Below are 54,790 nucleotides of genomic sequence, written 5' to 3' on the forward strand. Positions count from 1 at the left end.
TGTAGGTTTCTTAGTTGTCAATTAGCAAGATTGTTAGGAGCGGTTATCATTGTGTCTATAAAATGATAACAGCTTCTTCTTCTTCTTTGTAATCAAGATTTTGATGATTAATAAAAATTCTCTTTTCTCTCAAATTTTATCAACTTGTATTAAGTGGAAGGGCCGAGTTGTGAGATGTCAAGACTAGTCTTCTCTTGATTTTATCCAAGTGGTCGGCTCTGCCAGAAAAAAGTGGTATAATTTTTTTTTAGAAATCAAACTGCACTAGAAAAAAAATCAAATTGAATCAGTTGGTTTAGTTTGATCTTTTAAGTTTAATTTGTATTGAAATCAAACATATATATTTTGTGTCCAAAACCAGGGGCGGAACTAGGGAGGGTCGAAGAGGGTCGGCCGACACTCCTCGCCGGAAAAAAATTAAAAAAAAAAAAGAATTTTTAGCTTTTTTCTAGTAGGGGCGGTTATAACCGCCCCTAAAAACCACCCCTACATGTGTTAGGGGCGGTTTTTTCTTTATAGGGGCGGTTTAACCGCCCCTAAAACTGCAAATTAACAGATTTACATCATATTTACAGCCGTTTGATTTTTCAAATAGCCGAACGTAAAAATTTCGACCCTCTTAAGTTGGAGTCCTGGTTCCGCCACTGTCCAAAACCAAAAAAAAAATTATTTTTTTATATATTACCAAATAGAACTAAACCAAGCTTATCAATTCAACTTTAGTTTGATTTGATTCGGTTCTTGCAAATCCCTATCTAAAACCAATTAACGATAGGGTCAATCACTATTATCTACATAAATTTACAACCAAGTTACTTCTACTATGAGTTTTAAAATATAACAATTTCTCTTCACATCTTGGTTTTCTTTAACTATCCTTATATAAGGAGGTTCTATTATATAAAATATAAAAGTGAAGGAAAAAAACAATAATTATTTAAATTTGAAGTGAGAAATTTTAGTTTGGATGTAAACTCATTAGAATTTGGATGAAAAATTATAGAGACAGTAGTAATTATCCTTCAATAATATGGAGTATGAAAATTGAAAGATAGTCCATGTAATAATTGTTTTTAAATTCAATTAAAAAGACAAACTAATTTAACATACATAAATTGCTGACTTATGCACCTAAAACTTAATTGGTTAGAAAGGAGAGTTCATATTTGCTAAATGTGTAGGATGAATTCATTTTTGGGGAATTAGTTGCGGCTACAAATTGATGACATTTTAGGTCCTATTTAGAGTCACGCATTTAATTTCTATAGACATTTCAAATTCCTGGGTTCTTATCCATATTCTTAATTGGAAATTGCATTCCATCAATGAAGTAACAATAGTTTGAAGTGTATAAAGATCATGTTCATCTAAAAATTTCTTTTCGATCAGCAGGCAAATTGATATGGTGGCTTGGAGATTCGAATTCAAATTTTTTACGATCCTTATTTCATATGAATATCAACCAGAACACTCCTTAATTAATTTTATTGTGTCTTATATATTATTTTTAAATTTTTAATACGCGAAATGCAGACTCAAAACTCTCATTTATGGTGCTAGATTATATCTTTCAAGACATATTATTTGATATAATTTGATTTACTACTTTGCAATATGAAATTTATGAATTGATGTGCATGAATTACCCACCTTTTCCCTTAGACGAATTGTAAGAGCATCTCATTCCCATATAAAGACACACAAAAGAGCATCAAAATTTGCATAACCCACTAATTTTAAAATGTCTTGCATTCTTCATATAACCAACTTTTGTTTTATTCTTATAGCCAGGGTGTGAAGAAACCAAATCGGATGAAAAAAGGAATCAAGTCAGTTTGGTTTATTTATTACAAAAATAAAAATTTGAAAATAGTTTGGTTTTATTTTCAATTTAAAAAAAAACACGAACTAGAGATATAGAATTGTTTTTAAAAAAAATTATATTATTTCTTTTATGTATTCGAATGATTAGAATATACAATATATTGCAATTTAGCTTATATTGATTCCTAAATTTAACATTATTCATTTTTTTTTCTTTAAAAAATCGTTCTTAAACTGAAAATTGAATCGAATTTTTTGATTTTATTTTATTTTAAAACTGAATATTTTTAAACTTCTACTATGATCTTTCTGATGCACACCCAACTTACAATCATATCTTTTTATTTTTTATTTTTGATAATTGGAGAGGGGGAGCGCTTGTGGGAGGAATAGAACCCACGATCTAGCAGTTTGCTGCCTAGCACTTATACCACCTGAAAATTTTCTTTATATATAGAATGAACTTTGCTTTTTCAAGAAGATTTATCTTTTCTGCATTTTGGAGTGAGAAATTATAACATCACGTTTCATAATAAAACATGTTAAAAATACTTTTTTTTGTTTAAAATAATCTAAAGTAACATGCAGAAACTTAATTTCAAAAAAACAATTCTAATTCCTCTAAAAAAACAATTCTAATCTAAAAGCTTGCTATTTGATTTGCCAAGTTCAATTTTCTGAACATGTTTTTTAATTGAAATTTGAGGTTTGATTATAATTGAGATTCTCAAGTTCAAATGAATTTGAGAAAGTCATGTTCACGATCTACACCGTTTATTATAAGATTATAAAATGAACGGTGTATATTAATTTGATTAAAATTGTATTTTTTTTATCTACATTGTTCATTTTGTAATGAACGGTATAAATCGTAAACATGACACCCTTAAATTCAAAATGAACTTGAAAAAAAATGTCAATCCAAGGAAATATGTATTTAAGGAGCCAAAATTATAGTGCTACTTAATTATTTTCTAGACAACTAATTGTGCACAATTGACTTTTAAATTACAAGGGAGATTTATATATGAAAGAACTCTTGAATTAACTCTAAATTTCAATTATATAGAAAGATTTCGAAGTTATCCAAATAAAAAAAAAGTTTAAGTTTGGTAGGCTGCTAGTAGTGACAAATACTGAAATTTTTCTAAATATACTAGTCTTACTTAAAAAATTTAAAATGAATGGACGTAGTTTAAGTACAAATTCAAACAAATTAAATTGCCTACCTTCAATATATAAAAATCAAACGCCAATTATTCTTGCTATGTTAGCCAATATATTTAATGGCTTATTATTGGTTGACCCTCAACTTTTGACTTGTACGACTCGTACATAAGTACAGCACTACAACTTTAATTTTGAAAATTAGTAAGGGTTTATGTAACTAAAAATACAATAAATTTTTTCTCAAAAAAAAAAGAACTTAATTAACATTATCATCTTTCTAACTGCAAATAATGAAACAAATAAAACACAAACCAAGAATACAAATCCTTAACCAAATAAAATAACTATAACGGTTAATTTAGCCTTCCAATCTAATACGAAACTTAAAAAAACATAATTTTTGGTTTAATCATTTAAAATTACTTATTGTTTTAATTTTTTTATTTATAGCCTAAATTTTTAAAACATTTAGTTTTAGCTATTTTTCCATCAATTTGAATAAATGACTATGGTTGAAATAAAAATTAAAGTCGGATTTTAATTGACAATTTTAAAAATTAAGATTATAAATGGGAAAAGCCGGAAAAGTGAAGTATTCTTGGATGACTAAACCTAACTTTAGAGGAAATACATAATTTGTTAATCTTATATCAATTGACACAATTATTTAATACTGGCATTTAAAAGTATAAATTGGCCCAAAATCAAATTGATAATTTATGGATATTTTTGTTCAAGTCTATTAATTTGGGAAAAAGGTACACAAAACTTATCATACTTTAATTTTATACAAATATCATCTTGTAGTAAAAAAAAGAGACACATTAACCCATGTACTCAATTCTTTTGGTATAAACAATCCCCGACGTTAACGAAGAGTTAACTTTGTTACATTTTAAAATAAAAAGTAAAAAAATCATCATAATTTTCAAAATGAACATATATTACCCTTTAAAATAATAAACATATTAAATTTTATATTTATTTTTCATAAATTCATGCTTTAATAAAGATATATATTTGTTAAAATTTTAATAATATCTCATAAATGTTATTTTATATATACGTGTATATATATATAAAATATTTTTCAATCAATCATGTTATATATAAATTATTAATATTAGATATTTTTTAACACACTAATATATACAATAAAATATTGTTTATATGCACAAAAATATTGAAATTTAATAAAAACAAAACATGAAATGTCTATTAAAAGCCTAATCATATTTAAATCAAATACTATATTCAACTTTTTACTACAATAATTCTAAATATAAATGTAATGATAACATTTATCAAAAAAAATTGAATACAAGTGTTAAAATGTCCCTTTTTCACTAAAAAAATGATATTTGTAAGAAACCATAAAGTTTGACGTATTTTCGGTATCTTTGGCGATTAATTTAGGAGTGGCCAATGAATCTTTGTTGATAAAGAAAATATAAAATCTTGATTTTGGCCTATTGAGAGACTCTAAAGGCAAGAAAACATAATTTAGCTGACTCTTCACCCCCTCAATTCGCATTTCTTCCCTAAATTTTCTGTGTTTGAATCTGACTGCTAAATTTAATTACAAACACACCTTCAAAACTAACAACTAAATTCTTCAAACTCTTCTTGTTACTCTTGTTGTTATTCTCTAATCAACAAGTATAAAAATTAAAAAAATTATCTGTGTTTTTTCTGTAGCCTGAACCGTGTGTGCCACTGCCGACCATATCTATAGTCAAGCTTTTTGTATACACGTGCATACACTCTTACCTTGTCTATATAAACACAAAACCACCCACCTTGCGCTTGCAAAGATTGTTTCCTCTCTTTCTTTCAAATCTCTGTTTTTTCCGGGTTTCATCTCTCCCCGCCGCTAAAGTCGCCGCCTCCGGCATCTCCGGTGTCTGAACAACCTAGCTACCTAAATAATTTTTAGAACCTAAAACACCAAACAAGAAGCGCCCATTTCTTGGAACCTCATTTTAAGCAAAACCCATATTTCCAAATTTTGTTAGCATGAAGAAATTTAGAGGTTTTAAACTTGGTCGGAGAATTGCAAGAGTTTTTAAATGGATAATCCGACCACATAAAAAACCCACCCGTTTATGCTCCTTGAATTGCCAGTCAACTGTGTCATTTAATCCAATCTCCAAACTCCTGAATTTGGCCCGTAAATTAGGAAGTCCGAACCGAGATTATATCCGGTTAGGACAGGCGAAGAATCAGGCGGCAGAGGTACCAAAAGGACACTTGGCGATTTACGTAGGCGACAAAAATGGCGATTCGCGGCGGGAAGTGGTGCCGGTGATTTACTTTAATCACCCGCTGTTTGGGAAGCTGTTGAAGGATTCGGAGCGGGTATACGGGCATGATCATCCGGGTGGGATAAAGATACCGTGTGGGTATTCGGAGTTTGAGAAAGTGAAAATGAGAATCGCGACATGGTATGACTGTACTACCACTACTTCTCCCAGGTGGAAGCAACAATATAAGCATTTGTGATAATAATAATAATAATAATAATATTGGTATTATATTGTTTTTTTTAGGACCATGGCATTTCTTCTTTAATTTGAAATTTTATGTTCCTCCATTTTTTTCTGTGAATACAACCAGGCACCAGCAATCAAATGATTGTCTTAGCATTTGTTTTTCTATTTCTTAGTAAAACAATTTCCTTTTTTTTATGATTAGTATGTATATTATTTGTAAAATGAGTAAAATATATCTTACATATTTTAATATTTTTTAAATTTAATATAATTTTTTAAAAATTATTTTTAAATATATTAATTAAAGAAGATAAAAAAAAGTTAATTTAAAAATATCATATACATAAAAATTATTGATTAGATCAAATACCAAAAGGTTTAGGCACCGTTTGGATTGAGGGTTTTTAAAATCCATGGATTTTAGCAACATCGATGGATTTTAAATCAATGGAATTTAAATCCATAGATTTTAAAATTCCATCGTTTGGATTGAATATAAAATCAATGGATTTTTAATATTATTTATGGAAAATAATAAATAGGATAACAATCCATCATCTATAAAAAATGGTGGATTTGGACTTTCCCACCTAGTAGGTGGGAAATCAAAACCCTCAAAAATGATGGATTGTAGAAAATGAGGGAATTTGTAAATCCATGGATTCTATTAATTTTTTTTTTAGGCAAACGATAGATTTTGTTCAAATCCATGGATTGTTTAGAATCCATCGTTTAGAATCCATCAATCCAAACGGTGCCTTAGTTATATATAGATGGAAAGAGTAATATATTTTTATAAATAGAATAAAATATTACTCTCTGTTCTAAAATAATAGTGCACTTTCTTTTTTTTTTGTCCTAAATAATTGTCCATGTTCTTAGTAAATCATTTAGAAAGTTGACTTTTCCATATTACTCTTATTTAAAGTTTATTATTTAATGTCATTAGCTAATAAAGTAAATTAGTCATCACATCTAATAAGGGTGTGTTAAGAAAAATAAAGAAAAAATTGCAAAAAATTAGAGCATTAATGTTTTTTAAACTTTATAAAAAAATAAAAGTAGACTATTGTTTTAGAAAGGAGGAAGTATTTATTTAAAAATTTATTATAACTAGTTATGTTTGATCCAACTTTTAATTAAACTTATAAAATTAGTAAATATATTTTAGAATATAAGGAACTGACGAAAACGTCCAAATACTGGACCTCCGACTCGTTGTGCGTCTGCACAGAGGGGCCTATGCGTTCGTGCAGCTTTTGCCGAGGTTGTGCGCTCTCCCCAGGCTGTGCGGGTGGCTGTGCACACATGGGGACACTCCTCGGTCCAATTCCGACATGCTTACACGCGTTAAAATGCTCCGAACAATTCAACAATATTTAATTCAATCCTAATTCGCAATTAAAACGTTAAACTGATTCGAATTCGATCGATTCGATACGGTCGACGTTGTAAATTTAATTATAATCCAAATTAATAATAATCAAATTCACATTAACGATTATTACTTTGAATACGTGCAGAATATTGAAATAATCAGAGTCGGAAATCGCAAAATCGGATCGGAAATCGCGAAATCCAATTCGCGTGTACTGTTGGCGCGCCCTTTGCTTGCTAAGGGCAATTGAAATTGACGTAGTGAAATGAGCTGCCCCTTCACTTATATATATAGAAATTGATTTGGCTAAAATACATTTGATATTAACTCAATCATCCATTTTAACTCTAATTTTAATTAGTCGTGCGTAGTCCAAAGAAAGACTAATTTTAAATTTCGCGAATGTTTATCCAAAAATCCAATAAAATATAAAACAAATAAAAATATAATTTTTATTCGCATCCGACTTATATTTTATTTTTAATAAATCCCAGAAGATTTATTAGGTCCAAATCAGTCTCACTTGAATAAAATTACTAGGTTCAAATTTCATAAAACTTTAACGATAGTTTCATCAAATTATTCTGCGAATATTGACACCAAATTTTTTTGCTCGAGACTTATAAATTATTTTATATTAATTTGGACTAACTAATAATATTTATTAGTTAATAACGGAAAACTAATTGAGGTAAAAATTTAGAGACTAGAACGTATATTTTTTTCCAAATTTTTACTTTCTCCACACGCATACGCCACCGCCTCATCCATTTCTTTCTTTATTTTTATTTTTATTTAAAATATATATATATATATATATATATATATATATCTTAACTTTTTTTTTTGACAATCGAATAATCTTGAGCAGTTACAGGTGTAAAAATTCAGAAAGGGTATAACCGTTTCTAATGACCTGACATGGAACAAGATATAAACCTTGATTCGCAGATCGCCTTACAAAATAAAATCAAAATTACATAACTGCTCTAACACAATAAGATCCAATACTTTTCTGTCTAACAGAAGACTCACAAACGCTAAATATTCGTTATTTACACATCGAGACTTCCGAGTTTTAACATTTTAATTTCGAGGTTTTGTCCAATGCATTAAACTCTCCATTTAAAGTGGTTATTGATATAATAATTATTAATATATCATTTTATACAACGCTAGAAAGTATTTTCAAATTTATTAGTCCCGTCACTCGTATATTAAAATTTAAATTCTCAATTTAAATTTTTACTACGATATTTTTTTACGGATACGTTTAAATTAAATTTACATATTCTAAATTTGTTAAATAACTTCCCGTGATTTAATTTAATAACCTTAAATAGTCACACCTTATTATTTTTCTTTAACTATTAACAATCTTTCCGAATATTTTTTTAATATTTAAAATTTCAAAATATTATTTTTAATATTTTGATTACTCAAATTTGACCTCGTGGCATATTCTATTTATTTACAATTACATGATATTACACATATAATGAGGTTGTTTATTTACTTCTTGAATTTGCACTTAACTAAAATTAATTAGTTCATTAAACATGTCAATTTTTTTTTAATTAGATTAAATGTATTAATTTGGATATTTTAAGGATTAATTGATTAGTAATGTGGAGTAGGGTGATAAAAAAAAAACTATTTTAAGGTAGTTTTTTTTTTGTCAAAGATAGCCTACTTTAATAGTTAGTAGGGGTTAGCAGGAGTTAATGTTAGATGTTTTTTAAATAGGCACACTGCCCGTGAGTGTTGTGGGTCGAACTTTCAACCTCATACACATATCATTAGAGTTTAGCCAACTGGGCCAAGCTTTTAAGTGTTTTTGAGGTAGTTGTATACCGTACATTTTGGGCTAAGTTCGAAATTAAAGTCAATAACATTAAAATGAAAATAGAAATTAAAGTTAATAATATTCAAATGAAAATAGAAATTAAAGTCAATAACATAGCAAACCCTAAGTTAGAAATTAAAATCAATAACATTAAAATGAAAATAGAAATTAAAGTCAATAATATTAAAATGAAAATAGAAATTAAAGTCAATAATATTATACTGTACATTAAAGTTAAGGAACAAACCAGGCCGAACGACATAAATAATAGAGTAAAATGCATATGTGGACATACACTATGACAGTGAACAACATTAGTTAATGAATAAAGATTGCAATAATTTTAGCCTTTATCTATATCTAATAAGTTAAAATAAGATGAAAAAGTAATTATTAACCCCCAAATTGCTCTTATGTCTGTGAGTAGAGATGCATTATGGTCAAGAAATGCAAATATGTGTAGGGTTATTATAGGTCAAGAAATGCATGTAACTTTGTTTTAAAAAATAGAAGGTAGAAACATAGAGTACAATAAAAAATTAGAGTGAGCATTTTTATATTTTTTTATTGTAGTACTTTATAATTAATTTTTAAAATTAATAGCTTTAATGATATGCGTATGAGGCTGAGGGTTCGACCCTCAACACTCACGAACAGTATGCCTATTTAAAATATATCTAACATTAACTCCCGCTATCCCCCGCTAACAATTAGAGTAGGGTATCTTTGATAACAAAAAAATAGAGTTTTACAAATTTTAATTATTTATTTACTTATAAAGATGACTCTATTTTTTTTTATAATTTTAAAATAATTATTATTTTCTTTCTTATTTTAAAACCGACATATAATTAATGTTTTCATAATTTTAAAAAATTAATTGTCTTTTCTTAACATTCAATTAAATCCTTTAAGTTCGTGAGTTGACTTGGTTTATGAGTTTGTGTCCATTCAATTTTTTTTCTTTTTGAAAAGGTTATAAATCATTTATTTTTTAAAAATAATTCTAAATTATTTATTAAACAATAATATATTTAATAAAATTAAAATTATCAAATAGAATTCAAAATAAAAGAATATATTCAATATATTTTTGTTTATTTCCATTTAAAATGTAATATATTTTTAGCCCAATTCAAATTTTAAATAAAAAATAAGATACTTAAAACCGAATAAAAACATTTAAAATTTATATTTTTTTGTAAATCATAATACAATTGTGTGTTGAATAAAATTTAATTATTAAAATTATTTTTAAAATAAAAATAAAAATAGTAGTAATAATTATAAATAGATTATAGATAAATAAATATTTATAAACTATTTTTAAAATTTATTTGGATTTTAACAATTTCTTTGACTTATTTATTTTACAATCCAGACCTTTTAAAAAGTCAACTAACAAATGAACTGGTAGAAGAAAATGATAATGAATTTAAACGACATTAGAGGGTAATAATTGATTTTTAAAAAACTATAGGAATAGTCGTATTTTTAACTAAATTGAGAAGCTGCATAATAATTATTCCTAAAATTTTCAACATTGTTTGTCATTTTTATGCTCTTATTTATCATTTTTTTCAATTTTTAGTGAACAAAACACTGTTATCAAATTTACATCAATTGTGCCGATCATGTGTTCTTTAAACATAATTAAATGTACCCAAAATTACACCATTATTATCATTTTAGTGGTGTGATAAAATATAAACTCTATCCATAAATAATATAATGGATTAATATAGTTGCTTTTATGAAATATAATTTTTCTTATAAAATCAAATTTACATCAACAGTTAAATAACATGAACAACAAACTTGACCAAACTTTTTTTTTATGCAGTAGCCCAAAGAGAAAATTAATTAAAAAAATAACTAAATTAGATTGTATATAATATTATAAATTTTACCATATAATTTTTTTAAAATTTTTTTATGATACACTTTTTATATTTATTTTTGTTCATCCAATATGAGTTTGTTTTTTTAATTTGAATATTACCTACATATAACCACCATTCAGTGGTCAATATTTTTCTTTCACAAATTACTACTTAAATAAACTAACTTAATTATTTTATTTTCTACATCCATGATTTTTAAAAATAATAATAAATAATAATGGGAAATATTGACAAAGTTGCCATCATATATATTTCACAAAATTTTATTTTATTTCAAAAAACTAAAATAATAAAAATAATAATAAATATATGTCAAAATATTTCCATTAAGAAAATAAATAACAAACTTAAATAAAAAAATATCATTAAACTTTTACAATAATAATTATCATTGAATATGTAGCAATTAAATCAACTATAATATTCCGTGGCATCGCGCGGATAATATGCTAGTTAGAATGAAAACAGAAATAAAAGTCAATAACATAGCAAACCCTAAAATCGTAAAACTCTTCAATCATCTAAAACCTTTCAATCATCTGCTCCTGTAATATCCTAACTTGTCTTCAATTTCATGAATATCTTGACCCTTATCATAAAGTATCATAGCAGCATCCCTTGCAACACCATGAGCAGAGCTTTCACCAATTTTAGAAGATTTTAAATCAGCTCTGTTGTAGGGTTTCAAGCTGTGAATAGTGTTGATAACCTTAGTATCATTAATATTTATGGATGTAAAGCTCAAGTTGTCATCACAAAGAAGTCGTAAAATGCTATCGAACTTACGTGGTTCAATAAGCATCAAACAAGAAAGAGTTAACAAATTATCCATTGTTCCAGCAGGAGCATGCTCCTCTATATCTATCGTATAGTAATTTCTCAGTTTGCGAAGACTATCAATTAGGCCAGGAAAAGAAAGAAGGGGATAGTCAAAATTACTATATGATACTTTCATAGGAATTTTATTACTATTTGGGAATGAACTTGTATCCCTCTCATCCCACTCGCCCTCCAACCATATTTCCTGGTTACTGAACTTAAACCTGATAGCATATAGATCGTGCCTTAAAACCTTTATACTAATAGAAAAATTATTCAAATGGAAACGAAGAATGACAAATTCATATGCAGTGTAGCTTGCATTTCCAAAATTTCTCATCACCGGATCTTCACAGGGGAGTACTTGGAATTATTTTCCTTGCATGTCAACTTACCTCAGCCGCAGAAAAATTGAGTTGCGGATGTTTAAGATAAACGTACGAAAACTATACTACTATATGTAGTTATCTTGTACATGAAATTTAAAAAATTTAGTTAAAAAAGAATCCGCCATTTTTAGAAAGAAGTGAAGAAAGAGAAAGGGTGAAAGCACAATTATTTTGTAGTAATAGGGTAGATAAAATGTAAAAATTTCAGTTAAAAAGGGAACAATTTACACTTGTTAGAGAGAGAAGTGAAATATATAATTCCTAAGGCACCGAAAGTTGAAGTTAACACAATCCTATCTCTGGTGAAAAGAACTTCTATATCTATAAAAGAGCCATATGTATTAGGGACTTTTCTTTTTAGTCAGGTCAGTCGGCTACTCAAACTCTTTAACAAGCGGTCCTACGGACAAACACCATTCAAAGGTGAGCGGCCCGCCCCGCCCCGCCTAGGACAGTCATGTTTGACTGAGCTTACACACATTCGCTCACTTACACGGGAACGGACCAGAGGGAACCGCAGCATGGGGAATGTCCGCGTCTCGTCGCAAGGCTCATTAAAGAAGGTAAAACAAATTTACATCACAGTTATTTAAAGTTGCGGAACATGTTCTTCTTTTTGGTCTTTATTACAAATGACAGGTCTTACTTTGAGTAGTTGAGGTTTTATCAATTAAATAAGTGGCACTGTTAAATTTGGTTAAAAAGGAATGAGAGAATGGATATTGTTTGTTTTTGTGTAGAGAGATCATTTATTGTGTATTCAATAATATTAGGTTCTTTCGGGTTATTTTCTAATCAAATATTTCGGGTCAAATATAATTTTTCGGGTCATTTTTTGATGTGCTTGCATTAAATATTTCGGGTCAAATATATTTAGTAAAGCTTTCACCAATTTTAGAAGATTTTAAAACAGCTCTGTTGTAGGGTCTCCAGCTGTGAATAGTGTTGATAACCTTAGTATCATTAATATTTATGGATGTAAAGCTCAAGTTATCATCACAAAGAAGTCGTAAAATGCTATCAAACCTACGTGGTTCAATAAGCATCAAACAAGCAAGAGTTAACAAATTATCCATTGTTCCAGCAGGAGCATGCTCCTCTATATTTATCGTATAGTAATTTCTCAGTGTGCGAAGACTATCAATTAGGCCAGGAAAAGAAAGAAGGGGATAGTCAAAATTACTATATGATACTTTCATAGGAATTTTATTACTATTTGGGAATGAACTTGTATCCCTCTCATCCCACTTGCCCTCCAACCATATTTTCTGGTTACTGAACTTAAACCTGATAGCATATAGATCGTGCCTTAAAACCTTTATACTAATAGAAAAATTATTCAAATGGAAGCGAAGAATGAAAAATTCATATGCAGTGTAGCTTGCATTTCCAAAATTTCTCATCACCGGATCTTCACAGGGGAGTACTTGGAATTATTTTCCTTGCATGTCAACTTACCCCAGCCGCAGAAAAATTGAGTTGCGGATGTTTAAGATAAACGTACGAAAACTATACTACTACATGTAGTTACCTTGTACATGAAATTCAAAAAAATTTAGTTAAAAAGGAATCCGCCATTTTTAGAAAGAAGTGAAGAAAGAGAAAGAGGGTGAAAGAAGGTGAAAGCACAATTATTTTGTAGTAATAGGTAGATGAAATGTAAAAATTTCAGTTAAAACGGGAACAATTTACACTTGTTAGAGAGAGAAGTGAAATACATAATTCCTAAGGCACCGAAAGCTTAAGTCAACACAATCCTATCTCTGGTGAAAAGAACTTCTATATTTATAAGAGAGTCATATGTATTAGGGACTTTTCTTTTTAGTCAGGTCGGTCTGCTACTCAAACTCTTTAACAAGTGGTCCTACGGACCAACACCATTCAAAGGTGGGCGGCCCGCCCCGCCTAAAACAGTCATGTTTAACTGGGCTTACACACATTCGCTCGCTTACACGGGAACAGACGGAGGGAATCGCAGCATGGGGAATGTCCGTGTCTCGTCGTAAGGCTCATTAAAGCAGGTGAAAGACTTTTACACTCACAGTTATTTAAAGTGGCGGAACAAGTTCTTCTTTTTGGTCTTTATTACAAATGTTAGGTCTTACTTTGAGTAGTTTGAGTTTTATCAATTAAACAAGTGGCAGTGTTAAATATGGTTAAAGAAGAATGGGAGAATGAATATTGTTTGTTTTTGTGTAGAGAGATCATTTATTGTGTTTTCAATTATATTAGGTTTTTTCGGGTCATTTTCTGATCAAATATTTCGGGTCAAATATAATTTTTCAGGTCATTTTCTGATGTGTTTGCATTAAATATTTCGGGTCAAATATATTTAGCAAAGCTTTCACCAATTTTAGAAGATTTTAAAACAGCTATGCTGTAGGGTCTCCAGCTGTGAATAGTGTTAATAACCTTGGTATTATTAATATTTATGGATGTAAAGCTCAAGTTATCATCACAAAGAAGTCGTAAAATGCTATCGAACCTACGTGGTTCAATAAACATCAAACAAGGAAGAGTTACCAAATTATCTCTTGTCCCAACAGGAGCATGCTCCTCTATATTTATCGTATAGTAATTTCTCAGCTTATGAAGACTATCAATTAGGCCAGGAAAAGAAAGAAGGGGATAGTCAAAATTACTATATGATACTTCCATAGGAATTTTATTGCTATTTGGGGATGAACTTGCATCCCTCTCATCCCACTCACCATCCAACTATATTTCTTGGTTACTGAGCTTAAACCCGACAGCATATAGATCGTGCTTTTAAACCTTTATGTCAATAGAAAATTTATTTAAATGGAAGCGAAGAATGACAAATTCATATGTAGTGTAGCTTGCATTTCCAAACTTTCTCATCACCGGATCTTCACGGGGGAGTAACTGGAATTATTTTCCTTGCGTGTTAACTAACCCAAGCCGCAGAAAAACTAAGTTGCGGATGTTTAAAATAAACTTACGAAAACTATACTGCTTTATGTAGTTACCTTGTACATGAAATTCAAAAATTTCAGTTAAAAAAGGATCCGCCTGTCACGACCTAAATTATTGAGCCTCGACCGGCGCTAGAGAATGGGAGTGCTAGTTCCAAAACCCGTAACAAGCCTAATTAACTAAAAACTTTTCACATATAATAATCAAATAATGACATCATAGCCAGAAGCATATACGTCATGCATACATAAACATATATATTCACAAACATATCTGAAAAAGGCAACATAATTACATGGGCATATAGAAATAGTGATATTAGTTATGATAAATAAAGAAGGAAATTAAAGGGTAATTGATCCTGAAGATCACTAAATTTTCGAGTTTTTTCATTTCAGTCACTAAACTATTTTTTTTTTCATTTTGATCACTGAACTTTCACTTTTTTTCATTTTGGCATTTTCCGGCCAAAAATTCTTAGGTGGCAACCGGAATTAATTTTTTTTAACCTGAAAACTTGCCATATATGCATTATTAGATCTAAAAACTCATTTTTAAAGTGAAATTATGTACATGTGATAAAATTTTAAAGTAAAACTTGTAAAATCTGGTTGTCACATGTTAACTTCCGGCTGCCACCTAAGCATTTTTTGCCTGAAATACCAAAATGAAAAAAAAAATGAAAGTTCTGTGATAAAAATAAAAAAAATAGTTTAATGACTAAAACAAAAAAAACTCAAAAGTTCAATGATGGTTAGAATCAATTACCCGAAATTAAAACAGAGATTAGAAATGAATAGTGAAAAGCTGCAAAGAGGCATAAGGTATTTAAAGAGTAGTATATTTTTGTAATTGTAAATAGGATAAAATGTTTTTTTTAAATACCATAATTAGTCATGTTTGATCCAAATTTTAATTAAGTTTATGAAATTTGTAAATATATTTTAGAATATAAGGAACTGAATCTAAAATATGTAAAACAACAAAAATATTGAATGATGATAAAGAAAGGGGTTTACTATTCGCCGCCCCAAATTACTGGCCACCGCCCCAAAAATTATCATTTTACCCTTATTGTAAAAAAAAAATTCTGAACCAAAAAAAAAAATGTGTTCTCTCAAATGATAGTAGTCCACATTTACTAATTCGATTAAAATGACGGATAACGCTCGTAATTCGTCGGGAAACGAATATCCACCATCCGAAATTAGCGTATCCGGATTTGCCGAGGTATTTTATCTATTTTACGTTCGTTTTAAATTTTTTTAATTTTTTTTAAATATTTTTAAATGGTCCATCGCCGACAGATGTCGATGGACCATATGGGCCATCGCCCAACGATGGCGATGGCCGCATGGGCCATTGCGGCCATCGCCATCGTTGGGCGATGGCCCATATGGTCCATCGACATCTTTCGGCGATGGACCATTGGGCCATCGCCCAATGATGGCGATGGGCCATGCGGCCATGGGCCATCGTTGGGCGATGGCCCATTGGATCAATTGTCCCTCGGGGACGATTCCGTCCCTGAGGGACAATATTTTTCATTTTTTTTAATTTAAATAAAAAAATAAAAAAATTTAATTAATGAATTTAATTAATGAAATAAATAATTAAATGTCTTTAAATTAATTAATTTTTATTAGTTAGAGATCAATTAAATTCTATTAGTTATAATATAAGTTTAGTGTTTTATTTAAATTTTATGTGGACTACTATTTATTTGTTAGTGTTTTTAATTAGAGTTTCGATTAAATTTAATTTTTTTTGGTAGCGAATTTTTGTATTCATGTGTTTAATGTTATTTTATAATTGTGATTTTATTTAACTAGTGTAATTTTAATTTATTTTTCTGAAAATTGTTACAATTATTTACGTTTTGCAGGTTCATTTAGAAGATTATGGCAGTGACGGTATCGATTACAGTGAACAGTTTTTTTATGAAAACGGGTTTGAAAGTGATACCGAAGCAATAAATTGGGCAAAGGGAATTGCTATACGGATTGGGTTTGAGCTGGTTATTTCGTCTCACAAGAAAGGGGGGTTGGTAAAACTTTTGAGATGTTGTCGGGGTGAGAGATATAGAGGGTCGCACACAGATTTAGATTCTTTTGCACGAAAGAATACGAAGACGAAGGCCTGCCAATGCGCTTTCAGGATTGTGGTGAAATTTATTAATGGCACATGGACTGTTCTTGCGAAGTCTGGGATTTCAAGTATGCACAATCATGCGTTAGCTGTGTATCCTGAGGGACACTGTCAGATGAGCGGACTGAGCGCTGCGGCCAAAATGATTGTGCGGGATATGAGTGCGGCACAAGTTAAGCCGTGTGCTATTTTGGCGGCTGTTCAAGAAAAATTTCCATCTGACAACCCTACAAGAAGACAAGTTTATAATTACATAGATAATTTGAGAAAGTCTAGCTTTGAGGATAGAGATATGGTAGGTCAGTTTTTTCATTTGGCTCTGACGCACAACTATTTACACTGGACGCTTTCTGAGGAGAGCACATGTGTGTTGACCCACCTTTTCATGTCGCATCCTGACTCCGTGCGGTTAGTCCGAACTTACCCCTGGGTGATCGGTATGGACTCCACGTATAAGACCAACAAATACCACATGCCTTTCTTTGAGATTATCGGTATGACTCCTTCTAACAAGAACTTCTTAATTGCATATGCAATTATGAAGGATGAGTTTGAGGGGAGTTACAGATGGGTGTTGGAAAGGTTGAGGTTTTTGATTGGCGACCACCTACAGCCGACTTGTATTTTTACTGATCGAGAGTTGGGGCTGCTTAAACCAGTGGAAGAGATATTTCCACATACCCCTCATCTGCTTTGTACGTGGCACATAAATAAGGATGTAGAAGACAAAGTGTTCAAACTGTGTGGGAGAGACACCGCAATAACTGATACTTTCATGAATGGGTCGTGGAAGAAACTTATTAAGGCTCAAACAGAGGAACAATACGTAGCAGCTTTGACCACTGTGAAAATGCGGACTAGAGCGTTTCCAGCTGTGATGCAATATCTTGACCGTACTTGGTTGGGGCACAAAGAGAAGTTTGTATCATGTTGGACAAACAAAGTCTTACATTTTGGAAACACCACTACGTGTAGAGTGAAGAGTGCACATGCTCAGCTAAAGCAGTGGCTCAACTCTAGTACCGGTGCTCTAGACACAGTTTGGACGAAGGTGGACTGCGTTATACAGTCCCAGTTGACTGATATTAGGTATGTTTCTGTAATAATTAATATTTTCTTAATAATAAAAAATAACGTTGACATTATCATTAATTTAGTGTGTTGTCTATATTGGCAGGAAAACACTCGAGGGCTCCAGACAGACTATAGGCGTCCAAGTCATCACAAGGTCGGGGCTACAGTGCTCCTACATCAGGTAAATATATTTTTTATAACAATAATGCAGCGAAGTTAATATATTGTGTATAACAATAATGTCAATATATGTTTTATGCAGATTTTATCCCGAATTCAGAGCTTATTCCTGGAATCATATTGCCATTTGTCACGAAATATGTAGACGTGGATGGCGACGGGAACTGTGGGTTTCGCGTTGTCGCAGATTACATATACGGTGATCAAAACAAGTGGGGTTTGATAAGAAGAAGCATTGCAAATGAACTAGCCGGCAACCCTGGCCTATATGACGGTCTTTGCAGTGATGGGATCCAAGCGGCCATTTCACGTATTAGGTGGGAAGGGGAGGCATGTGGGCACGAACACTGGATGCAGGTTATAGATGACTTGTTCCCCATTGCAACTCTCTTCAATGTAGCTGTCATTTTCATAAATGGCGCGACGAACTCACAGCCGGGTTTTGGTACGTGTACAATTCTGCCTTTACATTCATCTGATATCGACTCACGGCCACTGAGAGAGATAGTGATACTATTTTTGGGTAGATACGCTCATTTTGTTCGTCTAGATTTATGTGATAATTTTCCAGTCCCTCCTATTGCCTCCTTGTGGTTCACAAACAGGGATGCTACCGTTGAGTATTTGGAGGGATTGTACGTTCTCAGGAGAGCGCAATGGCAGAGATTGTTAGATGCTTCTGTTTGAGGCCGTGTCACTTGTTTTACTTAGTAATACATTTGGTTGTTGTTGTTGGCAAATATATATGTATTTGTGTTTTACAGGAAGTCCCTGAAAATGGGTGATGCTACTATTATAGAGGAAATGCTGCCGAATTTTTGTTAGAATTTGTTGCTAAAAATACTCTGTAAATATAATATGTGTTTTTTGGTTGGTGTTGTTGGCAAATATATATATATATACAGGAATACGGAGAATAATCCACACGTCATGCAGTGTAATGGTCATCTCCCCGAATGGCAGGTGAAAAGAGTTAGTATCAGGCTGTCATCGCTCCACAAATGCAGAAAGGAGCGGAATATCCAAGTGACTGAACATAATATCAGGGAGATGCCCCAAACCAATCTCGGCTATCAGGTATTTGACCTCGTCTGAGGCGTCATGATGCCATGCTGACAGCCTCTTACAAATTGCATGTCTACTCTGACACTTCAGAGTGCCTCGCTCCTCCTTCCCTGTCCATATTCCATAAGCGACATGTCCAAGGAAACTGGGAATAATACTCCCGTCCTCAGGTCCACATGGCACTGGATCACTAACAGTCCAAGCAGGTATTTCAGTCCTGGCTCTTCTACTCGTCACTGAAATTACAATTACAACAATTAACATAAATTTAATATCTTTTAACTATTATTATTAAATTAATGAAATAGTTAAATTTTATTTACCTGATGACGTTTCAGCAACAAACCGTCCATCTTTCCCCTTTCTCCGTCGAATGTTCACGATTGGTCCTAAACTCTCGTCCTCAGAAGTCTCAAAATCAGCATCGTCTATCCGGCGGTCTTCCATGTCATCATCCTCCATCCGATCATCCTGTATCTGATCATCGACTGGCGTCTCACTAGCTCCCTCAATAGCAGGAGCCCCCTTCTTGTGTCGTCGGACTGAGGCACTCACACCACGCTTTCGAACATTTCGCTGTCCCGACTCCTCAAAATCAGCTTCAGCTATAATAGGCTTACTCTTTCCACTGCCACCATTACCGGGTCCTTCTTTCTGCAATTATCAATTTTACAAACAATAATATTCATTAAATTATACTATTAAACTTAAGCAAATAAAAATATATTAATAAAATTCTAAATTGTAAATACCTAAATTTATTTAGTCCGTAAAATTAAAGATTATTTCTTAAAATCTAAAATAATAGCACTATCAAAATTAAATTTAATTAAATCTATATAATAAAATTTAATTAAATAAAAAATTATATTATACAACCTAAAATTGTACTACTAAAATTTAATTTAACTACACCTATAACTAATAAAATTTAATTTAATTACACCTATAACTAATAAAATTTAATTGTATTTTTCAATTAAATTTTTTTAATTAATTATTAGGTTATTTCATTATTTATTAAATCGATTAATTTTAATTTATTAAATTAAAAAATATATATATAAAAAAAATTAAATCGATTTACGGCCCTCGGACGGCGGCGGCAGCCTGGCCATCCAGCGGGTCCTGGCCATCCGGCGGGTCCTGGCCATCGCCGGCGACGGCCTGCACCATCGCCTGGCGATGGCGAAGGTCCGGCAGACCATCGCCGGCCGATGGCGATGGTGCAGCAGACCATCGCCATCGGCCGGCGATGGTGCAACCGGTCATCGCCATCGCCGGACGATGACCGGTTCCCGTAAAAAAAAATTAAAAAAAACTAAAACCGAAATTAAATTACTTACCGGAGGTCCCCGTCTTTTATCTTTCGTCAATTCCGACATAAATCGGCTCCGATTATTGCTTGAGATTTTGTAATGGATTTTAGAGAATTTTGATTTGAGAGGAAGTTGAGAGGATGGTTTTTTTGTTTTTTGAGTTGAAAAAAGATTAGGGGTAGTTTGGTCAAAATTGGGGCGGTGGGTAGTAATTTAGGGCGGTAAATAGTAGTCCACTAAAGAAATGTAACTAAGCTCACTCGCGAGCTTAAATTCTTTCCCAAGCCTAATCAAATTTTAATTAATTTGTATTTTTATCCTTTATATATATGTGTGTGATTTAATAATACTACCTTTAGTTTTATATTAAAATTTTATTTATAAGTATTTATACCAATAATCGAGACTCTTCAAATCAAGTGCTCAATTATGCTATGAACTAAAATAAAATTGATCAAATTCAAATTAAAGCTCGAGCTTTAAATCTTATCCTTGAATGGAGTTCAAACTTAAAAGTGTTTTCGACTCGAGTTGATTGCATCCCTGATTGCCTATAACTGATGAGCTTTAAGCACATAATGCAGTAGCATGGGTTAACCAACAGCCCACAAACTGATCTCAAATTAGGAGCATTTCTGACCCAAACGTTAAAATGGGAACATACTGGAACATGAACATTTATTGCTTCATTACCCATTACTAAACTTCTACAAGCTGCTTACTGTATATATCAGGAACACAACATATCAAGAAAATTACATGAAAGTTCGTTCTGCCATCATGCACTATAACCTTGAGTTGTAGGAAGCCATGATTCCCCTAGATCATGCCAGTCGCACATCGCATAACAAGCTTCTTCGACCGACGCTCGAGACACTCCTGCGTTACAAATATTGGCAAATGCACGCATATGTTTCAACCCATACTGTGTCAATGATCCGCAGTGTGTTTCAAATACCCGAACCTGAGATTATTTAAACGTTGCGCAGCATTAGAGAGGATTAATTTAAAATTTCCTTTTTTTGTAAATAACAGATATTTACCATTGATTTCAAGCAATTCCAGTCATCTGCCAACGGCAAGCCGGATTCTCTAACAGATTTAAGGATGGAAGAACCTTTTCTATGTCCAAATAATACATTTCCTAATAATTCCACGCTACTATCTACATGACTTCTATGCTTAATTGTCTCTTTAATCATCTGCAGCATTTGTTGCTTCATTGCTGACCCATTTTCTAATCTTTTGTACTGCAAGAAACATGATAAATTACGAGTTGCTTTATTAGTGTCATCAAGTTAAAGTGGTTTAGATAGTATATCTCACCATTTGCCACATGAACAGAAGCTCTGCATCTCTCTGGTTAACAACTTCCATAGGTGCACTCATATGAGCATTGTTTGGGGAGAAGTTCAAACTGGCAGGGTCAAAACCTTGATATAAATGGAGCTTCTCCGTGCTAATGCTTCTGTTTCCGTACTGCATAACATGGGATCCAGCAAGGTATGTGTTGTGATTCGATGTCCTATCCTTTACCTTCACGAAACAAAAGGAAATCTTACATTAGCATCGAGCATATGTTACATAAAAGTAGCCTCCAATAATATATTATAGAATAACTCCTAGAAAATAGAAATTGTGCACATGGAAATAAATTTGATTATATGGACGTTACTGAGCTATATTGTTGTTGTACTGTTTCGTTCTTCCGATTGTGTGTCTCGCTGCATAACAAGGGAAAATCCAAGTCAAATATATTATGTATCATGCAAAAATTTCACTTGTTTGGAAGTAGAACACAGCGGTACACACCTGTCCTCCATCCAAGCAACACTATATAAATCGCCTAAACAAGTGTCAAATTCCGGAGGAGGAGGAGGATCCATCTCAGGACAATAAGCTCCCCAGCTATTCTCTTCTGCATTTGATGCTGTTGTAACATAAATGTTCAGGTCTTTCGGCATGATCCCCTCAAAGATACTCCCACTCTCACAAGCTTCTATATATATAACCTGCACTTACAAAAGATCGAGATTCGTAACCAATTAATGATTGTTTATCGAACAAAAGTTCACAAGTGCAGAGTCACGTATATTACCATCTCTTTGTATCCCCCAGCTGCATGTTTCTTCTTTAAAATCTCAACGAAGTCCACTGCGTATAAATATGGCAGATTTGGCATCCCTGCATTAAATCATAGTTAAGCTCATCAACCTATGCACAACTTCTAGTTTATTAAAGACATAAAATTGAGATTGGCTCCTTTGGATATTTACAGCTTACCAAGAACTCCAGGACCGCCATGATCAGAATAGTACAAGAAAATCCTGTCGTTGGGCTTGCTATCAACCACCTTGCCACTTCCACCCTCCACAGCATTTCTGTCTCCAAGAAGCGCAGCGTAGAGATTTTTTGCATTGACATGCTCCCCTGTATAATCCTGCAAAGTAATTCCTTCAAAGTTGACAATCAATTCGTCTATGTTGCTTCAATTACATTGATGTAAGGATCGAAAAAATAAGAACGACGCCTAGACCAAATTACCCCCAAGGATCATTTGATATACTTATTTTTTATCTGGAGGAATGAGAATACAAATTATTCGTATTGTTTGCGTTTGATTAGCAAAAAATAGATAGAAACAAAAATTCATTTCTCCATTAATGACATATTCACATTCTTCTGTATGAAATCATTCTCATTTTCATTAATTTCTACATCCACTTTCTATTCAACCAAACAACAAATAAAGTATTTATATTTCTATTTCCGTTGCCTCTCATTCTCATTTCGACTCTCAATCCTGATCTCTTAAATCAAATAAACCCTACAATTGGATTCCATTGGCTTGGAGACTCATAATCAGAAATAGGTAGAAATTTGTTACCTTAGATATGAACTTTAATGAAGTAAGGCATCATTTGGCAAAAATACCTTAGGTACACCAGCATATACATCTTCTCCTTGTGGATGGTTGATAATGACCCCTGGCCTTGGGTTCAAACTATTATTTGCTATGTCATCATACATAAATACTATAATATTTTCTTCCTTTAACCCACCTTTTCTCAACAATTGATATGCATGACAAACATCAGCCTGCAATATCACATATCAAAATCTTTTATTATACACAGTTACATAACCAATCAAGAAAAGCTAAAAGAGAGAGAACAAACGGGTTCGAACCTGATGCCTGTAATTTTCAAAACCCTTTGAACCAGCAACAAGAACAGCCCATCTAGTACTACCAAGTTCATCATCATCATGAACTCCTGCAGCAGCTCGTTCAAATTTCTCAGTGGACATCAAAATACCAGGCTCTAAAGGGTTCAGCCCGGAGGCCAGACAATCCTGGATTGCTAGAAAATAGAGTATAGAGACTATAAACAGAACATTACTGGTAAAAAGTTCCATGGACAGCGCTGGACAGGACATAATCCGATGATCGGAAACAAAAAAACAAGAAATGATCACACGAAGTAAGAGAGAGGGGAAGTGATTTGATCGAAGACATGAAGTGCAGGTGGCAAAGTTCTGCAAAAAGAGTTTACACGTCTTCAAAGAAGCTGCATAGTCCAAACAAGTGTACGCCTGCCGTTACGGACAATTAATTTACTGTGCAATATTTTTGTTTTTGAGGGAACTGTGCAATATTCTTAATCTTTGTTCTTGTATAGTATTGATCCTTCTAGTTATATAATCTTTCAAATTCATATTTTCTCTAGTAAATTTTAATTAATTTACTATTTTTACTTTTCATAATTATACTTATTTACAGTTATATCTTATCAATTCAAGCTCAAACTCTTAAATGTTAAATATCAATTGTTTTATTTGAATTAAGGAGCTATTCAATATAATTTAAATAATCAACAAATAAGTTGAGAACATTCAAAAATATTTTATTTGTTATATAACACCTATGAAAGGCTTTATTAGTATTTTTTTAAATATCAATGAAAAGTTCATCATTTTTAACCATCTTCGTGCTCTTTCTAAATTTCCAACAAGTACAAGTAGATAATAGTATAATTATAGCTTTATTTCTCATACTGCAAATATTAGGAACAGACCATAGGACTCAAAATTAACCTCATTTTTTTTGTTATATACAACCCCAGACTGACCATATAATTTCTAGGAGACTCTTTTGGCTAAAATAACTACTGATTATGTTGCTTCCACAAATTCTGCCATTAAGCACTATAACCTTCATTTGTAATAGGCCAATATTGTCCTGCATCATAGCCGCTACATGCAGCGGCACTAGCATCTTCCATCGAGGCTCGAGAGACTCCTGCATTACAGACATTGGCGAATACGCGCATGTGTTTCATCCCGTACTGTGTCAATGATCCGCAGTGTGTTTCAAATACTCGAACCTGAAATTAAGATGTTAGATGTAGAAAAAGAAAAACGGAACAAGAGCGAAGTAATGACATAGTAATGGTAGCTACCATTGATTTTAAGCAACTCCAATCATCGACTAGGGGCGAGCCGGGTTGTCTAATAGATTTAAGGATTTTAGAACCATTTTTGGGTCCAAACAGTAAATCTCCAATCAATTCCATGCTACTATCTAAATGACTTCTGTGTTTAACAGTCTCTTTGATCTTCTGGAGGATTTGTTTCTTCTTTTCTGACCCATTTTCTGATCTCTTATACTGCAAGAAACATACCAAATTACAAATTAGAATTGCATCATATGTATTAGCATCAAGCTAAGTTGCACGGAAACGGAAATGATAAACTAAATTGACATGAAACACAACACGTGGAAGAAATGTAGAAATAATAAAATTTGTGATTCAGATTTCAAATGTTTTAGATTTTTTTAAGTTTCTTCTTAGAAAAACGTGTGTTTACTTTGTCATTAAACGAACGGCCCCGAAAGATTTCGTACGAGTTTCCAAGAGTTTCAAATATCAGAACATTTACAAACGGGAAACTCAACTTTCTCAGAGTTTTCGTGCTTTATAGGCATCAAGTATGTCAATTCTAAAGAGGCTATATAGCTCACCATTTGCCACATAAAAAGCAGCTCTGCATCTCTTTGGTTGACAACCTCCATAGGTGCATTAGGAAGTGAATTGTTCGGAGGGAAGTTCACACTCGCTGGGTCGAAACCTTGGAACATGTATAGCTTCTGTGATTTGATGCTTGCGTTTCCATATTGCATCACATGAGATCCAGAAGCATACGTATTGTAATTGGATGTCCTAGCCTTTACCTGAAACAGAGTAATTGGAGTATTTACTTGGATCGCTGAAAAAGAAGAACTTCGCTAAAATTGATAGTATGTAATCGAGTATTAGTGGCGTTACCGCACTATATTGCTGTTTTACTGTTTCTCTCTTTAGATTGTGCGTCTCACTGCATAACAAGGGAATATAATATAACTCACATCTAAAATCACCCCCAAAAAAATTGTTTCTTGAGTTAACGTACAGATTACATACCTGTCCTCCATCCAAGCGACACTATACAAATCTCCTAAACAAGTGATGAATTCTGGTGGAGGAGGAGGATCCATTCCGGGACAGTAAGTTCCCCAGCTACTCTCTTGGGCATTTGATGCTGTGGTGACATAAATGTTTAGGTCTTTTGGCATGATCCCTTCGAAAACACTCCCACTTTCACAAGCTTCTATATATATAACCTGTATGCACATCATATCAACATTTGTGACCACCCTATCGATAATCGATTCTGTCGTATTAAATAATAACTAGCGAAGGAAGATGATATTTCATACCATATCCTTGTATCCCTTTGCTGCATGTTTCTTTTTTAAAACCTGCATAAAATCCATTGCATACAAATAAGGTAGATTTGGCATCCCTGCATTATTTAAATAGGGTAAGGTCCAAATTCTTTTTGCTTAACGACGTTTGAAAGATTAAACAAATTTAAGAACTTGGATTGGTATCGATTCTAAAATGTGGGCTCACCTAGAACTCCAGGGCCTCCATGATCAGAATAGTACAAGAAAATCCTATCATTAGGCTTACTATCAACAACTTTGCCGCTCCCACCCTTGACAGCATGTTTGTCTCCAAGTAGTACTGCATACAGATTTTTGGCAGTGACATGCTTCCCTGTATAATCCTGCAAGATAAGCGGTTCAAATTGACGGTCAATTCAAGTCATCAATCTCCAATTTTAGTAACTTTTAGTGCAAGTGCTTAAGAAATATCCTACCAAACTAATTCAATCAAGTGATGATTTAGTGTTACCAAAATTGAGTTAATCAACCAATCATTTGCTTTTCCTTAATTTAGAGATTCCATTTATTTTCTAGCTTAAAGTTAAAAAGAGTGTCCAATGAAACATTCTTTGGATGTAACAACTCAAAAGAGCTTAACCATTAAAAAAAATCCTCCAATTTCCATATAAAACATCAAGGAGTGGGTCATACCGACTTAAATATAAGATCAATTCAGGTAATCAAATGTCCAATAGTTGTTAAACTAAGCTGGCTTCCACTTTCAACAACTAAGATAGATTTTTATACTAAATTCTTATATAAAAAGTATATACTATGAGAACAAATTCTAGCCGTTATTTATTCTATTCAAAGATAACATTAAAGCAACAAGTATACATCATTGCTAAACATAAATAAATGAAAGATAATTTTAGTGAAGTCCAATTAGCCTAGTTTAATTAATGTCATAATTTTTATCATTATTCTGCAGTACCTGAGGAAATTTCGTCCGGACCAATAAAATTAAAGTAGAGATCTTACAAAAACTAATTCCCTACAAATATTAACTTGAACCGTTGAATCGAATAAACATCATTATCAAAAGGAAAAATGAAAATGGCCAAGTCCACATCAACTTAATCACCACTAATCCATCACCATCACAGATAATGGCCAGCAAACCATTTTTAATATTAATCAAACCAACTTAACCACAGATATCAGAGAAACTTGAGAGTTTAAAGAAAAAAGTTCAAATGCAATTTTAGATTAATTAATAAAGCACAATTTTGGAAATTAATTAAAATACCTTAGGAACACCAGCATAAACATCTACTCCTTGTGGATGGTTGATGATAACTCCTGGCCTTGGATTCAACTCATTATTTGCTATGTCATCATACATGAACACAATTATATTCTCTTCTTTTAATCCACCTTTTCTCAGCAATTGATATGCGTGGCAAACATCAGCCTGCAATTAAGATCACAGAACCAATAATTTAAATATGTAAATAACTGTATGAATAGCTTCAAATTATCAGTAAAGAATCAAACAAGGTGATGATGAACTGATCCTGATTACTTACCTGGTGCCTGTAGTTTCCATATCCCATAGAACCAGCAACAAGAACAGCCCATTTCGTGCCGAGACGATCCTCATCATCATCTGAAGCTGCTGCTGGTTGAAGTTCATCAGTAGGCATCATAATACCAGCTTCAAAAGGGGTCACCCGAGAAGCAAAACCAGTTTGTAATAGTGCAAAGACTAAAAACAGTACATAGTTGGTAAATAACAGCAAGAATTTGCGAGTTTCCATGGCTAAAAAAGATCAAGAAGACACAAGAATTGGTCAAACAGGTGAAAATGTGTCACCTGAGCTTGAGAGGTTAAGCTATGAGGAAGTACTGAGTTTTGTGTTCTGAGTTTTGAGGCGTTATTTAAAGTGAAGGTGGCAAAGCGGTGGAAAAAGCCATGCAAAACAAAGAGCCGACACGTCTTCAAGATGGATCAAAATGGTGGGACCCTAAGTTGTTGCTTATGCTTAGAGAAGTGAGCTCTGTTTAGATTTCTTGATCTTTGTTCTTTTATGTTATCCCCTTTTATAGGACTATCTTACAATCTTGATTCTTCATAGCTATTTCTTGCGGGTTTAATTAGACACTAATCAAGAAAGTGGTCTTAATTAATTACTTTGTTTGATGAAAGTGATCATATAGTGGGGTTTGTTGAGATAAGATTCTTAATTTAATTGCAAAGTGGACTGAACGATCAAGCTTTATGATTCAGTTGAACATTACTTTATCCTGCTTTTATGATTTATTGTTTAATTACTTTTAGATTATGAAAATATATTTTCTTTATTGAAAAACAGAACATCCACATGTAAATTATTGAAACAATGATAAATAATGTAGCAAGCTCTGTAAAGATGTGCCAAGAGAGCAAACCAATTAGATAGCTAGTGAAGATAATAAAAGTAGCATATTAACTTGTAAAACACATTTTGAACTAGTCTAATCTGTAATATACGTAATTAAAATTGGAATGAAATTTGCATATCATTTATAACTGCCACTAAAATAATAAGGTACATTCCTATTGCCGGTATTAGTTTCGATTTCTTTCAACTACTACATGTAAGGGATCAAGCTGTAACCCTGAGTGTTTTTCTTGTGCAACAATGAGAAATTTCACGATCAGCCCATGCTAATTATCAAGGAAATTGTAGAGACAAAGAGTAAACGTTTAACCAAACTTTATGAAAGATCTTACCTAGTATCACATTTCATGTGAAGGCAATCAGCTTATTTTGAAGAAAAGTATGATAAAATTCTCTCCCTTATGATGATTCGGTTCGAATTATAGAGGGTAATTTATCAGTATTTCCCTCTCCATGAAGACCACTTTAATTTCAATTGATACAACAAAGGAGGAATACCCAGAATTCCTCGATCTAACCTCGGATCAAACACATCAAACTGCACTTTATTCAACGAGTCTAGAACAACTTGAGCTGGAATAGCTGGCAGAAGCACCGGGCGAGCCTCAGCAGGTACAGTTCCCGCTAATGCGCGAGCCTTCTGCAAATGGACATTAGCTACTGAGGCAATCTCAAACACAGCATCACATAAGCCCTCACGTAAATCCATTCGAATTTCTGAACGACCACCATCCTTCACTAATAAGCCATGTTTGGCTGCCACTTCTGTTGGTATGTAAGAAAAGTGACGGTTGCGGCTAGCATGATATGGAAGTGACCTGAGTAGTAATAGAAGGCCACTTGCCTTGCCAACATGGGACGCTGCATGGTCGGCTGCTGTGGACCTAATACCCCCAGCTTGAAGTGTCAGATACATGATGGTTGATATAGTGTCCTCCGCATATTTTTCTAATTCTTCGATAGTTTCTGGGATATCTGTAACCTCTCTCCCTGCATCCTTGATGCGAGCTTCAACAGACCGTTTTAACCACCCCTTAGTAAGTTTATACTCTGATATCACAGACGAGAGGGCCTGTGCTGTTGGGTGCTCGATTAATTTGTTGGTATATATCTTATCTATAGTTTCTTGCCACCAGAGTAGGCGCATAAGACCAATCCTGGGGTCTGAAGCAACATCCATAGCTCTTGCAGTTTCAACATTGAAGGCACGGAGGGCAAAAGCAGCCTTTCGCATGTGAGGAGGGATTTCAAGGAGGCAGAGATAGTGATGGTAATCATATCTTCGTACTACTTGTACACAGTGCGAGAAAGCTGCATGTATACTATTAGAAGCACCTTTCATCAAATCCCCAATGTTAATACTCCTACAAGTGAGTATACTTGGATATCAAAAGCTTACGAAGAAATATACTTGAGCGAATGTCAATTAATATAAATGACAAAAATGACTGCACGTACAAAAAGTATTAACTTACATAGACTCGGCAAAGTTTTATAGCAACGTATTATTCCCCATATATCATGAGTGAAATTAAACTTTGTTCAGCAAACCCAAAATCCCATCCCAATCTCCCAAGGATAGTACATATCTCGCCGATTTTTGAACTTTCAAATTGAATTCAGTTCGAAATCAGTTTATTACAACAGTGTTAACTGTCAAAAAATCTAACTCAGCCATATGTGAGAAAGTTCCCCATGGGAGTTTTACTATCCAAATATAACAATAAAATGCAGCAGAGGATCACCAACAGAATTACTGCTATTGATTTTAGGATTAAGAAATTCAGAGTTCATATTTATTCTAAAAACAGAATAACCAACAGCTACATGAAAATGAGAGTGCTTTTTTTAAGCAAAACTAAATCATCCCCTGTGATGAGCATATTTATCGGTATGCTATATGGGCTAAGTTATACAGCTCAGACGGAACAAAGACTTCAATTCTAAACTAGTCTACACAGATTTCCTCTATTTCACAAAAATGACACACAAGTAACCGCATATATAAGCATATTTGAAGAGGAGAAAGAAGAAAAGCACAAGAAAAGCTTATAGTTTGCATATCAATTTTGCAATTTTCTGTAGCTCCCATAAAAGATTGAGTCTTTATCTAAAGAGATTCTAAGTTTTTCTTAACTAACATCAGCAAGCTTACAACTTTGTTCTATCAAAACTAAGTTTTTTTTTTTACTAACATTAGCTAAGCTATACTACTCAAAGTCTCAGACAGAACAAGACCTTAATCCTAAACTCCTGTCAACAAAATTCCTCTATTTCACATTACTGACACACATTTAACCACATCACAAGCATAATCAAGCGCGCATACTACAGCATATTAAAAGAAGATCCACATTTTCTCTTAAGCATTAAATCAAACACCTAGCTCACATTGTAAATTCATGGTATTTTCAGTAACAAATTGAAAAACAAATGAGGGGCAGATCATAATCATTGAATTGGGTTTCAAATTGTTTAAAATGTCACAAAAATGTCCAATAATTAAATTAAAAAAACACACTGATTAAGAAAAATTGAAACTTACGAAGGTGGGTCAACTTTTCCACTGCAGCTCCAATTCTGTAACGGGGCAATTTCCCAATTTAATTATAAATTTCAATTGATGTGTTCTCGAATAAACAAAATGGTTTTTCTTCTTTAAAGTTTTATGTGAATGACGTGGCTACTTCCACCTTGTAAATGTATATGACGTGGCTCATTCCACCTTGTAGTATATATGACGTGGCATTTGCCATCGTGGACTTTGACGGTCACGCGAACAGAACATTCCAGAACACATATTTGTTTCCAGAATAACCAGAAGCCTCTCGCCCTATCTCTCTTTTATTTATCTCTATAATACCCTTCATTCTTTTCATAATCTAACGTTTCCATCCCTCTCTCTATTATAATCAATCGTTAATCCCTTCATAAACCTCATTTTTTTCATTAATCTCGACTCCAATGGCCGACGAAGCGAAAGCTAAGGGCAACGCCGCCTTCTCCGCCGGCGACTTCTCGACGGCAGTCAAACACTTCACAGAAGCAATCGCTTTAGCCCCGACGAACCATGTCCTCTACTCCAACCGATCCGCCGCTCAGGCTTCTCTCCACAACTACGCCGACGCATTAGCCGACGCCAAAAGAACCGTTGAGCTCAAAGCCGACTGGTCTAAAGGCTACTCCCGCCTCGGCGCCGCTCACTTAGGTCTAAACCAAGTCCAAGATGCTATCTCCGCCTATAAAAAGGGTCTTGAAGTTGACCCTAATAATGAAGCGTTGAAGTCCGGCTTAGCTGATGCTCAGGCGGCTGCCTCCAGGTCACGTGCGGCTCCTCCGCCGTCTCCGTTCGGAGACGCCTTTTCCGGACCGGAGATGTGGGCGAAATTGACGGCGGATCCTACGACTAGGATGTATCTACAGCAGCCTGATTTTGTGAAGATGATGCAAGAGATTCAGAAAAACCCTAATAATTTAAATCTTTATTTGAAAGACCAGAGGGTTATGCAAGCTTTAGGGGCTTTGTTGAATGTTAAATTCAGAGCTCCGAATGCTGGAGAAGACATGGAGATGCCCGAGGATGAATCCTCTTCTCCTCCTGGTTCTGCTTCGGCTTCCCATGCTGAGGCGGCTAAGGAAGAGAAGAAGGCGGCAGAACCGGAGCCGATGGAGGTGGTTGAAGAGGAGAGTGAAGAGAAGCAGAAGAAAGCTCAAGCTGTGAAAGAGAAGGAATTGGGGAATGCTGCTTATAAGAAGAAGGATTTTGAAACTGCTATTGCTCATTATTCTAAAGCATTGGAGCTTGATGATGAGGATATTTCTTACTTGACTAATCGTGCTGCTGTTTATCTCGAGATGGGTCAGGTAAAGATTAAGTCTTGTTCAGTTTTACTTTGATTTTGTGTTTATGTTAATTGCTTTTAGTTTGCATATCAATTCTGTTATTTTTCTGTAGGTCCCATAAAGATTGGGTCTCTATCTAGATAGGGTTCAAGAATTCTTTACTAAAATTAGCAAGCTTTGTTCTATCAAAGGTGTAGGTAATTAATAATAGGAATTAGGAAATTAGACTGGAGTAGTAGATATAATGCTTGCAATGCTGAATGGCAAATTTTGAGATTTGGGGTTTAATAAATTATTCATTGTTTTACCAAATTTGTCAATCAGTTATGGAAAGGAAAGTGTACTGCATCGATCCTACTAATATGCAAATTAATCTGGATAACTTTTGAATATCTGTCCATGTTTGTACCTTTTATTTCCATGTATCAGTTCATGCCAGATAGCACTAGCGGTATGTAGCAGTAAAATAAATTTATCAGACTCGTGCTCTTTTTCATCATACATTATGTATTGTGCCAATTTTTGTTTATGCTTTTGCGTGAAGTGATTGTTATAAATACCGTATGTTTTATGAACCTTCGATAATTTTCTTCTTGTGACTGCAATTTTAGTACGAGGATTGTATAAAAGACTGTGACAAGGCTGTTGAGAGGGGAAGAGAACTTAGATCAGACTACAAGATGGTAGCTAGAGCTTTGACAAGGAAAGGCAATGCCCTGGTGAAAATGGCTAAAACCTCGAAGGAATTTGATCCTGCTATAGAGGCATTTCAGAAAGCTCTTACTGAGCACCGCAATCCAGACACATTGAAGAAGCTAAATGAAGCACAGAGAGCAAAGAAGGAACTTGAGCAACGTGAAGACTATGACCCGAAGTTGGCTGCTGAGGAACGTGAGAAAGGTAACAGTTCACTTCCAACCCTACATAAATGCATGTTATATCTTGTTGTCTATTTACTTCTCTGTGGTTAAAGGAGGAAAAAGATTTAGGCTTGGAATCATTTATAACTTATTATCTCGAGGTTTTTTTTTTTTACAACGGATGAACCTTAATTCTCGTCTTCTTTTATGAAATCTCTGCAGGTAATGAATATTTCAAGCAGCAAAATTATCCAGAGGCTGTGAAACATTACACAGAAGCTTTGAGAAGGAACCCTGAAGATGTAAAGGTAAAACGAATCTTATAGAAATTTTGTTACTGGGTCTAAGCAATGAGTCTGTCAAGTGACTTGTATATCTATCGTCTTGCAGGCATACAGTAATAGAGCTGCATGCTACACTAAATTGACAGCTTTGCCCGAAGGATTGAAAGATGCAGAAAAATGCATTGAGCTTGATCCAACTTTTGTAAAGGGTTATACAAGAAAGGCTGCGATCCAATTTTTCATGAAAGAATATGAGAAGGCCTTGGAGACCTACCAGCAAGGGCTTAAACATGACCCTCAGAACCAGGAATTGATTGATGGTGTTCGAAGGTATTATATTATGCAGCTCAATTTGTTGCTTGCTCTATAAATACAGCTGGGACTGGTTATTGCATCCTCATTTGGATGAGAGTTTCTGTGCGGAAGTGCAATGATAAACTGTCTTGATTGTTCTGCAGGTGCGTGGAGCAACAGAACAAGGCTAGCCGTGGTGATCTTACACCTGATGAACTGAAAGAGAGACAGGTTTGTTATTTTTGTAAATTTTGTTCAGAAAAATCATGTCGGGGTACTCTCACTATGGTTGTTCGAGGATTGAACACATTGTAGGGCACAGATTAAGAATGTTGTTCCATCTTGCAGGCGAAGGGGATGCAAGATCCAGAAGTTCAGAACATTCTTTCCGATCCCGTCATGAGACAGGTAAGGAGGATATAAAGTGCCCATTTAAGTTATGTTTGATGTTTCCAGCCGTGCTTTAGTTGCCAATCCCGACAGTTTTGGTGATGTTGCATTGGCTGCACTTTGCAGGTGCTGGTTGACTTCCAAGAAAATCCCAAGTCTGCTCAGGATCACATGAAGAACCCCATGGTGATGAATAAAATTCAGAAACTTATCAATGCAGGAATAGTCCAGATCAAATAGACTTCTACATAGAGAATCAGAAATGCAGCTTCTTTTCGTCCCTGAATTGTAATTTTCACATTGATAAAAACTAAATTGAGCAGGAAATTTTTGTGATGTTTGATTGTCTATTTTTCATCTGTCAGAGATGTTTCTACTTCTGTTATTTGTGCCCTTGAGTTTTGACCATCAAATTCATCTTTGTTATGAGCGTCTAATATTATAAAAAAAAAAGCTTCATACTTGAAACTACTTCATTATACTTCAGCAGGAATACCCAAAGAATGACAAAATTATTACCCAATTTTGGTTACATTTATATAAATAAATACAATACGCATGAAAACAAAACTGGTTGCTTGAACCATCAGTATCTACCAAGCGAACAAAAAATGAAAATGAAATAGCTCTTTCTCAAGAGATCAAGCAGCAACTTCTTGCTCCTTCGTAGCAAGCTCGTTCTGAATATGTTGAGGAACAACCGCAAATTTGGCTAATTGCATGGTGTAAGATGCACGGCCTTTTGTCATGCCCCTAAGAGTGCTAACATATTGGAACATCTCTGCCAATGGAACTAGGGCATCCACCACCTGCATTATCCCCAAAAGATAGCATTAATAATAAGTCTATAGAATGCAATGTCAAAGAAACTGAATCAAACTTTTTTTATAATGTCAAACAAAACCGAGCCCTATCTGTGGGTTCGTTTCCGTCAAGTTCAGTTTTTGCGCATCCCTATATACGTACCTTGAGACCACCAGGTTTGTCACCAAAGCTGTTTATCTGACCTCTTCTCGAGTTAAGATCACCAATTACATCTCCCAAATGCTCGTCAGGTGTGACGACTTCGACTTTCATAATAGGTTCAAGCATTTTAGGACCAGCTCTTCTAATGCCCTCCCTGAAAGCCCCTCTAGCTGCCAATTGAAATGCCAAAACACTTGAGTCGACATCGTGGTAAGAGCCATCTACAAGTGCAGCACGAACGTCAACAACGGGAAAGCCGGCCAGCACTCCGTTACTCATGCACTCCTCCAATCCTTTCATTACCCCGGGAATGTATTCTCTAGGCACTGCACCTCCCTTGATCTCACTTTTGAACTCATAGCCGCTGCCAGGCTCCATTGGTTCGAATCTTATTGTGACATCAGCAAACTGCCCTTGTCCTCCTGACTGCTTTTTGTGCACATACTTCACCTCTGCAACTTTAGAAATACTTTCACGGTAGTTTACTTGGGGTGCACCAACATTAGCTTCCACCTACATTTCAGCATTAAAAAACAAACATTGAGGAACAGTGTATTATCTTTGCAAAGAATTTCAAGATGCAAAGCTGAACACAATCACATAAGTTCATTATCAAAAAAATAAATAGTACTAAAAAATTTAAAATCAAAGTGTATTGACAAAATATGTTCGAGAAAATGTGTAATGAATAAGCATAATTTGATAAGCTGATGTGTTTTGAGAAGACACGAACCTTGAATTCTCTCTTGAGCCGATCTACAATAATCTCAAGATGCAATTCGCCCATTCCTTCGATCACAGTTTGATTAATTTCTTCGTCTCGTGAGAAGTGGAAAGAAGGATCCTCTTGAGCAAGTTTGATCAAACCATTTGCCATCTTGTCAATATCAGCTTTAGTTTTGGGTTCAATTGCAACCTTAATAACAGGATCAGGGAAGTCCATGCGTTCGAGAACAATTGGATTCTCAGAATCACAGAGTGTTTCACCAGTTACGGTATCTTTTAGACCTGCAAGAGCAATAATATCACCAGCCAAAGCTACCTTAACATCCTCCCTGCTATTAGCATGCATTTCTAGAAGTCTTCCAATTCTCTCTTTCTTTCCTTTGTTTGAATTCAGCACATAAGATCCTGCAGAGAGCTTCCCAGCATAAACCCTCACAAATGTGAGGGATCCAACAAATGGATCGCTCATGATCTTGAAAGCTAATCCAGCAAATGGTTCATCATCACTTGCAGACCTTTCAACTGTTACTTCTGGATTCTCAGGATCAGTTCCCTTCATTGGAGGCACATCAAGAGGTGAAGGCAAATAATCAACAACAGCATCGAGCAATGGCTGAACCCCCTTGTTTTTGAAAGCAGAGCCACATAAGACAGGCACAAAACTGCCTCCAATTGTGCCCTTCCTGATTAGTTTTTTAATGGTTTCCTCGTCGGGTTCAACTCCTTCTAGGTAATTCTCCATAGCATCATCGTCCAATTCAACTATACTATCGATCATCAGAGACCGATATTCATCGGCTGATTCTTGGAGATTAGCAGGAATATCAACATATTCAAACTGCGCTCCTAATTCTTCTCCTGACCATATTATAGCTTTCATCCTCACAAGATCAACCACTCCTTGAAAATTATCTTCAGCGCCAACTGGAATTTGTAAAACAAGCGGCTTAGCACCCAAGTTCGTCACTATCATATCTCTTGTTCGGAAAAAATTAGCTCCAAGGCGATCCATCTTATTCACAAAGCAAATCCTCGGTACACCATATTTATCAGCTTGTCTCCACACAGTCTCAGATTGCGGTTCCACACCAGCAACACTGTCAAACAGGCAGATAGCACCATCCAAAACCCTGAGTGCTCGTTCCACCTCAAGAGTGAAGTCAACATGACCGGGAGTATCAATAATGTTAATACGGTGGTTATCCCAAAACGTGGTGGTTGCAGCAGAAGTAATAGTGATCCCTCTTTCTTGTTCTTGCTCCATCCAGTCCATTGTAGCTGTTCCTTCATGCACTTCCCCAATTTTATAGTTTCGTCCTGTGTAGTACAGAACCCGCTCAGTTGTAGTAGTCTTCCCCGCATCAATGTGAGCCATAATTCCTATGTTACGGTAGTCTTTTAACGGTACAGCCCGTTTCGCCTCTGGCAAGAAAACACAGAAAAACATTATGGTTAGCAACACTATAAAAGCAAGATTGATTATTGTCATCAAAGTAAAGTTCAAAACACAAAGAAACTATCCCAAATTCAAAAATTTAACTGCAGTATAATCATAACAGATATCAATTGAAGTACAAATAACAATTATAAAACATAATCACACATTAAACAAACAAAACAGCCAAACATCCAATTGAAGTAATCATAACAGACATCAAAAGAAACTAGCAAAATTCAAGAATGTAATAAAAAAGGAAGTCCAAAAAGATATAAGCTTTAGATGAAACCAAAGAAAAAAACCCAATACCCGAGTCAGCAAATAGGCAAAATTGAGCAATTGAAATGAAAAGTTACATCAAATTGAGAGAAATAAAGAGAAAGCTAGAGAAATGACCATCAGCAGCCATGGCAAAAACAGAGAAATTTCTCCTCTTGTGTTGTTGCTGACGTGAAACAGAAGCTTTAGAGGCAATACGAACGGTGCCCAAGAAATGAGAAAGTGAAGAAGAAATGGAAGAAACAGAGGCAGAAGGTCGGGGAGGGAGGCCGAGAAAGCGAGGTGGAGTGGATAGAGAAGTGGCTCTGCTTCGTGCAGACCCATTATTTGCAGTGCAGAGTGAAGAGGAGGAAGAAGAAGAAGCAGAAGCGGATAATCTGAGGGTCTCTGCAGCCATTTTTGTTGGCTTTGGAAGTGTTTCTAAGTCTTTCCCTCACTCCAACTCAGAAGATGAGTTTGTGGATTGGATTTTGAATGTTATTTTAGGGATAATTTCTATGGCTCAGTTTCTGTTTCATTTTGTTCTCTAATATATGCCTTAATTATGTTTATTTTCATATTGTGAGTGGTTTATGAGAAATTTTGAGATTTTCTTATATTTTTTCTCTAAATGATTAATCACATAAGGACACATCAAATATATATAAAATGCATAGAGAACATTATTAGAATTCTCCAATGCTTTTCTCCATGCATTTAGACATTTATTGATATTGTTATTAGGGGTCAAGTATCGACATATCTTCATTTAATTTTTTTTTTTACGGTATTGATTAATCAGTCAATTAGAAAATATTTAATCTAGTCCTTCTATTCCAATCTAATTTAAGAAAAACTATTTTGTGTATTGTTTAAAAAGTCAATAAATAAGTAGTATTTTATATCAGCACATGATAAAAGACATTAATTATACAAAATTAAATAATAAAAGAAAAATATTAGACAAATAAAATTATTAAAAACAAGAATAATTGAAGCCCTTGAAAAACAGTGGCTTTAAAGTGGCCACATAGCACAAAATGTGTATCCTCAAGTAGAGAGAAGGTGGGCCTTTTCTATGAAAATTGACTATCCAAATACAAGCTCAAACCCATGTCTATCCATAACATGAAACTCACACTAATCCCAAGTTTATAGCACTTCTTCTTTCATCACCACATAATTAAGCAAATCACATTAGGTTTATTTTCAATTTTGGTTCCATAGCTTGAAAGAGAACTCTAGCCTAGCTGAGGATATGTTGTAATTAAATATGATATCATCATCAAATCCTATTCTATACTTCAAAAAAAAAATCAAAAATTGGTGATATATTGCAAACAGTAATCTCAATTGTTTAAATTATATCACGATTTATGAAAATTCCAAGACAAATTTTTGTAGTGGGAAGAATGTAATACCTCATACTTCTGTAACGTCAATTGTTAAAAATTAAAATAATTAATTAAATTAAACAATAAACCTAAATCAACCCTAATTAATTACACTCATATATAATTAAATTTATCTCAAAATTATTAAATTAACCTAAATTTTGTTTAACAAATTCACCAAATTTACCCCCAAATTATTTAGTTAGTCTAAACTAGTTATGTAAACAATTTAACAAAACTAACTATATAAACACTGTAACAGACCTAATTCAAATTAATTATCTAAACTTACATAAACGGCATAACTTAACCTAAACCAGTTAACAATTTAATTTAACAACTAAATTATTTAAAAAATTGAGGTCGCATGTTAAATATGAAAGATATTTGATTTTTTTTAATTTGTGAAAAATTGAATTTTAAAATGAATATAACTAAAACTGAACATTAGAAAATAAAAAAAAATGATACTATTAAAAGTTTGTTAAAAAAAATCAAAGTTGGGCATTTTTAAAAGACAAGCCTTATAAAATTGGCGCCTAGGGAAGATCTGGTGTTAACCAGGTGCACAGTGTGAAGTGATCCTACGGCTATTATGATTACAAATTACTGGATCCAACGGTGAGAATTGAAGAAAACGGTTACGTTTGACTTATAAATAATACCCAGGCTTCGATCAACTCTATGAAGCTTCACAAAGCAAAAAAAAAAGCTCAAAAACGTGAAACTGAAAACGAGAGAAGCTTCAATTTGGCCTTCGCAAACTATTCCAAATGGTATGAAACCAGTTCTTTATTTTAATCTTTGCTTTTAATGTTGATAGTGTATACATGATCAAAGAAGATTTTCTGTGTACTAGTTCTTGTTTTAATTCTGCATGGTTGATTGAAATCTGTTGGGCATTTCTTTGTGATTGAATTATCAAGAACATAGTAGTTCTTGTTTAGTGATCGATTAAATTGTTGATTGAAATCTCTTGGGATCAAGAATTAACGTAGCTGTTCTTGTTTATCAATGATCGATTCAATTGTTGATTGAAATCTCTTGGGATCAAGAATTAACGTATTAGTTCTTGTTTAACTCTGCATTTAATATTGTTGACTGAATTCTGTTGGGCATTTCTCTTTGATTCTTTATCAAGAACGTACTTTGCAGTTGATAGATTGTTGATTGAAATTTTTGGACATTCTCTGTTTGATTAAGAACGTACTATTTTGTTGTTTTAATTTGGCATTTTTGGGGATTTTCTTTGATCAAGAACTTAATTACTTCTCTTTTCTCTAATTCGTTTGTGTAGAACTAATTAGTTTTTCTAGATCTAGGAAAATGACCAGAACGGTAACGTTAACCAAGCCGAGGAAGAAAAACTTAATCACAGTAAAATGTCAAACGTATGCGTGAGGGGTCAATTATACCCAAACGTTTAAAAATCGGCACAAATTGCCATTTTTGAATATTTCAAATTCTTTTATGGCCATTTGTGAACCAAACCGGATTTTTTGCCACCATGGCAGCCACTTCAACACTTATTCATCAAAACAACACCAACATGGCACCTATGGAACCTAGCGGTTCAAATAAGGAGAAATGACCCCTCACGCATGATTCGAGTCTCGAGAAGACTCGTCCGATTTATTTTTTTCACTGTTTAGAGTGCCTTGTGCATGATTTACATGGCACTGTGTGTTCATGTATAGTGGTTGGTTTCATGATTTTGATTTCCTTAGAGGTTGGCGGGAAATTGAAATGGTTCAAATGTGTGGCCATTTCCTTTTTAATTGATTTGTTTTGTTTCGGGATTATTTTGGTATTTTGGATTCTTATATTTTGGGTTTGTGTTTCAATTATGGTATTGGGCTTTTGGGTCCTTGTGATTGGGCTAATTGTTCTAATTTCTTTTTATTTCTAGAGGAAATTAGGTCCAGCACTGTGTAAGTCCAAAATAATCTCAATTATACCATCCGGCCATTCCACCTGCAAAAATACTGTACACTTTAAATTGTTCTCAGTTTTTTTCTTTAAATCTATATTTTTACTGTCAAAAAGTTGAGATATACGGTTTATTTCAACTCTAATAAATTCTCCTCTAATCTTTAGCTTCTTTAATCATGAGTTCATCTTCTATTATTTTTTTTTTGAAATTCATGGCTGCTAAGATAGATTTTTGCTTTGAAGAATCTCCATTTCGTACCGACGAGGAAGAAGACGACGACGAGGAAGACCATAAAACTAACTCATCGTCTCCTACTTTTCTCGTTGCCAAAGTTATTAGAGCTTTTTTTACTGCTCATAGAGACTCCTCTTTCTCATCTTCTTATGGTTTTAACCACCGCCCCGGCTGCTACCACCGTCTCTACTACAATTGCATATAGGGTAATTTTATTAAGTACCCAAATCAAGTTTTGTTAATCTTTGATTGTTTTTATTTGAGTTTTGTTGCTAATGGTTTGTTTTTGTTTGTGTGGGTTACTGTAGGATTCAAAGCCACACGAGTACACTTCGATGAAGAATTTGAATGAATCTAAGCAAGGCTTTGGGGGGCTCTTTCTAGAAAAACTAAATCTTTTCTAATGATGATGCTTACGCTTCTCAATATTTGGATTCACCTGGTAGACTCACTTGCAATCCGGTTAAACGGTCAAAATTGAATCTAGCATTATCATATTTGAGCATTCTGATTCAAAAATATGATATTTATTAAGTTTTAATCATACTTAAGTTGCTTGTTAACTGTGTGTGGTTCTAGTATTGTGTTTTGGATTTACATTTTGTTGAACCTTGCTGCATTTGCACATCTTTTCTTGTCTTTTTCTAGTCGAATTCTTATAAATTTTCTTGGCCTAAAGATGTCAAAGTACTAAATTATGGGCTGCTTTGTGAATTAGGCTTTTGGCATTAAGCTTCTTGACAAAAGGAATGAAACAAGATGAGGGATGATTTTTTAATTGTAATTTAATTGTATTTGTAGAATGATGTAGCAATTTTTTTATTTTCTTTTTCTTTTTTCATTTTGTACTTTTGGTTAAACAAGTATATAATCATTCTATTAATTAGTTGAATTACATTTCTACCAGAATCAGATTATTTAGTTTCCTATGAAAAGAATGGTATGGCAGTAGACATTTTGCAAGTATCTAGAAAATTTATCTCTCTTGGTTCATGATGATTAGGTCATTCTTTCATGGTAGCAACTTTAAGTACCAAATCAAGAAGAAGAAAAAGAACAAGAGCATGAGCAGCATTATGTTTTGATGTTAGTAGAAATAGTAACCACCAGAAAGAGTAGATTCTGCAATTTGTAAAATGTTCATTACAAACTGACATTTGTGTTATGTGACTCTATTCAATACTAATAATGAAGACTTATTTAAATTTTCTTTTTATTTCATATAATATTTATGTCATATATCAGTTTCATTTACTATTCATCTAATCGAAGTCGACAATCAAAGTCTAATTATTTAGGACATAATAGTAGGTGTTTTCAATTCGGTTTTAAATTTGGCTACTAAAGTATTTGACAAAATGACTTTCTGTTTATCATATCCTTACATTTTTATATTATTTTCTATTTATGAATTTTAGGAGTTTGATTTTTTTAGCAAAACGATAGTAAACTGTTAGTAAACGGTTAGTAAATTAACTTATCTTTTAGTAAACTAATAGTTAACTGTTAGTAAACGGTTAATAAATTAACAATACTTTATATTAAACAAATCAACTATACTTTTTATTTAATAAATTAACTATATTTTTTAGTAAAACGACAGTAAACGGTTAGTAAATTAACTTCTATTTTAGTAAAATAATAGTAAATTGTTAGTAAACGATTAATAAATTAACTAAATGGTTAAAAAAAATAAACTAACCGTAAATTTATTTTTTAAGTAAACTGTTAGTAAACCATTAGAGAATTGATAGTAAACATTTTGTTAGTAAACCGTTAGTAAACGATTAGTAAACTGATGGTATTGTTTAATATCGATTTACTATTAGTAAACTGACACTTATAAACTCATTTACTATCCGTTGACTACCGGTTTACTATTGCTTCACTATCAGTTTATTATTGTTTGACTATCGATTTACTATTAGTTGAATACCGATTGACTATCGATTGATTACCGGTTTACTATTGGTTCATTATCAATTTATTATTGATTGACTATTGGTTTACTATCCGTTGACTGTTGGTTAACTAACGGTTGACTATCGGTTTACCATTGGTTGACTATCAGTATACTAAAAAAATAATTATTATTAGCTTACTATCGGTTCACTACTGATTTACTATCGGTATTTTAAAAAATTAATAGTCCATTTTTTAATCTAATATTAATAATATTACTATAAGTTTGTTTAGTGAAATAAGACTATTTGAAACTATTTGTATTTTTAGTATATTAAAAAACCGATAGTAAATTCACAGAAAATTTAATTTTTAATAAACTAATAGTAAATAGATTTTTAGTAAACCGATGTTAAACCAGTAATAAATCACTATCTACAATATAATAACATATCGAACTCAAGTTTATTTAATGAACTGAAAGTATACTATTAATGAACTAATAATGAATTGAAATTAAAAGAATTCTCGAAATACCTTTTAAATAACTAGTAAACGGAAGAAGAGGTTTTAACATGATACATAAGTCAATGTTTAGCTGAATAAAAAATGGAAAACACTTAGTTCTCTACTTTTTTGAATTAACAATTTGCCACATGTGCCACCTGTGTTCAACCTTGACCATTGATTTCAACAGGAAAAAAGAGTAAAAAAAGTTTAACAGCTGTATCCCATTCAACATTTCTAGACTATTCTAAAAGCATAAAGATATTTAGCAAAATGACAATCATGCTATCAAAGGACTACTATTATTTGGTTTCTTCTTAAACTTTCACAAACAAATCCACCATAGCAGCAAAAATGGATCAATTTTTTCTTATCTAACTAGTGCAGAATTTTGAATCGAGAGACCAGAAATGAAGTTGGAAATTTCTAACATGCAACGAAATTGGTCAAAACCGAGTCAACGACCGTTTCCACCTTCGCACACGCAATTGCTTCTCCTGATTCAAATCCCTTTCTCTTTGAAATCTCGACACACCCGTTGGATTCGCTTCCACCGTTAGTATTTTCAGCATCTTATGTTTATCCAGTCAATTCCACCGGCGCGGTGGACCGGAAACAAATTGGCGCCGGCCACGTTGTTGCAAAAAGAATACCGGAGGAGCGTTTTGTGGCGGCAGTGGTGGAAGAGGGCCATCGTAAAACAGAGATGATGAAACTGTGATTCAATTTGGAAGAAGTCTGTTGTATTGAACTGATTTTGCTAAAACCGTATTTATCAATTTAAAAAGTTTAATTATGAAAGAAAAGTTGGTCAACCCGTGTTGAATAAAAGGGGTCTGGTCAAACCGTGTTTCTGGGATTATTTATCAACCGTATGGGCAATTGTGATTTTTTCTCTTATTTCTAGTGGTTTGTTTATTTTTATTAATCAAGATTTTTAATTTTGGTTATTTACCGATTTTTAAATCGGACTTTCAATTATCGTTTTGAATTCTAAATTGCCATTTATTATCATTATTTTATAAATTAAAAACAATGTTGATTCAATTATGATTTAAAATTATTTTTGATTATTTAATCGAAAAACGATTATTATATTTTTCACCTATATTCGTATAATTACTTGGGCAATTACGATTTATTAAAATATTGTCTTGGCGCCGATTTGGCTAAATTACAATTTAGTTCTTAAATTATTTTCTTAACTTATTTTAGTTAAATATTTGTCATCAACTATTGATTACTTCTATTTCAAGTAATTGAGTTCCGATTTTAAATTTGATTTATCAAAAAATATTACTTTGAAACTGCGGTCTAGAAAGTACGGATGCATAAATATTTTTGTGTTTTTCATTTCGGAAACCGCAAACTACTGAAAACTCATTCAAATTTTTTGGTTTGATTCGGTTCGGTTAAAACCAAATTTGATTATTTTTTTACTTTTTATATTTTTATATTAAAATTAATTCAAATATTAAATAATTAGAACCAATATTTAATTTAGGGTTCTTCGTGAAGGACGGATCCTAGTGATCTGTTCTTCATTTGAAGCACAAAATGAAGAACAGATTCTAGATGGATATGTTCTTCATTTGATTCCGGATGTGGTTCGGAGCGGCGGCCGGAATTAACTCCGTAGGTGGTCGGTGGCCGGTTTAGTATTTCAAATGTTTAAATTAGGGTTAATTTTAGTTGATTATGAGAGTGATTAGAAAAAAGGTAGAAAAAAACCCAACTGTATATTAATTAAATATTAAATTAAATATTAAATTAAATGAATTAATTATAGTTAATTAGAGTTAATTTTTCAAATGAGCTTATTCCACTTTTGGCTAAAAGGGTGAAATTGATCCGGTTTCGACAAGTCGTAGGGTGATTTGATATGGTTTTACGAGGTTGGGCTTATTTAATATTTCGTGCCAAGTTCAGGGGTTTTTTTAACCTTCACTCTTTCTTTTTTTTATTTCTAAAATGGATATTATATATTTGTAAATAGGATTAATCCCATAAAAAAATCACGACATTTACACGAATTTTCATTTTAATCACGACCTTTAAAAGTTGCCATATAAAACCATGACCTTTAATTTTTTTTCAAATCTATCACGTCTATATTTTCAGGTTTATTTTTACCTTTTATTTTTGACAAATCTGCCGGATTCCGGTAGCCAAGTCAACAAAAATACACCGGAATTTGGTGATAGATTTGAAAAAAAATGAAAGATCGTGGTTTTATACGACAACTTTTAAAAGTCGTGATTAAAATGAAATTTCGTGTAAAGGTCGTGATGTTTTATGAAATTAACACTCGTAAATATTGTTTACAAATATCGTATTTTTTTAATTAATTGTAAAGTGAAACTTCTCATGGTATACTTGTAAATATTTTAAATATTTCAGTATTCATGTAAAAAAACTCTTCTTCTTTTTCTTCTAAAATGATGATAAAGAGACAGGAAGCTTATGAAGTAATAAAGGAGTAAATGATTAAGGTATGCCATTAGATTTTGTAAAGCTGAGTTCTTTTTCTCGTACGTGGATATGTTGTTTCCTTTGCTTGAAAACCCATATTCTGTTTCTAATTAATCTATTTTAAATTTCGAATTGATTACACAAATGATTCTCTTGGTTACTTGTTTTTTCAATTTTCAGTTACATACGAGTTTAGGGTTAAAACTTAATTGGGTATATCATTCTTGGGGCTTAATTTAACTTAGCTTATGAATTCTGGCTTAGTTTTAGTGGTTGCTGTGTGATTTGTTCTGCTAATTAAGGCTTAATGATGGAGCTTCAGTTTGTAATTATATTAGCCACTTGATTGCTTTCACTTAGTTACATTGAGTAATTATGTATAACTGTGACAATTTGAATTGCCAGAAGAGTGTTTTTTTTTTTTATCATTTTTCTTCTATTTATCATAATTTCTTTTAATTCTATCAATCTTTTGCAGGATTATTCTGTTCACTGATCTTTCTGGCTATATTCTTGCATTCCAACTTCTATCGAGGAGCGACTCGGATTATTGTGGTTTCATTGAGAGCAAAAGGTATGAATTCAAGTTCTTTTCGGATAGAATGCATGTTAACATATAAAAAGAGGATTCATCCTTGATTTAGTACAAAGATTGTCTAAATCTTTCAAACTTTTGTTTGGAATGTTACTTGATAGACTGACAACCACATTGAATAACTGCCCAACTGCTAACCAGGCAAAACAGATCCATGTACAGCTTGTTGTCAACAGTCTTAATAAACTTGAGCCTCTCTTAGTCCGTCAAATCCTTCTCGCTTCTCGCTCATGCACTAAAAGTGTTTCTCAGTATGTCGAGAATATTCTTTTCCATCTACGGAATCCAGATACCTTCTCATGGGGTTGCACAGTTAGATATTTCTCTCAGCAGGGCCAATTCGAGAAAGCCTTATCTCTATACAATGAGATGGTTAGACAAGGACTTCGTCCAAGCACATACGCTATCTCATCTTCTTTAAGGGCGTGCGCTAGAATTCACAAGATTGGAGGAATTTCAATTCATGCTCAGTGTTATAAGTTTGGATTTTGTGGTTGTGTTTATGCGCAAACTGCCCTTGTTGATTTGTACTCAAAACTGGGCGATATGAACAGTGCATTGAAGGTTTTTGATGACACGGTGGAGAAAAATGTGGTTTCATGGAATTCAATTTTATCTGGATATTTAAAATCTAGGAATTTAGAGCAGGCTCAAAGCTTGTTTGATCAAATACCAATGAAAGATATTGTATCATGGAATTCGATGGTATCGGGGTATGCAAGTATTGGAGATATGAACCAGGCTTGCCTTTTATTTCAGCAGATGCCAGAGAGAAATTTATGCTTCATGGAATGCAATGATTAGCGGGTATGTGGATTGTGGTAGCATAGAATCAGCACAGAGTCTTTTTGACGCAATGCCCCAAAGAAATAACATTTCCTGGATTACTTTGATTACTGGGTACTCGAAATACGGAGATGTTGAGTCTGCATGGAAACTATTTAACCGGATGCTTAAGAAAAATCATGTCTCATATAATGCCATGATATCTTGCTTTGCACAAAATAACCAGCCTAACGAGGCCCTTAAGCTGTTCAATGAGATGCGTAAATCTGATAATGATGTTCAACCAGATAAAATGACTATAGTAAGTATTTTATCAGCTTGTTCACAATTGGGTGATTTGAGACGTGGATCATGGATTGAATCATATATAAAGAATTTTGGGATAGAATTTGACGATCATTTGGTCACTGCTTTTATTGACCTTTATGCAAAGTGTGGGAATATTGACAAGGCGTATGACTTATTTCATTGCCTGAAGAAAAAGGACGTGGTTGCTTATAGTGCAATAATATTTGGATGTGGTATTAATGGGAAGGTTGCCAATGCTGTAAAATTGTTTGGGGAAATGATGAATGCCCACATAAAACCAAAATTAGTCACATTTACCGGATTGTTAACTGCCTATAACCATGCTGGTATGATTGAAGAGGCCTACCGATGCTTTAAATCCATGAGGAGCCACCAACTTGTGCCTTTGAGCGATCACTATGCAATCATGGTTGATCTCTTAGGTAGAGCAGGAAAACTTCAAGAAGCATATGAGCTGATAAAAAGTATGCCTATGCAGCCTCATGCTGATGTTTGGGGCGCTTTACTGCTTGCCTGTGAGGTACATAGTAATGCCGAGTTTGGAGAGCTTGCAGCTCGACGTTGCTTTGAGTTGGAACTTGCTACGAGTGGCTATTATTCTCTTCTTGCCAATGTTTATGCCTCGGCGGGGAGGTGGGATGATGCCAAGAGACTGAGGAAGGCGGTGAAAAAGAAGAAACTGGTCAAATTGGCAGGCTGTAGTTGGACAGAATCAACTTAGAAGCCTTTCATATCTGGCCTTCAGGAGTATTCAAGAACTCAGAAACCTTTCTGTCAATGCACAGACAAAATTGGTTCAGTCTTGGATGACTATGGTGTCATGTTGTCATGTCTTTTTAGTTCATGCCACAGGAAAGCCTAATGGAATTTTTTTCCGTCCCCTGCACCATGTCGCTGGCCCTTGCGCTACGCGTTTTCTTTATTTCTCAGGCAGACCTTGCTCGTATTGCACAAGAATATCAACATGTTTAGTTCTGTCTAAGAGTCCACAACACGCAGCACGAATGGATATCGATATCGTTGTTCCCTTGTTTTTTTGCTGTACCTGACGACGGACATCATGTCATCATAGGTAAGTAATTCTTTTAGAAAATTTAAGTAGTGTGATTTAATAAATAATTAAATTTTAAAAAATTCTAAATAATAATTATTTAATTAAAAGCTTTTGTCTTAATTATTTAAAAACATACATGTGTAGTTAGGGACCAACAAATAAAAAACAAAGAGTGAAAAGCGGAAAAAAAAACGATTCATGGCTGAAGAATGGATATAGACTGGAGTCAAGGAAAAATATTATTAATAAAGGAGATATCAAATAAAATGGTTAGGGATCCTAAAAAAACAAAACAATGGTTAAGGTTTTAAATTGTGAAAATGAAATTGCTTCTGAATAGAAGAAGTTAGGGTTTTAGAGAGGTGGTCTGTTCATTTTGGGTAGCTAAATTTTAACTTTCTTCTTCTTCCTGCGTGGGCTCATCTATAATTCATGGTTAGTCTATGTGATTATGAATAATTAGATAATTTGTCTGCTTCGGTTTAAATATTATTGTGTTTACTATCTAATATGCTTATTTTTCTTAATTCCACTGATTTTCTTGCTGTTTTTGTTATGGTTTTTACTTTTTGTTCTATTTATTTTTGATTTTTTTTTCTGCAATAGCTTATTGAGATGACTTGCTTAAATAGCTATTTGTATCGAGTCATGATTGGGGATGCACAACTTATTCTTTATTTTTGATCTGGAATTGCTCACTGAAATTAGGCAATTGAGTTGCTATATGTAATGACTTGGAGCTTATATTTCAATGCTCACTATTAAAGTTTCATAAAAATAATTTATTTTTTCTTTCTTGGTTATAGGACATCTCCAGTTCAAGGAAATTTACTAGCAGATTCTTCTGAGCAAACTCCGGTTCGATAACCTTTGACTCAATTAACTCCACTAAGCAGTGAAAAAGTTGAACAACAGAAGACAGCCTCTAAGCAGAAAAAGTTTAAGCATTATTTAAAATTTAAAACAAGTACGAAAAACTGCATTTTTATTGTGCATCTTAATATTCCCGTTTAGCTCTCTTTAAATCTCTTTTTCTGCTAATGCGAGTGAGTGATTGTTGTGCATTATACTAATGGCAGTTATTGCCAAAACAAATTAAGCATTCGAAGTGTTTTTGGCTGATCACTGTAGCTGTTTCAACCTTATATATATGATAGAAGGCTCCATTATTTAAAATTGAACTTCTGTGAAGATCCTTTATTTGCTTAGCCTATAAAATTATTATATTGTTGAAGATGATGCGTCTTCACAGTCATGACCTTAGTTTATGGGGTGTATTTAGGTCTAGCATTGTTGAGACCGATACATGTGTACGTTCACGGCCTTAATTTTTGGTGCGTTCCATGTTTATAATTTATTTGTTGTATGCATACCTAATCAAGCGCAAACCAAAAGGTCCTCGCCATTGTATTTGTTCCAGTTCCTGATTGAAGCTTCATGATCAGTGTGATTCAGACATGCATCTTACTCAGTTTTGTATATCTACAGATTTGAACCTATCTTGCCGCTCTATTACTTTACTTCAAAGAATTCTACCAGTGGTTTGTCAATGTAATATATTTGACAAAATTTGAATTAGTTGTACTCCTTAAATACATAGTCTTGCCGAGATTCGAGATGAAAATGAACTTGGTGATGCAGCTGCAACTGCGTTCAAGTGGTTAAGGTAGCAGTTAACTCATCCTTCAATGTATTTCATTGTGTTTTCTTATTTTAGTAATCTTTTTTTACTATGATTAAGATGTCTCAAATTTTTTTGGCTAAACTGTTTGTTTCCATAAAATCACCTTGACAATTTATATAAGGATGCACTAACAGTTTGTTTGGGTGAAAACATTATTGCTGGTTCTTATATAAGACTTTATAACCTTGGATAAGTTTTCTTTTTTGATCTCTCAATTTAAAATGTGATTGGATAGTGATACTTTTTATTGAGAATTAGATGTCTACTCTAAAGAATTAGGACAATAATCATTTGGACAGGGTGTATCCTTACTGTTTGATTAGTTTTAGCTTGCTGCTTTCAGAGTCCTAAGAAGGCCAATTTGCTTGCTGCTTTAATTCATGGCACGTGTGTTGAAGACTCGTAGTTGCAGCTGTAAGTGACAATAAAGCGAGCTGCAAAAACTGTCTACCAGGTTAGACATCTTTTTTGCATCTCGTCATTCACTCCAATTATGGCATTAATTTTGATAGATTCATCTAACTTAGATAACCTTTATGCAAGTAAGAAAATCCAATGCAAAGATTAAGTTATGCTTCCCGATGCATGTCGGGTAGTAAAAACCCTTTTTGCTTTATTTGGGGCATGCTCATCCAGAATTACAATTACCGTCTCTTGAATCATATCTAACCCTCAGATGTTGTTAGCTTCTCGTAAACTTCTGATAAGAAAGCTTGGTATGCTGTTGTCAGTTTGATCAAGGCCCGAATTAAAAATTAAGAATATTAAAATTTGTGTCTCCTGCAGGTTATCCATTCAGCTAGAGTTAATGAAAAAGAGTTTTGTCGACTTTTATTGCAACTACTTCTTATCCTAAATTTCCTCTTTTTGTGCAGCTGAGGCTATTGTCGGAAAGGGATTTTTTAAAAAGAGTGTCTTAGCGTGCAAAGGGAAGATTTGGAGTTATGGTAAAACTGAGTGTCGTCCGACAATAGTATTGAGGGAGATAACACATGAAGAAGAGGCCGAGATTGCCAAGCTAAGAGTGCATAGCTCACTAAGCAGGAGAGAAGACTTGTCCCTCGAGCTTTTTGAGACCACTCCCATTTGGGATTGCAAAGGCAGAGATGGTGACCGTGAACCAGCTCGCCCGGCAGCATTAGGTCGCCTTCTTTCTGTAATTTTCCTCATTCTTTGTTTTGTAGATTAGTAGTGATAATACTGCAGAATTGCATATGTGATAGGCCAATGTGCTCGAGAATGAGCAAAAGGGCACGGAGTTTCAAATCCCCGTTGTATGAAAATAATAAATTTGTCTGTTGATTTTTAAAAATGAGAAAAGTTGCCTTTTTTTATTCATCTTTTATTGTACACCGATTGATTCTTATTGAAGTTTGCATCATAATTTGAGCTCAATAAGTTCAAATGATCAATTGATAAAAAAAACTAAACGTTGGTTATATAAAATAAATAAGATATCCCGAAGACATAACATATGCAACTATGACAAACTAATACAAAATCAGTTCATGTCAAACCAAAAGAGCTTGTTTCTGTCTGGATAATTAGGGATTGGGTTGTTGCGGCGAGTGAATAAGTGTCGATAATCAGTACCCTTCTGAACGGGCTTATTAATATCGGAAAGAATTAAATAACCTTCACCGGATATAAGGTAGATGCGAGGTTTCCCTTTAGCCAAATAGGAAGTCTCATTTCCTACGAACCATGATGTGTCCTTGATATCCCTTTCAGACAGTATCTCCCACTCCATCTTCTCCTCGTTTAATCTGTAAGATGTCAAGTCAAATTTACACTTTTGTTTGTTTTTGTTCTTCCGCATAGACTTATAGCCGATGTCCACTCGACGAATCTCATCATTCTTTTCCGCAATTTGTGTCTCAATGCTTTCATCGTAGGAATAGGATGGTATTTCCATATCCCTTTTTTTCCATTCACGGATCTTCAGGTCGTAAATTTTCACCCAGTTTCTTTCGTCAACGCAGTAGATTTTTTCTCCGGCAATGCACAGACACGAGATACATTCCCTGAAGAGGAGACTAGTTTCAAATTCGGCAACGTTTGTCCAAGTAGAATCTCCCGGACGACATATACGCAGAACAACTGTCTTAATTTCATCTAGTATGAACATATTAGCAAGTACTACATACTCGGGCTTGCCATCCACAACTGAATCTGAAATAGCATACTTGACGATGTAGGTGTCGGTCTTGGGCATCCATATTTTCTCCCTGGTAATCGGGTTAAGCAAAAACATCCTCGTTTTCTCATCAAAATTAGAGTCTGTGGCAGCCAGTAACCACCCATTCCTGGAGCATAAAGGGGCATGGGATTGGTAATCGAATAAATTTCGACCAATACGCATCTTGATCGTCGTTTGAGTTGAAACTCGAAGAAAATGCAGATGATCATCGCCGCTTCCGTTCATCATTAAAACCCAAGGTACTACGTCCTTACAGTGGTTGAGCTTGGTGGGAAGACTCGTGAAAGCAAGTTTGAAATCCTTGCAGACCGCCGCTAGTCGAATATTGTCGATCAAGTGTAATTTTTCCATTATCAACCAAACTATTGCGACTGGCACTTCTCTCCAACCTTCAAAACTATTATTATCACCCATTCTCTTCTGCGACAATGTTTCTGTATGAAACTAGCGGCTGAAGTAAATATTTATATACGCATAAGTTATTTAGGGTAACTTTTGGTTTATAAAATTCTTTTTTTTTTTTTTGAAACTATAAAATTCTTTTTTTTTTTTGAAACTATAAAATTCTTTTAGGATTTGGAAAACTTATCCTAATTAAAACTTTTTTTTCTTTATGAAGTGAAATTTTCTCGACAAAACTGTACACAGCACGTGATTTTAAAGTCTTTTCTAAATTTATAGTGTTAGTAGTTATATCCATTATGATTTTGGACTTTGTTTTAAAACATATGAATTAGTTGTTGGATTAGCTTATTTTGTTTGAAGAAAGTAAATGAAACGACACAGTAGTTAAATACTTACAGTGATTGCCGTATTCTAAACAAAAAGGCAAAAGCAAAGAAAGTAAATGAAACGACACAGTAACTCATGGGTCAAGACTTTTGCACAGTGTGTATATGGCCACTCATGAGTTAAAACTTTTGCACTCTCGCCTAATAAGCCAAATAAGATGACAAAATAACATGTTTGCTCCATATATGTATTATAAATTATATTTCAGTCCTTAAATATTATTTTCCAACATTTAACTGTTTTTGAATTTTTTTTTAATTTGATAAATTATGATACCTTATTAAATTATTAAAATACATGTATTTTGTTACTATAGTACAATAACTAATAGTTTCATAAAATATTTTTATGCAATCACTTTTATTAATTATGGAGCAAAATTACGGAAATAGATTTACAATTAGGAACTATTTTATATTTTTATTTTGAATTTTATGAAGATATATATATATATATATATATATATATATATAATTTTACTTTTTCAATAAATTTCAACATACATACTATATAAATGAAAATAAAACTCCATATATATATAAAGTTTTAGGTTAAAAATGATAAAATAAACTCCTAATTGAAGCTTTCAACTGCAAATGCAAGATATCACTAAATATGATTAAGTGATGTGAGTATAAACGATAATAAATAAATAAAAATAGATAAAATTATTTTTATAGATATTTTTATGAAACTGGGTATCGAATATAATTTGTAATTCATGACCCAAAATTTTATAATAACTTTGTGAAAGTAGGATAGTTTAAGGTTAATCCTTAAAATCATTCTATAAAATATTAATTTAGATATATAAAGAATTAAAAAAATTATATACTATAAATCAAATGTACATATGATTTTTTTATTGGCAAATATATCTTATATCAGGTAAAAAAAATTAAATAATTGAGTAATGTTTTTCTACATATATAATAATATAAAACAACTACAAAAATATCAACATCATTATATAAGTATTAATTAAATTATTATAAACAAATATTAATATGTTTTAGCACCAATAAAATACAGTCAATTTTTTTCATTTCATAAAATAAAAAAAATAATGTTTTTGTGAATCGAATAAGAAACTCTCTACGTCCCGTAAAGATAGAAAAATTGACTTATCTCAAGAATTAAGAAAGTAGTGTTGAAATGAAAAAAAAAATG

The 54,790-nt window shown here is 33.3% G+C and overlaps 7 protein-coding genes, 1 long non-coding RNA gene and 1 pseudogene across 9 annotated transcripts; 4 read left to right on the plus strand and 5 right to left on the minus strand.

Moving 5' to 3' along the window:
• Window positions 1–5,010: 5,010 nt before the first annotated feature.
• On the plus strand, window positions 5,011–5,496 carry LOC126678669 (auxin-responsive protein SAUR36-like). Its single transcript, XM_050373564.1, has one exon. The coding sequence runs from the start codon at window positions 5,011–5,013 to the stop codon at window positions 5,494–5,496; it is 486 nt and encodes a 161-aa protein (XP_050229521.1).
• A 13,629-nt stretch (window positions 5,497–19,125) lies between these two features.
• LOC126678670 (uncharacterized) lies at window positions 19,126–20,713 on the minus strand. Its single transcript, XM_050373566.2, has 3 exons — window positions 20,573–20,713; window positions 19,550–19,880; window positions 19,126–19,462 (listed from the first exon to the last, which is right to left on the minus strand). The coding sequence occupies exons 1-3, from the start codon at window positions 20,609–20,611 to the stop codon at window positions 19,149–19,151; spliced, it is 684 nt and encodes a 227-aa protein (XP_050229523.1). The 5' UTR covers window positions 20,612–20,713; the 3' UTR covers window positions 19,126–19,148.
• Window positions 20,714–21,206: 493 nt separating this feature from the next.
• Window positions 21,207–24,183, minus strand: LOC126678671 (vacuolar-processing enzyme). The gene is made up of 9 exons (XM_050373567.2): window positions 23,735–24,183; window positions 23,480–23,644; window positions 22,829–22,985; window positions 22,644–22,729; window positions 22,358–22,557; window positions 22,221–22,269; window positions 21,872–22,081; window positions 21,589–21,795; window positions 21,207–21,509 (listed from the first exon to the last, which is right to left on the minus strand). The coding sequence occupies exons 1-9, from the start codon at window positions 23,981–23,983 to the stop codon at window positions 21,324–21,326; spliced, it is 1,509 nt and encodes a 502-aa protein (XP_050229524.2). The 5' UTR covers window positions 23,984–24,183; the 3' UTR covers window positions 21,207–21,323.
• A 389-nt stretch (window positions 24,184–24,572) lies between these two features.
• Window positions 24,573–28,399, minus strand: LOC130015398 (vacuolar-processing enzyme-like). The gene is made up of 9 exons (XM_056105463.1): window positions 27,845–28,399; window positions 27,565–27,729; window positions 26,500–26,656; window positions 26,304–26,389; window positions 26,008–26,207; window positions 25,873–25,921; window positions 25,569–25,778; window positions 25,006–25,212; window positions 24,573–24,930 (listed from the first exon to the last, which is right to left on the minus strand). The coding sequence occupies exons 1-9, from the start codon at window positions 28,073–28,075 to the stop codon at window positions 24,745–24,747; spliced, it is 1,491 nt and encodes a 496-aa protein (XP_055961438.1). The 5' UTR covers window positions 28,076–28,399; the 3' UTR covers window positions 24,573–24,744.
• Window positions 28,400–28,792: 393 nt separating this feature from the next.
• Window positions 28,793–31,459, minus strand: LOC126676867 (uncharacterized). Of its 2 annotated transcripts, none has more exons than XM_050371183.2 (2): window positions 31,245–31,459; window positions 28,793–30,063 (listed from the first exon to the last, which is right to left on the minus strand). In XM_050371183.2, the coding sequence occupies exon 2, from the start codon at window positions 30,039–30,041 to the stop codon at window positions 29,136–29,138; it is 906 nt and encodes a 301-aa protein (XP_050227140.1). In that variant the 5' UTR covers window positions 30,042–30,063; window positions 31,245–31,459; the 3' UTR covers window positions 28,793–29,135. The 2 variants fall into 2 exon arrangements, with proteins under 2 accessions (XP_050227140.1, XP_055961439.1); XM_056105464.1 differs by lacking the exon at window positions 31,245–31,459 and adding an exon at window positions 30,175–31,219.
• Window positions 31,460–31,537: 78 nt separating this feature from the next.
• Window positions 31,538–34,706, plus strand: LOC126676866 (hsp70-Hsp90 organizing protein 1-like). The gene is made up of 7 exons (XM_050371180.2): window positions 31,538–32,563; window positions 33,154–33,442; window positions 33,625–33,710; window positions 33,793–34,016; window positions 34,145–34,211; window positions 34,329–34,388; window positions 34,497–34,706. The coding sequence occupies exons 1-7, from the start codon at window positions 31,664–31,666 to the stop codon at window positions 34,608–34,610; spliced, it is 1,740 nt and encodes a 579-aa protein (XP_050227137.1). The 5' UTR covers window positions 31,538–31,663; the 3' UTR covers window positions 34,611–34,706.
• A 123-nt stretch (window positions 34,707–34,829) lies between these two features.
• Window positions 34,830–38,283, minus strand: LOC126676863 (elongation factor G-2, chloroplastic). The gene is made up of 4 exons (XM_050371179.2): window positions 37,897–38,283; window positions 36,070–37,484; window positions 35,337–35,849; window positions 34,830–35,179 (listed from the first exon to the last, which is right to left on the minus strand). Exons 1-4 carry the CDS (start codon window positions 38,174–38,176, stop codon window positions 35,012–35,014), a joined length of 2,376 nt encoding a protein of 791 aa, XP_050227136.1. The 5' UTR covers window positions 38,177–38,283; the 3' UTR covers window positions 34,830–35,011.
• Window positions 38,284–38,646: 363 nt separating this feature from the next.
• Window positions 38,647–51,966, plus strand: LOC126676865 (pentatricopeptide repeat-containing protein At4g22760-like; annotated as a pseudogene).
• Window positions 41,185–42,214, plus strand: LOC126676868 (uncharacterized). Its single transcript, XR_007640432.2, has 2 exons — window positions 41,185–41,525; window positions 41,628–42,214. It is a non-coding gene; the product is annotated as an uncharacterized LOC126676868 (long non-coding RNA).
• Window positions 51,967–54,790: the final 2,824 nt, after the last annotated feature.

This window comes from Mercurialis annua, linkage group LG4 (assembly GCF_937616625.2).
Source record: "Mercurialis annua linkage group LG4, ddMerAnnu1.2, whole genome shotgun sequence".
NCBI lineage: Eukaryota > Viridiplantae > Streptophyta > Magnoliopsida > Malpighiales > Euphorbiaceae > Mercurialis > Mercurialis annua.

Excerpts from the sequence above, each read along its gene's own strand:
- LOC126678669 (XM_050373564.1), top strand. The coding sequence starts at position 5,011 with ATGAAGAAATTTAGAGGTTTTAAACTTGGTCGGAGAATTGCAAGAGTT.
- LOC126678670 (XM_050373566.2), bottom strand. The coding sequence starts at position 20,611 with ATGTCGGAATTGACGAAAGATAAAAGACGGGGACCTCCG. Across the intron at positions 19,881-20,572 it reads ATAAAAGACGGGGACCTCCG|AAAGAAGGACCCGGTAATGG; the intron begins GTAAGTAATTTA and ends TGATAATTGCAG. Across the intron at positions 19,463-19,549 it reads TGTTGCTGAAACGTCATCAG|TGACGAGTAGAAGAGCCAGG; the intron begins GTAAATAAAATT and ends TTGTAATTTCAG.
- LOC126678671 (XM_050373567.2), bottom strand. The coding sequence starts at position 23,983 with ATGTCCTGTCCAGCGCTGTCCATGGAACTTTTTACCAGTAATGTTCTG. Across the intron at positions 22,558-22,643 it reads CTGGGGGATACAAAGAGATG|GTTATATATATAGAAGCTTG; the intron begins GTAATATACGTG and ends TTGTAAGTGCAG. Across the intron at positions 21,796-21,871 it reads TTCTGTTCATGTGGCAAATG|TACAAAAGATTAGAAAATGG; the intron begins GTGAGATATACT and ends TGTTTCTTGCAG.
- LOC130015398 (XM_056105463.1), bottom strand. The coding sequence starts at position 28,075 with ATGGAAACTCGCAAATTCTTGCTGTTATTTACCAACTATGTACTGTTT. Across the intron at positions 27,730-27,844 it reads ATGGAAACTACAGGCACCAG|GCTGATGTTTGCCACGCATA; the intron begins GTAAGTAATCAG and ends TCTTAATTGCAG. Across the intron at positions 26,208-26,303 it reads CAAAGGGATACAAGGATATG|GTTATATATATAGAAGCTTG; the intron begins GTATGAAATATC and ends ATGTGCATACAG.
- LOC126676866 (XM_050371180.2), top strand. The coding sequence starts at position 31,664 with ATGGCCGACGAAGCGAAAGCTAAGGGCAACGCCGCCTTCTCCGCCGGC. Across the intron at positions 33,443-33,624 it reads TGCTGAGGAACGTGAGAAAG|GTAATGAATATTTCAAGCAG; the intron begins GTAACAGTTCAC and ends AAATCTCTGCAG. Across the intron at positions 34,389-34,496 it reads CCGATCCCGTCATGAGACAG|GTGCTGGTTGACTTCCAAGA; the intron begins GTAAGGAGGATA and ends TGCACTTTGCAG.
- LOC126676863 (XM_050371179.2), bottom strand. The coding sequence starts at position 38,176 with ATGGCTGCAGAGACCCTCAGATTATCCGCTTCTGCTTCTTCTTCTTCC. Across the intron at positions 35,850-36,069 it reads GGCTCAAGAGAGAATTCAAG|GTGGAAGCTAATGTTGGTGC; the intron begins GTTCGTGTCTTC and ends GCTGAAATGTAG. Across the intron at positions 35,180-35,336 it reads ACAAACCTGGTGGTCTCAAG|GTGGTGGATGCCCTAGTTCC; the intron begins GTACGTATATAG and ends GGGATAATGCAG.